General features: G+C 39.0%; 1 protein-coding gene across 2 annotated transcripts; it reads right to left on the bottom strand.

Moving 5' to 3' along the window:
* Positions 1 to 3,718: 3,718 nt before the first annotated feature.
* On the bottom strand, positions 3,719 to 27,518 carry PRRG4 (proline rich and Gla domain 4). Of its 2 annotated transcripts, none has more exons than XM_049890839.1 (6): positions 27,408 to 27,518; positions 26,639 to 26,760; positions 20,181 to 20,344; positions 18,378 to 18,426; positions 16,555 to 16,687; positions 3,719 to 7,409 (listed from the first exon to the last, which is right to left on the bottom strand). In XM_049890839.1, the coding sequence occupies exons 2-6, from the start codon at positions 26,736 to 26,738 to the stop codon at positions 7,175 to 7,177; spliced, it is 681 nt and encodes a 226-aa protein (XP_049746796.1). In that variant the 5' UTR covers positions 26,739 to 26,760; positions 27,408 to 27,518; the 3' UTR covers positions 3,719 to 7,174. The 2 variants fall into 2 exon arrangements, with proteins under 2 accessions (XP_049746796.1, XP_049746795.1); XM_049890838.1 differs by lacking the exon at positions 27,408 to 27,518 and adding an exon at positions 27,069 to 27,342.
* Positions 27,519 to 60,948: the final 33,430 nt, after the last annotated feature.

The raw sequence follows: 60,948 nt of genomic DNA, 5'->3' as shown, positions 1-60,948 counted from the left end.
AAAATAGCAGAATATTTAAAAATTTTTCTAGAATTGGGGGCACAGATATTTAGATTGAAAGGAAGCATTGTGTGCCATGAACAATGAAAGGAAACTTATACCAAGCCTCAATATTGTGAATTTGAAATCACCAGGGATAAAAAGAAGATTTGAAAAGGTTCCACAGGGAAATAAAAGGTCGTATACAAAGGGATGGAATCAGAATGCTATTAAAACACTCAATCGCAATCAGATGCTAGAAGACATTAGAGCAATAGCTACAAAATGCTAAGATAAAATTACTTTCAACTTAAAAAACTATACAGCCAAAACCATAAGTCAAATGTGAGGGTAAAGAAGACGTTTAAGACATGCGAGGACTAGGGATTTGATCCACTCTTTTCCAGATCCTTTTCTTTAGAGTGATTGCACTGGCCAGCTGAGGAGTGTGGCTAATTTTCCAAATTGTTCCCAGTCTTATTGTTTCTGATATAAATACTTTAACCAGTTTAAGGCTATATAACACCAGGAATTGTAGGAAAATGCCTGTGACTTGTTTCTAACCAATCTGGTGATAACACTGGTTGCTGTTGAATTGATTCTGACTTATGGCCACCTCATGTGTGCAGAGTAGAACTGCTCCATAGAGTTTTCAAGGCTGTGACCTTTCAGAAGCAGAACACCAAGCCTGTCTTCTGAGGCACCAATAGGTGGATTCAAACTACCAACCATTCAGCTAGTAGTCGAGTGCTTAACTATTTGCACCAGGGACTCCTTTCTAGCCAATAGATATGGCAAAAGTGATGAAATAACACACTTGTGATTATGTTACATTATAAAAGTCTCTCTCTTGCTAGTAGACACACTCTAGAGATTCTCTGCTGGCTTGAAAACTAAACAGCCATGTTGAAGAAGTTCATGCAGTCTCTAGTAACTGTAGGCAGCCTCCAGAGCTGAGGTCAACCTCCATTCTCCAGCCCATAAGAGCCCTCAGTCCCACAGACACAAGGAAATGAATTCTGCCAACACCTTGATTGCATCCTTGTGAGACCCTAAGAGGGCCCCACTAAGCCATGTTCAGACTCCTGACCCATAGTAACTGTCGAATAATAAATGTGTGTTTTTTGTAGCCACTAAATTTGTGGTAATTTGTGCTGTTGTTGTTAGCTGCTGTCAATTCCAACTCACGGTGACCACATATGTTACAGACTAGAACTGCTCCATAGTGTTTTCTTGGCTGTAATCTTAACAGAAGAAGATCACCAGGCTTTTTCTTCTATGGTACTTGCTGGGTGGGGTCAAGCTGCCAACCTTTAGTAGGCCAGTGCAAACCATTTGTGCAACCTAAAGACCTAATTTGTTGTATGTAGCAATAGAAAACTTGTGCCAAACCCAAACCCATTGCCGTGGAGTCAACTCCAACTCATAGCGACCCTATAGGGCAGAGTACAACTTTTCCATAGGGTTTCCAAGTCTGTGGAAGCAGACTGCCACATCTTTCTCCCTCAGTGGGGCTGGTGGGTTTGGACCACTAACCTCTCATTTAGCAGCCAAGTGCTTTAACCACTGCGCCACCAGGGCATCTTCAACACTTGTACAGTGCTCCACAAATGTTAATTCCTTTGAAATGTTAAGTGAGCTAAGGGCTAATGTAGCATAACCCTCTTTCTGACCATCCTCTTGGTTCTGGACTGTTTAACCCTTGCTCCACCTCACCTGAGGTGCTATAAAACCAAATGCTTAGGTATTAATCTGAGTTAGATTCTGATGGGTCTTGTCAGCAGTCTTGGGATGATTTTTGCTTTCTGAGATAGAGAGCTGCTGGTTTTTCTGCCCAGCATCCATTTGTCCCTTCTTTAGTAACAGCGGAAACCCTGGTGGCATAGTGGTTAAGTGCTACGGCTACCAAAAGGTTAGCAGTTCAAATCTACCAGGCACTCCTCGGAAGCTCTATGGGGCAGTTCTACTCCGATCTATAGCATCGCTATGAGTCGGAATCGACTCGACGGCAACAAGTTGGTTGGTTTGGTTTGATTAGTAACAGTATCAGCTTCTTTTGGGAAAGGGTCTTTCCCATCTTCTGAACACAGTATGCTGCTCTCCAGCCACAGAGTGGGCACATGAACCAGGCCTGCTCACTAATTGGCCCAATTAGAATCCTTTTAGCTCCACTGTAATATGTGGGCATTGGGCAGGAGAAAATCTGTTTCCTTTGCAGTCACTCGGCAGGTGTGATGTAAGCCTATCTATGGCTGTGCCTTTGGAGAAAGTCTGTGCAATAGGAAAGAATGTGGTTAACACAAAGAGGCAGAGTTTAGAACTTGAGAAGACATTGAGTCCCTCAGGATTGCTCCAGCCCCAGACTTCCCACTTATGTAAACCAGTATGAGTCAAGTTTTTGTGACTTTCAACTAGAGTCCAGACTTATGTAGTACCTTTTAGACCCTGCTTCCTAATCTTTTTACAGGTGGCCACTAAGTCATTTCCTCTGGTCCCTGAGTGAGAAAAATATGCCTAAAGTCAGTGATGGACTTGAGACAATCCTGCATCAGCTTTGTAAGGGCCTTTCTAACCACCCTTCACCAAGTTTCTATAGTTCTAGTCCCCAAAGTCCTCCCTCTTCTCCAAGTTAGTATCTCTATTGGAAAAATATTTACTACACTGTTGTTAGGATAGGTTCTCCCTTTAGATGAAATTTGGCAATTCCATTTCGTTTTGTAAAATTTTTATCTGTGTTTCTGTCACTATCTTGTCATAGCAACCAAAACCTAGGATAGATTTTTTAATCTCTTGAAATTTTGTTTTATAGATTTCATCTAGTTAAATATTCTAGAAGAACTGTTATTAAAATAATTCACTGTTTTTAACCTACTTTTCAATAGCATATAAAGATATTTAAAAAACAGAACAACTTTCAATTAGTCCTAAGAAAACTTTTTTAAGTCTGAAAGGTAATTTTGAGGAGTATAAATGTTAACATTTGTATATAACGCACTTGGATCCAAAACAAGTTTAAGGTGGCCCAAATGTTTAACATGAAGTAAGTAATATTTTGTAATAACCCATGTTCATTTGTGTTATGAAACTTAATATTACTTAATGTGTTTCTCTTAAAGGTGCAGTGGTTAAATGCTCAGCTGCTAACCAAAAGTTTGGCGGTTCAAACCTACCAGCTGCTTTGTGGGAGAAAGATGTGGTAGTCTGTAATCTTTACAGCCTTGGAAACCCTATGGGGCAGTTCCATCCTGCCCTATAGGGTCGCTGAGCCCGAACCAACTCCATGGCAATGGGTCTTTGGGTTTCTCTTAAGCTGGAAGTACTACGTTACTCTTATAATTTAGCATAATATTATTATTATTTTCTGATTTTTCAATTATATACAGATATAGACCACAGAAATAAATTCAGTTTTAGGAATGTTATAAGTTTGTCTCAAACAAATTTGGAGACAGACAATAAATATTAAAACTGTGTTTAAGAAAATAGCACTTTCACAGCTGCACCTAAATTGTGTAGATAGAATGCTAGCTCCACTGGGTGAAAGATATGCTCAGCAACACCATACTGTAAACACTGTTTAGAAGACAGGCAATGTGTTGTTCAGATTTAATTCATATAATGGCATTATGAATCATTGTATGCCATTATTTAAGGAAGGAGAATGCTTAAATAAAACAACAAGCAATATTCACTTAGTATAAAATGCCCTTAAAGTTTATTTACATATATAAGAGTGTATATAAAAGGAAATTCATTAGAATCAAAACACAATCAAGGCTTTAGGAAAAGTATATGCACTGCTCTTTTTCAGATAGTAAAAATATTGGTATATTTGTACTAGACTACCTTAAACTGTTAGGGAACTATTTTAAGCAACAAAAAAAAAGGTTGGAGGAAATACACAGAGAAGATTGAAGGTATCAATATCTGTCACACATGTTCCAAAATGACCACACAGGCAGAATCTACGGAAGAATATAAATTTTAAAAAATTAGAGAAATGCTAGACATTCCAGTAACAGCGTAAATGTCATATACATTTCAAATCAAATAATAAGATTTTTTAACTCACATCTGATCAAAACAAAACCAATAAGCCGATGAAACTGAGTTTTTGTTAAGTATTGGAAAATCTTTTTTTAATTTAGGTGAAAATATACACAGCAAAACACACATCCATTCATCAGTTTTCTACATGTACAATTCAGTAACACTGGTTACATTCTTCTCCTTGTGTCACCATTTTCTCTATCTCTACCCATATTGTTTGTTTCACCACCATTGGCTTAAACTCACTGCCCACTAAAGGTGTCATCTATGTTTTAGAGTTACTGTTTACAATTTGATCTCATATAGATAATTGTTTAAAACAGTACAATGCTCATGTCAAATATTCAGACCTACTGGACCTAGCAAATCTTTTAGAAATAAAAAATTCTCTTGTACATATAGGAAAAGTATACACACACATAAATTATCTGAGAAATAGAAAAAATTGATCAGAATTTTAGAAGGAAACAGGAAATTTAAGAAATGGAGGCCACTGTTGTTCTAGAGTCCGTAATTGTTCTGAGAGGCTACACCCCTGTGTATTCACTCAGAGGGCACATTATTAAAATATGCAAATATTTGCAACGGTCACAGAATCTGTGTTCTCTTTATGATTTTTTTTTCTTTTTGAAAAGAGAATATTCCATAGAGAATTATCTATCCTCCTGAAGATAAAACTTATAAATGTCCAATCTCCTTTTTATACCAGATTGCATTCATTTTCTGATTTTATTAGAGGGGAAAACTGTTCTAAATATATATATAAAACCTTGTTGTGTCAAAACAGATTTAATGGTTAACACTAATCAATTGCCTGGGGAAGAAGCACAAACAAAACAGATCAAACAAAACCAAAAATCCACCAAAAGCACAATAGGAATACAAAAAAAAATGAACGAGATAGAAATATATAACAGTGATTTTAAATTAAAATATTTTCCTTTTAACCAATATGAAAAAAAAATATTAGCATTTGTCAATTATGGTTATATCACATTTTCTCTTTTATACTTGAAGTATCATGAACTTGACATTGGATGCTCTATAAATACCAGTGATTTTACAATCTTCATAATAAATTCTAGGTTCATTCAAGCTAGAGCAATAGCAGTACCCTAAATGATGGCAGATGACACATTTAGACTGCTGTGAGGGGGGTGGTGTCACCGGTTCTGAAGCTAGAATTGCAGTTAGGCTTTTGGGAGTTTATGGGGATAAATGAATTCAGGGGATTTTTCAAATTATGATTCTGTAAAAGATTATCAATATATTTGTTAGCCCAAGATACAGATATAGATATGGATATGACAAATGCTTGTAAATTTCTCTAACTTAGAATTAAGTAATAAGATCCCCAGATTTCATAATTTCAGACAGTGTCATTCTATGGGCATGAGATGGAACTGAAAAAGTGTGCTCGCTTATTCTAACCCCAGTTCTCACCAACCTGTTAGATTTTGGGCAAGATATCGTTTCATGTCTTAATCTGATTATTACAACGTGAGCAAGGTGGAGTTTGCCTCTGACCTTTTAGAGAGGTTTAAAGTAAGTGCAAAGTGCAAAGTTACATGAGAAAAAGTGCTTATGTAAAACCAAGGAATGATTAATAGCAGACTTTTTATAGGTACTGTGGGTGGCTTTAAACAGACCACTTTTCCTAATTAAATCTAGATGTTGCTAGATGACTTATTTGCAACAAGCACCTAAAGAGAGTCTGATACTCTTTGGCTGTCTGTAATGATTAAGATCTTACTTTTATCTGCCTTAAGACTGTGCTGTCTTAAGCATATCACACATGCACTGTAATATGGTTTATACTGCCTAAACATTTAACTCGGAAGGAATAATCAAATCCATGTGGCTTTCAGTCTCACCCCTGTAAAAATTATAAAACAAAATAAAGTTTTATCAATGATCTTAAATAATAGGAAAATGCAATACCTGGCAAAAACATCGAGAATAGAATTTTCTATCCCATTTCTCAGAGGCATGTTCTTTCTTGCCCTTCTTCAAAGTGGAAATAAATTCGTATATACACATACACACACAGACACACACGCCTACCCACATAACTTGGTATACATACACACTCACTTCAGAGGTTTATAGCTTATACTCTATTATATTCTTGAGGAGAGACTGGTCATATATAAGGTTCAAAGAACACAGTATAGGTTAAAATGATTATCTAGGATGTTTTTCTTTTGTGTTCAGACATATTAACAGATGCAAGAGGTTGATGGTAAATTTAATCAATATTTTTTAGTAGCAGAAAATTATTTTTTCCAGATTCTCAAAGTATTATGTATAGAGTTCAAATAATTTTCAAGATAATTGCATGTAGTTTTACACAGATAATTTAGCTCTAAAAGATGAGTGAATATGGGCAACTGTATCAAGTTCTAGTCACTCCTAGATCTGAGGCCCAATTATTTATTTGATAGCGTAGCACTCCTTGCAAATTCTTGCCATTGCAACCCTGTACTCTCTGAAGAAATAACTCCATGTCAAGTAGTAGCATTTTTTTTTAAAAGAAAACTACTAACCCCATTCCCCATAATGAAATATGACTGATAACAACGGCTAACAACTAAAATCTACAAAGTATGGTAAATGCTATGCAATAATTTAAAATAAAAAACCAAATGATTATATTAAGGTCACCAATTTATATTGAAACATCAAATTCTATGAAGTATCTCCAACCAAAAACAAATCCCAATAAAGATTGAGTCCAATATCATGACTAGGAATAATCTAATGATTAAAAATTCTTACATTTTTTCATATTCAACACAAGAGGTCTACAACTTTTATCTGTACAAAAGGATACAAATTATTCACTAGTTGTAACTATGCCATCAATAAAACAGATTTTTTTGAACCATTAAAACAAACTTTATGAAAAAGCACTTTGCTCTTAACTGCAAGGCTAAGGAGTTGAAGTTTCCTATCAAGCTGATAATGATCAAGTTCAGGTCTAAGATGCAGACAGAACTTCCATGATCCAGTACAGTGCTTATTCCTCCTTTGCTCCCTGCAGTTTGTCATAAAGGGCTGGACTGACATGTCTTTTTTGATTCAGGGAGAATGAACCGTTCAAGTAACATAAATTCCCTATACCACCAAGATGGCAAGATTGGGCTTAGCGAGATGGGAGTGACATAGATTTTTTAAATACCCGAAACCCTTTTGCTGGCCCAGGATACGGAGGTGGTGGCGAAACATTGTGTTTTCTGGTCAGTGCCACTGCCTGTTCATAAGAAGGTAATCCTGTGTCCTCCACAGAAGGTGGCGATGGAGACAAGATGGTTTCCTCAGGTCTTCTGAAAATGATGGAGGGAGTGTGCCTGCCTCTCCTTACGTAGACGGCTGAAGAACTACACAAAGAGACAGCATTTAGGTTTACAAAAAAATAAAGGTTTACGAAAGGCAGCACTTTTAGGTTAAGATGGCAATATTAGAAAATCCAGGACTGTTTTGATAAAAATTGAATACAACTTATTAAGAGAACAACAGTTTTATTTAACTCACAAACTCAGAAAGTCTTGGTATAGTGAAAAGATCAAGAGCTTTGAAGTCAGACATGGGTTTGAAACCTGACTGTGCCATTTCATAGTTATGTGGCCAAAGAAAGGACCCTGGGTTGGGCAATTGTTTGTGCTCAACTACTAACCTAAAGGTTGAAGGTTCAAACCCACCTAGCAGGCCACAGGAGAAAGGCCTGGAGATATGCTTCCATAAAGATTACAGTCAAGAAAACCCTATGGAGCAGTTCTAGTCTGTTTAAAGTTTAAACACATGGTCACCATGAATAGGAATAGACTCAACAGCAATGGGTTTGGTTTTTTTGGTTGGTGGCCAAAGGCAAATTACTACCTAATTCAAGTCTCCATTTCCTCCTCTTTAAAATGAGGATAATAATAGCTATCTCACCAGAATTGTTTTGTGTGGATTAAATAAAATGTTGTATGCAAACCATCTAGCAGGGTCTGCTACACTAAAATAAGGATGGAAAACATGCCAATTCCCCATTCTCCACCTCCTGAATTAAAACTTTCTGAAAGTACGGTGTGAAACCCAAACCAGGCTTGTTGGCAGGCGGCACAGCTCCAAGCTGAGGGAATAGATGGCATAGAGATCATCACAACAGCTGATGCTGGTTTCTCTCCTATGTTCCCTCCTGCACTCCTGCTGCCCTGTCCATCTTTCCTAAGCAGCACTTTTATCATGTCATTCTTCTCAAAAGTCTAACCTGCAGCCTACTTTTCACTCCTTTGCCTCCTTTTCAAAGCCTCCTTTATTCTGGCCTCACCTTATTTTTTATAGCCCTCTGCCCTTGCCAAGCAGCCTCTTTATACTGCCCCGAATGTGCAATGACTTCTCAGCCTCTGTGATTTCACTGTTACTGTTTCCTTTCTCTGAATTTGGTCTCCTCCCTCTTCCACTGGGTTTAACCCTATATATATATATATATATATATATATATATATATTTAATACGGCCTACTTCATTCTCTACCAAGGAGCCCTCGTGACGCAATGGTTAAGTGATCAGCTGCTAACTGAAAGGTCAGTGGTTCAAACCCACTAGCAGCTCCGCAGGAGAAAAGACCTGGAGATCAGATCCCATAAAGATTACGGCCTAGGAAACTGTATGGGACGATTGTACTCTGTCCTGTAGGGCTGACACAACAACAACCATTCAGTCCCAGCATTTTCACAAAACCTTGCCAGCTACACTCATCAATGAAGGTGGAAATGCATCTTGGGTCTGGTGTTTTGAGCCTACACTTTCTCTTCTCACCTGTAAATTATAAATTATTCAGTTGATCTGTTTAGACTATGAAGTTGGCTTTCTATGAATTTTCTAGGCAGAACTTAACCTCATATAGATTTGGTTATGTAAGATAATTAAAACTTATAGGTTTTCCCCAGCCTTTAGTCAATATTTACAATATTCTTCCTACTAAGAAAGAGTTTATCAAAAACCAAACCTGTTGCTGTCTAGTTGATTCTGACCCATAGCGACCTTATAGGACAGAGAAGAACTGTCCCACAGGGTTTCCAAGGAGCATGTAGTGGATTCAAACTGCCAGTATTTTGGTTAGCAGCAGAGCTTTTAACCACTGAGCCACCAGGGCTCCAAGAAAGAGTTTAGCAGACTCAAAATACGATAATCTTTTACAAAACTAAATCAGTCAATTTGTGATTTAGAACGTCTCTTTCCTTTGGAAGAAATAATGTGATCTGAAGTTGGAGGGAGGGAGAGAAAAATTACAGAGAGAGAAGAAAAGCAAAATTCTGTGTAAATCTAGGAACTGGATAATCAGCCCTTTAACAGTTGAGAGGTGACTGAGAGGATCACACGTTTACTTAGAGGGCTCAACACAATTCCTCCTCTGTCAGAAATCTGGAATGCATTCAGGGTAGGCCAGTCACTTGCCACATTCATTAGCTTGTGATGAAAAGTTTTATTTGCTTATCCTGAACAGGAGAGGCAGATATTTTCATTTGAAGAAATAAATGTTTCCATGTTGATGTTAAGATTTTAACAAATAGAAATAATGTATTACACCAAAGTTATTAAATATCCACACAGTATTTTTTTATGCATCCCACACCTTAAATGATTGAAATGAGAAAGTATGCACTGATAATATCTCAAAAACACGGGCAATATGTTATGCTTATTTTTCTCCACAAAATCTAAGAACTAAGAAATGAAAAGATCTTGTCTTCCATTTCTTGGCATGTTTTTCAGAGAAATGAGGCAAATGTTTCTCACAATGGTCTTCTTTTTTACTCCTTTCTTTTTCAAATATTCCCTTGCCCTCTGCCACTTCCAGACTTGCAAAATATAGAAAGAGAACAAATAACTCTGCTGAAGAATTTCTTGGGACAATAGATGAAAAGTACTTTAGTAAATATTTAAAAATCGATCCTAACATAAGAGAATGTCTAGTCAACCTAGTTTGAAATGGGGAATTGTTGCTGTGAGGATCAAAGGAAGACAATGGATATATATAAAAATGATCCATGAGCTATAAAGCATTCTAGGGTACAAACATCAAGTATAATTAATCTAACTTTTAAAATCAGAGATGTCCAGAGTTTCTTATTTTGCAATAACATACGCAGAAGGCATGCATGAACATAGCACTTTGTTCCCTCTGTCTGAATGCTGCTTAGCTTCTTGTGCAGGGAAGAAGGTAGGAAATGAGTCAGAGACATGCAGCAGGAAGATAGTTGTGGTGCAGAAAAGGAGAAAAATGAAGAAAAATGGGAGAAAAGAGAAGATGTCAGGCACGAGCACACTGTGCCATCATAGAAGGTCAGCAGTTCAAATCCACCAGCTGCTCTTTGGAAGCCCTATGGTGCAGTTCTACTCTGTCCTATAGGGTCACTATGAGTCAGAATGGACTCGATGGCAGCGGGTTTGATTTTGGTTTTTATCATAGAATAGACCTCAAACACCATTATTAAACTGGAGGGTATGAATGGGGTAAAAAGAAGGATAAAAGGCAAGATGAGTCTCCAAAAACAATTTTTGCGTATTTCTTCATTAATCTGTGAGTTTCCAAGACAATCCCAGCTTGTGGAGGAAATCAAAACAACAAACCTGTTGCTATCAAGTTGACTCCAACTCATAGCAACCCTATAGGACAGAGGAGAACTACCCCAAAGGGTTTCCAAGGCCGTAATCTTTTTGGAAACAGACTGCCAGATCTTTCTCCCATGGAGCAGCTGGTGGGTTCAAACAGACAACCTTTCAGTTAGCAGTCAAATTTCTAACAACTGCCCTACCAGGGCTACTTTTGTGGAGGAAGCCACATTGAATAAAACCTTAGTCAAAGATCCTAGAAAATGGAAAGACCCAGCTCTTTTCCTGTCTGTTAAATAAGGGAAATTAATAGAGGTCGGTCAGCTTAAAAGATAGTGGTGTAAGAAATATTAAATAAATTCTTTCTTATTTTGTCTCACTTCTCAAAATTTTTACTGGATTTACAGAGGCCTTTGACAAATCCTTAGTCCACACTCATAGGTCACATAATGCCTCAGTAAGCTTTTCAGGAATTCCAGCTTGAAGCTAGAATTACAATTAATGTTGTTTCTGTCCTCAGCCCTCTTTGTTGGCTCCTCCTCTTCTTTCTGCATCTTTACTGTCAACCAAAAAACCCCAAATTTGTTCCTGTGGAGTCGATTCGATTAATAGTGCCCTATTTTTTTTTTTTTTTTTATAGGACAGAGTAGAACTGCCCGGTAGGGCTTCCAAAGAGGATCTGGTGGATTCAAACTGCCAGCCTTTTGATTAGCAGCCAAGCTCTTAACCACTGCACCACCTGAGTGCCTTACTGCAAACATTCTTTAAGTTTCTGTCCTTTCAGCACACGCAGAGAACTTGCCTACTCTCATTTTAATCATCCAACAGATACATGTCAATTCCACATCAGTAGCCCTAAACGTCTATCTTTTCTCGTTATCTCTAAAATGCCACTTTATTCTGTCAAAATCCAAATTAGTTTTTCTTCCTCCCAGTGTGTGTGTATGTGTGTGTGTGTGTGTATAGCCCTGGGTAATGCAAGCAGTTAACACAGTTGGCTTCCAACCCAAACGCTGGTGGTTTGAGTCCACCCAGAGATATCGCAGAAGAAAGTCTTGGTGACCTACTTCCCAAAAATCAACCACTGAAAACCCCAGGCAGCACAGTTCTACTCTGACACACACGAGGCCACCACGAGTCAGAATCGACTTGACAGCGACTGGGTTGGTATTTTTTAAAAATGTGTGTGTGTGAATATGTATATATATAAACCCATGGAAATCAAGTCAATTCTGACTCATAACAACCCTATAGGACACAGCAGAACTGCCCCCATAGAGTGTCCAAGGAACGCCTGGTGGATTTGAACTGCTAAGCTTCTGGTTAGCAGATGTAGCTCTTAACCACTATGCCGCCAGGGTTTCCTACATATATATGCCTAGAAAACCCAGTGGGGGCAATTCTACTCTGTCACATGGAGTTGCTATGAATTGAAAATCAACTTGACAGCCCCTAAGAACTAACAGGAGCCCTGGTGGCACGATGGTTAAGAGCTGGGCTGCTAACCAAGAGGTCGGCAGTTCGAATCCACCACCCACTCCTTGGAAACCCTATGGGGCAGTTCTTTATGTCCTATAGGGTTGTTACGTGTTATATATATATATATATATATATATATATATATATATATATATATATATATATATATATATATATATATATATAACATGTAATAACCTGTTGCCGTCGAGTCGATTCCAACTCACAGTGACCTTAGAGGACAGAGTAGAACTGCCCCATAGAGTTTCCAAGGAGTGCCTGGTGGATTTGAACTGCCAACCTTTTGGTTAGCAACTGTAGCACTTAACCACTACGCCACCAGGGTTTCATACACACACACACACACACACACACACACACACATATTCTGTTCCTTTACAGAAGCTTAAGTTCAACTCACATTCTTTCAGCATCTCCTAGTTCTTTCTAATCAGGCATCAAGTCCTGCAGATTCTTCATCAAGACCAATTCCAGACTCATGACCGCACAGCTGAATTACTACACTAGCACCCTTACTGACTTTCCTCTGTTCTCCAGTTCCTCCCTGCTCTAGTACACATTACTTAAGTAAACCAGAATGTAAACTCCATGGGGCAGGCACTTTCTATGTCTTTACTCACCTCTGTGTTCCTAAGACCTAGTACATTGTCCTTTTCTCGAAATCTTTTCTCAAAGACCATTTTTCCTTTTAACGCTCTGCGTAAGTGGTCCCTTCGTGTCTGGCAACTCAAATGTAAATTCCCTATAGCTGGCATTCCATTGATTTCCCCAGGCACTCATACACTTCATCAGAGCTCGTAAATCCCTGGTTAAGACTATTTTGATTATCCTTCCTACATGGGCCTTGATAGTACCCACCTTTGCTCCTGTAGTTCTACCTTCTTGAAACATTCTCCCTGTTAATTTTCTCCAAAATTCATATCCTCCAAGGAAGCTAACTGGAACGATGTAATGGGGTAGCTCCAATTATTATCCCAAATTTACTTATGGGAAAACTGAGGTGGAGTCTGCATTTAAGTAGCATGCCCAAAGTCAAATAGCTTGGTACCAAGAACTCAAACCCAGGCATTCTGGCTAGGTGGACTGGGCAGCATTTCATTCTGTTGTACACAGGGTCACTGTCACAGATTGAATTATATCCCTCAAAAAATGTGTGTATCAACTTGGTTAGGCCATGATTGCCAGTATTCTGTGGTTGTCCTCCATTTTGTGATTGTAATTTTATGTTTAGAGGATTAGGGTGGGATTGTATCACCGCCCTTACTCAGGTAAAGGGAGTTTCCCTGGGGTGTGGCCTGCACCATCTTTTATCTCTCAAGAGATAAAGGAAAGGGAAGCAAGCAGAGACTTGGGGACCTCATACCACCAAGAAAGCAGCACCAAGAGCAGAGCGTGTCCTTTGGACCCAGGGTCCCTGTGCCTGAGAAGCTCCTCGACCATGGGAAGGTTAAGGACAAAGACCTTCCTCCAGAGCTGTTGGAGAGAGAAAGCCTTCCCCTGGAGCCGATGCCCTGAATTTGGACTTGTAAACTACTGACTGTGAGAAAATAAATTTCTCTTTGTTAAAGCCATCCACTTGTGGAATTTCTGTTATGGCAGCACTAGATGACTAAGACAGTCACTATGAGTTGGAACTAACTCGATGGCACTGAACGGCAACAACAGTTTGGCTCCAGAGTGTACACGCTCAACCACTATTACTATGGCTTCACCTGGGGTAGAAATAATATCCCTTGTTCTCTTCCCACAAACAGATATTGTGTTAAGATGAATGTGTTTTAGAAAGGAATCACATTTTATTACATTTTGGAGTAAAAAATACTGTAGGAAACACAAATGAAATGCTGCAATAAAAAAATTTGGAGAGACTCTCTTAATGACTTATAAGTATGGCACTTGAAATATATCTAAGACATGTTGTTACTTGACAAAGGCAAGTTGCAAACAGACATTTCTTTCTAAAGTCATAAAATATGATAGTATATGTGTGAAAAAAATCTGGACACCAAATTCATAATAGCAGTTATCTCTGAAAAGCAGAATTGTGGGGACCTTCACTTTTGATATATCTTTCCATAATATTTGAACTTTTAAATAACATACCTGTGTTATTTTTGTAGGCACAAAATAGAATAAAATTTATTTAAAGACCTTCATCTCCTTTATCAATACATTTTCAGATACTCCCATTGTAACAGAAATGATTTTTAAGTGATTCATGGCAGATGAAATGAAACTGCTTACTTTAAACCTTCTTTAAGAAAAATACTTGTACTAAATTTCAGAAAAAATATGTATCTTTTACATTTACTAATTTCATTTAGGTGCACATATATGCAAAAGTTTCTTTTTTTAATGAGTAACTTTCAGAAACTCTAATTTTGATAAACTAATAATCAAGGGCATAACAGTCATTCTTAAGGGAAGAATACTATGGAACTTTATGAGGAATTAGGGAACTTTGAGAGAAATCAGAGATTGTTCCCTTCACCTCACAGATGAGCAAAGCTCAGAAAATCAAGGAATTTGCTTCAAACTCAGAGCTAAATAATGGCAGAACTAACATGAGAACCTTTCCTCCATATATCGTATTATTTCTATTTGCTGTGAGATAATTAAGAACAGCCTGACTCCAATTAATTAGAAGAGTTATGATTCAAGCCTTCTGGTTACATAAAGGTCTACTTGTATATTGCATTTAGAGTTGAGCAGTTGTATAATCCTCTTTTAAAATGGACAAAAGTTTTAAAAATTCAACCAAATAAACATAATTTTTTGATGCTACGTTATTTTAATTATTTTTATTTTTTACCGTGACTCTCCCTCAATGAAATTTTAGAGCCATTATATCATTAAGATCATTTTCAAATGATCTTAAAGTAGTTTTCAAATTCAGGAAATTTAACACTGGTTCAATACTAATATCTAAATAGCCAGTCCATATGTGAATTTACCCCAAAGTTCTTTATAGCACTTTATCTTTTGCTTCACGACCCAGTCCAGGACTACACATTGCACTTAGCTATCATGTCTCTTTACTTTAATTTGGAATAGTTAGTTCATCAGCATTCCTTTGTGTTTTATGATATTGATATTTTTTGAAGACTATAGGTCTGTTGTTTGTAGAATTTAAATTTTACTTAATATGAGTTGAAAGTGATCCTTAACTTTGAAGATACAAAGTCTTCTAATAGAATAAAAAAGAATATTTTATATTTTATTGGAAAGGTACAAAAACACCACCCATTTGCAGAAAAGATAAATTAAATGTCTAACCTATCACAAAAGAGTACATCTGGTTACTGCCACGAGCTTGCTCACAGAACTTGAAAGTGTGAAAAAAAAAAGTGTGAGTAAGGATATATAAACAATATCAATCTCTAATAGCCTGTTCAGCCTGGAGCTTTTTTGATTAGGTTATTTCTATACTTAGATATCTATAATTATTGGGAAGAAAATCAGCCCTTTTTAATAAGGGTGTTGAGGATCTCTTATGCAAAAAACTATGGCTTTTGTGAATCTCAATGCACTTTATTAATGTGCTATTATCCTCAAGTGGTAACCATTATATTTTATTCATTTTTGTTTAATTGAAAGTATCAATAAAAATAGTTGAATTAAAAAGCCAGTTACACCATTTCTACTTGTTTCTATTAACTGTATGATGCAGAGTAAACTATGGGACTTCTTGCCTCTGGATGTGTGCTGAGTCAATTATGACTCACAGTGACCCTACAGAACAGAGTAGAACTGCCCCATATGGTTTCCTAGGTGGTTATCTTTACAGGAGCAGATCTCCTTGGGTCTTTTCTCCCACAGAGCTGTTGGTGGGTTTGAACTGCCAACCTTTCAGTTAGCAGCCGGATGCTTAACCACTGTGCCACCAGGGTTCCTTGTTTCCTGCTTAAGAAGGAAATATTGAAAAAAATCAAGCTGACACATGTAAAGCTTTCTCTATTCTTTTGAAGGACCTAAGAAATAGCATGATTATCTCATTTATGTTAAATTAGGCAACCAAACAACTGAGACATGGTTATGGACCAGAGGAGACTGGAGAGACATGACAGGTAAATGCAATATGGTACCTTTATTTGGATCCTGGAGCAAAAAGAGCACACCAATGTAAACACTGGTGAAATCTAAAAAACATCCGGAATTAAGTTAATAGTAATGCACTGAAGTTGGTCTCTTAGTTCTGACAAATGCACTATGGTAATGTAAGATGTTAACAATGGGGGAAACTGGGTGAAGGGAATACAGACACTGTCTACTGTCTTTTCAAATTTCCTGTAAATCTGGAATTATTCCAAAGTAAAAAGTTTATTTAAAAAAAAAAAAAAAGTCAGCCATTTGCTTGATCCATTAAAAAATAGTAATATAGAATGTATAATAGTGAATTAAATATTTTTGCTTGGTACTTACCTTGGATGTCGCTGTCTATTACACTTTGTGATACAAAGATAGTAACCAAGTAATCCGAAGATAACCAAAAGTACTCCAGCAGCAATTAATCCAGTCAGAAGGCCCATAACGTCGATTTTCTCTCTGTTATCATCTTAAGAGAAATTATTAAGATAACAATTATAACAACTAAAAAGCACCACATGTGGTTTCAATACATTTAACACTGGGTCCAAGCACACTATTAAGCACTTAATAATTAATATTGATTTCTTTAAAAAGTCTTTGTGCTAACTGAGTTCAGTACAACTAGATGGTGCCCGGCTATCAGCAGTGACTCCTCTGACAGGGATCACAACAGAGGGTCCCGGACAGAGCTGGAGGAAAATGTAGAACAAAATTCTAACTCACAAAAAAAGACCAGACTTACTGGTCTGACAGAGACTGGAGAAACCCTGAGACTATGGCCTCTGGACACCCTTTTAGCTCATTAATGAAGTCATTTCTGAGGTGTACCCTTCAGCCAAAGATTAGACAGGCCCATAAAACAAAACAAGACTAAAGGGGCACACCAGCCCAGGGGCAAGGACTAGAAGGCAGGAGGGGACAGGAAAGTTGGTAAAAGGTAACCCAAGGTCGAGAAGGAAGAGTGTTGACATGTCGTGGGGTTGTTAACCAACGTCATAAAACAATATGTGTACCTGTTGAATGAGAAGCTAGTTTGTTCTGTAAAACTCTAAAGTTCAATTTAAAAAAAAAAAAAAAAAAGGTGATCCCGCAGAATGCGGAAATGTCGAACAACATCATTAAAAAAAAAATAATGATAACCAATTACATGTTAACAAATAACATTTTGATGAAAAATAACTATATTTTACAAATAAGAAAGTTACTGATTTAAAAAAAAAGTCTTTGTGCTAGACACATTACCTGAGAAATTTTTAAATGACACTTCCTAAAAGCCCTAGTTATGGTAATTAAAATTTTCATTTATTTTAAACAGGTCATATTAAATGGATAATATTCAACACTGTGTGGGATAGATATATTTTTTGTTCAACTGGACATATTTAATAATAATTTTTAAGACAAATTTGTTAAGCAACTTCAGTGTAGCTATGTAATACAATCTCCCTTATAGCTGGAGCCCTGCCTAAGGGGAATAAAAGAATAGCTGGCAAAAAAATTAAAAAAAAAAAAAACCCAACTAAAAAGCACCTAGAGATGAACAATCCAGATGAGATAAAGATCTCCCTTTTCTAAAAAAAAACAAAAACAAAAACCCATTGCTGTCAAGTCAATTCTGACTCACAGCAACCCTATAGGGCAGGGCAGAGCTGCCCCATAGAGTTTCCAAGGAGCACCCAGTGGATTTGAACTGCCAACCTTTTGGTTAGCAGCTGCAGCACTTAACCACTACACCACTGGGATTTCCATTTCTTGCAGTTACTTAATTCTATCCAACTATCTTAATTCATCTAGCATAAGCATCTCCTTCATTTGCAATGGTAAATAGGGGAAATAAACAGTTAAAAAAGAGTTTACTACTTGAAAACTGAGTCCTACTGATATTCTGTGCAAGTCTTGACTTAGCTGAGTTGTTTAAAACAGCTTTAAGCCTATTATCTCATTTCCCTAATATCTCACCAAACTTGATTTTCAGTGTGCAAATAGATGAATACGGCCTTCTCTGTCTTAGATGGCCCAGTGTATAATTAAGAAGTCCTCCTTGGATTTATAAGGTATGTATGTTGAGCAACAACCAAATTCAAACAATAAGATTAAATGTAATACAATAGAGAGAGGGTGAGAAAAACATTAAATTTGATCAGTTCTTGCCTTACTTGATTTTGTTGTTGGTCCTTTAATTGAATACTCCTGCCAAAATTTCATCTGTGAAAAAGGTAAAATTTCCAAGTTTATTTAATTTCTTTATTATTACTTTATTTGATCTCAATGGACCAAGACTAGGGGTGGTAAACTCTTGGCATGTGCAAGGGTAGGATACCAGTTTATTCAAGCCAGAGGGTGTGACTCATTCTAATTAAAGCACCACCACCCACAACTGCCTGTGCCTTCTCTGGAATTGGTCAGGGGATTACTGCCATTCCCAACTTTCTGTTATTATATCCTGCTATTCTCCCCTCACCTGCCTGGAGCCCCTGCTCAGGCATCACTTACTTTTCCCTCCAGATAATTATTTTTCCAATAAATGACAAGTTAGACTACTCTATTTCTAAAGAGTTGGCTCCCCAAATTATCCTGACTGAGAATAATTGGTGTGGAGTAATGGAAAATATCACATTAGAGAGGGTTGATGAAAGTACCAAAGCTGGAAGTTGAGGCTGTGGAGCCATTGTCATGTTCCCCAAAGACAAGGAGTCCAAATCTTTCTACATTAGGTGGGCCCTCAGTTTGCCAGGTTTTATTGAAAGGTATTTACTGATTTAGAAAAACAACCCTGAGACAGCTCTTGAGAGAGAATCAAAGCTGTTTTTAAGGAACCATGATAAAATTAGAAAATGGATCGTGGAAAAACAGAATAAAATCCCAAGAGGCACAACTACAAAGTTTGCTTGGTTTTCCCTCTCTCACAGATGTGGCAAATACTTGTAGGGGATTTTCTACGGAAGAATGCAGAATTTGGTTTCATCATATTGGCATATCTGCATTTGGAAAAAGAAACCAAGAGAGGTCTTATTGACTAAAGAGTAAAACAGAACTCTCAAGGAAGGGAAAAAAGAGCTGGGGATACTTAATGTAAAAGTAAAAATTTGGGGTCATTTAACATTTTTTTAAGAATATGCCAGATTATAACAGGAATGGTGCTGGCTATCTGTTTTTCACCTTAACAAGATTAGCAGATACAATTTAATTACATTTTAAGTAAATTACACAGATATAAAAAAAAAAATTCACCAAATGATAAATTCCTGAAAAGCAAGGGCTATATATTTTGTATTCTCAGTGCCTAGTACAGTGCCAGACACATAGTAGGTTGTCAATTAATGCTTGAGATATAAGTGCAGGTAATTAAAAAAGGTAAGGTCATTTCTACCTCTAGAGAAGCTCTATGGTTCTTCAGATAGGAGAAATCCTGTAAGGCTTGAATAATTGAAGCCTAAACCTAAGGAGCCCCTGGGTGGCAAAAACGCTTAAGTGCTTGACTACTAACTGAAAGGTTGGTAGTTCCAACCCACTAAGAGGTGCCTCAAAAGAAAGGCCTGTCAATCTGCTTCCAAAGTTTGTAGCCTTGAAAACCCTAAAGAGCAGCTCTATACTGCACACATGGGATCGCCATCAGTCAGAATCAACTCGATGGCAACGAATAACAGCAAATCTGCCAAAGTCAGAGGACTGGCTCAAGTAATATTTGAAGTTTAATTCACTCTGCATCATGATAGTTTTTTAACATAATAAATATTAAACCTACAAAATCACAGCACAGTTAATAATTTGCTAATTACTATAAACTCTGTTAATAAAGTACAAAACCAGGTCTAAACAGGTTAATAAGTATTTTAAGGAAGTAGAGGTAACAGGTAGTCAGCCCTGATTTTGTTTAAAACATAAAAGTGTAACTGAAAGTGTCACTTAAGTACAGTTTAATACTTTTCTAGCCAATTTAACATAATCAACCAAATTACCGTTTTATCTTCATCCACAAAAATCTCTCTAGCTTCCTCATAATTACAAAGTTCTTCTTTGCACTCTCTTTCTAGGTTACCGGGAGTGAAGAGTTCCAAATCAAATCTATTATACAGGAGGCGTCGATGTATGAAAAAGTTTGCTTCTTCTTTTGATCTAAAGACTAATAAATAAAAGGATTTCAAATATTGATAAAAGAGAAAATTCATTTTAATTGTGGAAAAAGTGAATCGTTCTCTTGATGTGGCTAAATTGTATCTAACTTGCTTGTATGGTTTTAAATTTCAACAAAAAGAAGTAACTTCACTTAGAATAATTTCTACTGAATAGGAAATACAAATATTAGCATAATTCCTGAGCATACTGGAGTTATGTACAAAAATATTAACACAAACAAAAATTATTTAAACATCACTTTTCCCTCCAGATAATTACTTTTCTAATACAGTCACGTGCCGCAAAATGTCCATTAGGGCAATGTCCGACTGCATATATGTCCATGATCCCAAGCCCCGTAAAGCCTGTTATATTAAAAATTCGAGGTAGTTACAATGGTTCACAATAACAAATGGGAGCTACTTTGCGATATGCATCAAAACATTATTACTGTATTGTTATGTTAAAGATGTTTTAGTGTATCTGGAAGTGTTTTTCTAATGTTTTTTATGCACAGATAGGTACATTACATACTATATACCAAGACAAACATTATACTGACATTAGATACGAACCATACCTAACGGTTCTGACTTACATACAAATTCGACTTCACAACTGATTTAGGAATGAAACTCATCATAACCCAGGGACTGCCTGTATATAATATGGTGTTCACACAAGGTTCAAATCACATAATGTTGTATTTCACAGAACATATCGTGGACGTTAAGCAATGTATGACTGGAAATGACAAGCCAGGCTATTCTATTTCTAAACGGTTGGTTCCCTGTTATCCTGACTGAGAATAATTAGTGAGGGGTAATGGAAAGAGTATTGGACTGAGAATTAGAAGACAGGGATTCTTAATTTTGATTTGACTTAGCTATTTGCTTATGTATCCTGAGAAAAGTCACTTATCTCTCAGATTGCCATTTCCTCATTTGTAAAATATGGGAATTGATCTAAATGATCATTAAGATCTCTTTAAGTTCTAAAATTATAAACTAGTACATTTATAGTAACATTTTTATATTCAAGTTTATATTAAAACTTATAAATAAAATCATAAGCTAACTATCAGATTAATTAAAACACATTCAGCCCTTCCCAAAGGAGTAGTTCCCCATTCCCCTCCCTCCCTGCAAGACTCCTTGGGGAGGTAAATGGTAAGCGACAGGGTTAAGCACAGGTTGACACAAAACCAAAACCTCCCACCATGGCAGTATTTAAAAAACAACCCACAAATGTTAAACTTGTTTTGGTGCCACACAAACAAAGCTTAAGCGATTTTGCTTCAGATTACATTACTGAGATTGGAATTCAGAAGCTCTCTATCCATCAAAAGCATAACAGAATGTAAGTCTTGGTATTTCTCACTGCTAACTTACACTAAAGGAAGAATATATTGAACTACACAATCGAAAGACAGCTCAAGATTGTTGAGAGAACATGGCTTGGAAGATAATGCTGATACACGAGCGACCTCAGGTTGCCATTTATTCTTAGCCCTCTGAGAACAGCCATGTCATGTCCAAGATGTTTTATTTTTTTCCTACCAGTTAACCATCTTCCCAAATAGGTTTGAATCTTTTAGAGCTGTTTTGTCCAATACAGTAGCCACCAGCTACATATGGCTATTGAGCACTTGAAATGTGGCTAGTCCGAATTAAGATGCGTTATCAACTCCCAGGAAACCCTGGTGGCGTAGTGGTTAAGTGCTACGGCTGCTAACCAAAAGGTTGGCAGTTCGAATCTGCCAGGTGCTCCTTGGAAACTCTATGGGGCAGTTCTACTCTGTCCTATAGGGTTGCTATGAGTCGGAATCGACTCGACGGCAGTGGGTTTGGGTTTTTTTTGTTTATCAACTCCCTGGCAACTAACGACAATGTACTCTGCATGTAAGATGTGCTGTAAAATACATGCCAAGTTTCAAATATTTAGTATGGAAAAGGAACCCTGGTGGCACAATGGTTAAGCACTCAGCTGCTAACCAAACGATCAGAGGTTTGAACCCACCCAGCAGATTCCTGGGAGAAAAGACCTGGCCTATAAAGATTTCAGCCCAGCAAACCCTATTGGGTGGTTTTACTGTCACATAGTAGTTTTGAGTTGGAATTGACAACACACAACAACAGTATGGAAAAAAGAACGTTAAATATCTCATAACTAATGTTTTATATTGATTACACGTTGAAATGATAGTATTTTGGGGTAAATTAAATACATCATTAAAATTAATTTCACTTATATCTTTTGGGGAAACTCTGATGGCGTAGTGGTTAAATGCTATGGCTGCTAAACGAAAGGTCGGCAGTCCAAATCCACCAGGTGCTCCTTGGAAACTCTCTGGGGCTTCTACTCTGTCCTATAGGGTTGCTATGAGTCGGAATCAACTTGACGACAGTGGGTTTGATTTTATGGGTTTATATCTTTTCACCGTTTTTAATGTGGTAACTAGAAAATTTTAAGCTATTTATGTGGCTCACACTGTATTTCTATTGGCCAGTGCTGTTCTAGAGTGTCTAGCATATAAAGGCTATCTGAACCAAGGAGGGAAGCTGGAATGGGATAATTGGGGATAGTTGTTTTAAGAAATATTCTAAAAGGAGGCTAGAGGGATCAGCGTGATGAAATATTTCTGTTATCTTTCCTCCTACTCCCAGTCAGTAAAGCACAACCAGGCAACACAACAGCACTACTGGTTCTACCTTCAAAATTCAGCAGGAATCCAACACTTCTCAGTACCTCCACCACTGCCATCCGGCCATCTGGGTGCAAGCCTTCATTATCTCTCACCTGGATTCCTGCAAATGGCCTTCTAAATGGTCTCCTTGCTCCCCATACAGTCTGTTTTAAACATGACAGCCAGAGTGATCCCTTTAAAAGGTAAGTCAGACTATGTTCCTACTTTTTTAAAAACCTTCTAGTAGCAATCCTATCTCCCTTGGAGTAAAAGGCAAAGCACTTACAATGACCCACAGGCCCTACATAATCTGGCTCCCAACCTTATCTTTTTTTTTTTTAATAATGTTTGATGGTGTTTTTGGTGAATGTTTACACAGCAAGTTAGGTTCCCATTTGACAATTTCCTCACAAATTGTTCAGTGACAATTGTTACATTTATCACAATGTGTCAAAATTCTTTTTGATTGTGTTGTTTGTTCCCTTTCCAGTACTCTAGTCTCCCTGCCCCCTTATCTTCACATCTTTGCTTTTGAGTAATTGTTGGCCCCACCCCTTATCTTTCTGACCTCATCTCCTGTCATTTTCCCTCACACGCTCTGTAGTAACTGCATTCTATTACAGCTACACACTCTGTTGTAACCAACACGCCCATTTCTCTCCGGACTTTGCAGTTGCTGTTTCCTGGGAGTGGAAATCTCTTCTTTCAGTTCCCTCCCTCACCTCTTTCAGGATTCTGTTCAACGTTACCTTCTCAGTGAGGACCTTCTTGACCGCAGCTGTTCTCTCATCCACCTATGGTGCGCCCTCTCCCCTCCTGTACTTTGCTTTTCTCCACAGCACTTATCACCATTTCCAGTTCTATAGGCTTTACTTATTTGTTACTACTGTGTTACCCTGACTTGAAGGAAAGTTCCACAAAAGCATGGATGTTGGTACCTGGCACATAAGAGGTGTTCAAAAATTACTTACTGACTAAATGAATGAACTCAACTTTACTATAGTGGGAAGGACCTAAAGTCTTTCAGCTGAGGCAATTCAACCCTGGTGGCATAGTGGTTAAGTGCCACAGCTGCTGGCCAAAAGGTCAGCAGTTCGAATCCACCATGCACTCCTTGGAAACTCTATGGGGGCAGTTCTACTCTGTCCTATAGGGTTGTGATGAGGCAGAATTGACTCGATGACAACAGGTTTGTTTTTTTTTTTTGTTTGGTCTCATGACTCTCGACTTGGTGTAGGTTTAAACCACAGACTGCCTAACTTAGCTATATTTACTGCATGAAGTCTAATTTCAGCATGGAGAATTAGAAACCCACCTCTGTCTTGGTACTTCTCCGATATACTCAGATTCTTAACTTTTATTGGCTAAAAAAGCAATAAAATTCTTCTGTTCAAGTCTGTCATCTGACTTTTAAAAATACCCTCCACCATGGCCTCCATAAAGCTACTGTCAACTTGAAGGGAAAAAATAAAAGACAGCTATAAACATTTTTAGTTTTCTCAAAATGATATTTATGCCAAAAAATGTCCTTACCCCTGTATTAAAAGTGTCTTCCAAGGGTTGCTCTTTGTCACACCTCTGAGTATGAAAGTTCTGATTCAGTCCATCAGCGGGTAACCTTAGACTTCACTCTTCAGCGCCAGATCAAACTTTTTCCTGCCTTCCTTATGATCTCAGGAGAAATACTGCCCTTTGCTATTCGGGTTCTAAGTAACTCTGAATTTGCTTCTAGTGGAAAAGAAGCAAACTTCCCTGCTCTTAGGGTTTCCTTGGCTTCTGCGGAGTCCTCCCATTTTCCCTGTGGTCTTAGCTGAAGGATATACGGGTCTTTGCCCTTTTTTATCTGGCTCCTCAGATTCTTTTCCTATCTCCATTTTCTCCCATCTTAGATTATCCCAAGAGGCTGTCTATGTATTCCACTCTTTCAAATCCACCAACCCCGATATTCCATTCTTGTCCTCTCCCCTGTCTCCTCATGTTTTCTAAATAAGCATCTTTTAAGTCATTTTAGCTCTACTCTCTTACTTCATCAAAATTTATCTCAGGGTCCCTTCTTTTCCCAGTTAGTTTTCATATCTCAACTTATTATATCCCATTTGCAGGTAGAGAGCATTGGCTTCTGTGTAATACAACTCTACCAAGATTACTCTTTCCTCTGCTCTAGGAGCCCTCTGTTCCTACCTCTGTTACAGAATTTACGGAGTTTATCTGTTTACACCCTGCCACCCCCACTAGGTGAAGAGGTCCTCCAGGGCAGGTATTACCACTTTCATTTCTACACCTCCAGGACCCAGCATAAGGCCCAGCACATAGTATGCGTTCATAAAATGGTTACTAAATGAACAAATTAGCTTTAATGAACAAATTAGCTTTGCAGCTAATTTGTTCCCTTCCCACAGATATCTCTAGCCCTCCCCGCTCAAGCATGACCTCTAAGTTCCGTTCACATTTTGTGATGTCCTGGGAGTGTCTTTTGTGCTTGTATCATGTGAATGAATGACTATACTCACAATCATTTTGGGGAGCAGCATCTAGTCCTACTGAATATGAGCCATCGCCTTATACATTAACTTATACTTGGAAGGTACCTAGAAGGGTCCCCTTCCAAAATGTCTCCCTGTCCCACTAGCTAGCCTATCCAATTGCCTAGAAGAATTCTACCATCAGTGTTTAATTCTTTTGTGTTAAAGGTGTTGTCTTATCTTAACACATACACACACACCCTGAGGAGGTTTAACACACTAAGCTGTATTAATCATTAATAAGTCAGCCAGGAGTATCAGTGTAACACAGCCTTCCCAAATGAAAATGAGCTAAGAGTAGGCTCTGATGAAGATGGGATAAGGGACAGGAATGTGTGCAGAGGTAGATCTACCATGCTGGCACTAGGCCAAAAAGCACAAGGACTAGACAGGGAGAAGGAACTGAGATCTAAAAGCCATTTTTTTTTTCTCTTCCAGTTTTTCTAGGTTAGACTTTTAAAATGTGGGGCTCAGGTTCAAGATGCTGGAACTAGTTTGTTTGCAAAATGCAACCCACAAGGTGTGGGATTCTAGGTCAGCAAGTCCCAAAACCTATGCTCCTCTCAAGCTCTGCCTTTATCCAGATAATCAAAGTTTGGACAATTTAAAGCCAAAAGGACCTCAGAGACCTTTCTGCTTCTCGGCCCCATCATTTTACCAGTGAGGAAATTCAAACACAAAGGGATTAAGTAATTTACCCAGGGTCTCACAACAAGTCCAGACTAGATCCATCTTTCCATGAAGAATAAGTAATTATCCTCATTATAATTACCACATAGCCTCATCTAAAAAAACAAAACAAAACAAAAAAGCACTCACTGATTTTCAGCAGCTGAAACAGCTTTTCATTCAGTTAACCACAAACCAGGTCTTAATACATAGTTATCAAAGGAAACTCACAGAAATAAATTTGTATCAACTGTAGTTCAAAAAACACAAAAAAAACCACATTACCAAACGAACCACAAATTAAACTAAGCATATTTTAGTGCAGCTGTAATTGCTGGGAGCATGCAATTTCAAATACTACACTTTCTCGCAGTGCAACTCCAGTTTCCAGGAAGTTTTTTTCCGAAACCGAAGCCATGCTTACCTTCTTCTTTCGCATGCCTGGGATCCTTTGGACTTGTGCAATGAGGAAATGCGAAGGTAACTATGGACAGGTGGCTGAGTAGAACCAGAAGTTTAAACATAGTCTGGCAACTGTCAAACAAACTAAAACAAAAAACACGTCAAAAAAGCCCCTGGCTCAGCACTTCGAGTTTCTGTGAGATTTGAGTCACCGACCTGTTGTGCTCAAAGCCACAGCGCAACTGCGCCCCGTGCCGGTTTCGGCCTCCTAGGACCTACTCACCCTTGGAAAGCGAGCCCCCAAGAACGCCTGCGGACAAGTGCGGTGCCCCGTAACCTAGTCAACCACCGAGTGGGTGACGCCGCTCCTTGCGCTCGAATCCGGCTGTGTCTGCCGGGCACGACCCCGAGGACACCCCCTCCGAGAAACCCCTTCCCCGCCAGGCCCGCACCTGCAGCCCCGGGCACATGTTCCTGCTGCCCCGGGGCCGGAGCCCCGTTGTTGGGTGGTCCCTGCGGCCGCCAGGCCCTCCGTCTCCGGCGCCCCCCAAATCTCGGCGACGCTTTGGGCCCGGTTCTTTGCAGGCCCGGGGTGACCCCGCGCTCGGGCCAGGGAAGCGCCTGCGGTCCTCAGAGGGGCGCCCAGGCAGACCTGGGGACGCGCGCGGTTCGGCTAGCTGTGGGGCTCCTGGGGGACCGCCGAGCAGAGCCGAGGGAGCGGAGGAGGCGGCTACCTGGAGAGCACCTGGTCGCGCCCGCCCCACCCCGCTCCTCCTCCCGGGCCGGCCTACCTGCGGCGAGCCGGCGGTGGGGTGGTGTCTCCGGGCGGCCGCGCTTCGCTCTCGCAGCCGCGTGGGTTCTGCCCGCAGCCCTGGGCCAGCCCGCCCGCCCGGCCGCCGCCGCCGCCAGCTCCCGCCCCGCCTAGGCGGAGGAGGTGGCCGGTTTAGATTCGTTTCTAGACTCGATTTCAGGAGAGCATTTTCAGTTCTCAGGGCTAAGCAGAGTGCCCTCCGCGCGTCCAGGGCTTTTCGCTTTGGGTTTCATTCGGTAGACGTCTTGTGATCACCTCAGGTCAGTGGTTCTCAAACTGTAGTCCCGGGACGGGAATAAAATATTCAAAAGTTTTACGGTCTCAAACTCAAATACACTTTGTTAGTAAAGTATAGGAAATGGAACGAGACATTACAATTGATCTATCTGATTGGGTCTCAGTCTGGGGGACGTCTCCAAGATCCTTTCAAGGGGTCTCCGAGGTCAAAAGTATTTCCAATAAGATAATAAGATATGATTTGCTTTTTTTCATTCTCATTCTCTCTTGAATGTACAATGATTTCCAGAGGCTATTTGACATGTAATGATGTCATCATTCTGTCTGCAAATAGAATGCCTGCATGTGCATTCTTGGGTTTTCTAGTATTTTCAACGCTTGTAAGTTTTAGGCGGTACCTGAATGGCGCGAACTGTTAGCTCTCTGCTGCTGTCTCAGTTATCTAGTACTGCGATAACAAAAATACCACAAGTGGGTGGCATTAACAAACAAATTTATTTTTTTACAATTAAGAGGCTAGAAGTCCAAATTCAGGCTCTAGGGGAAGGCTTTCTCTTTGTCAGCTCTGGAGGAAGGCCCTTGTCCCTTCTGTTCCTCTGAGATCTTCTTGTGGCTTGGCATCTATCTTTTCCCATCTCTGATTTTTTCTTTTTGCCTAATCTGTTGTTTTTGTATCTCCAAAGAAATGGAAAACGCCTACACTAATACTGCCTCATTAACATACAAAGAAAACTCAGTCCCAAGTGGGATTATAACCACAGGTATAGGGGGTTAGGATTTACAACATATGTATTTGGGGGACACAAATCAATCCATAACAGCTATCAAACTACTAACTGAAAGGTCAGCAGTTCCAATCCACCCAGCTGCATGGCAGAAGAAAGGCCCAGAGACATGCTTCGGTAAAGCCCACAGCCAAGAAAACCCTACGGTGCTCAGTTCTACTCTTAACACGTAGGGTGGCCATGAGTCGGAATCAGCTAGAATGTGATTTTTTTTTTTTCCTTTGGTAGTAGGTTTAGAGTATCAGTATGTATAATTTGTAATGATTAATCAGTTTGTTTTCAGTATTTCTGTGCTTTTTAAAAAACTAGCTATCTTTGGTTGTACTTATTAGGGTAGCTGTAACCTCATTATCATCCAATAAATAGTTATTTAGAAATGCTGAAATGTCCCTTAGATGCATGTGGAAACAGAATACTGTGTTGTCTTGGTTCAAAATAACATTTTGAACATTTCTCAGTTTTAATACCCAGTATGAAAAATAACTGTAGATACAATCCACGTAAACAAAAGTTCTTTGGAGCCATCAATAATTTTCAGGAATATAAAGAGTTCCCAAGATTAAAGAGTTTGAGAACTGCTGTCTCAGGTAATAAAGGCTGCAGGTGGACAGAGGATCCATGCCAGGTGATGTTCACATTCTTCCTTGTCCAAAAACATGCTTAAAAAAATGTTTGGAACTTTATTTAAGTTTCCATGCTTTGGCCAGAGTGGCCTGGCACTCGCTGGAAGCTAGTAGAAACTCTTCCCTCCCTAAATTTTGATTAATTCATTCACCAATTTTTTTTCCCCCTACAAACGCTGGTGTCCATTTTATTCTAATTCCTTAGAATCAGCTGAAATCTTCCTAAATTTTCTGCAGAAATTGTGATTTCACTGATTCCTTCTGGTCAGTGCTTTTTTCTCTTCCCTTCTCCCAATCTCTTCCTTTTCACTTCCCACCTTCCCACTTTGTGTTCTAACCTGTCTCTAAGATGGTTCTTCTTCTCTCCCTCTTAGTTTAAGCAATTGGCGTCAGAGTATGAAGAGCTAGAAATGATGTCTTGTGTTTGATATCCTAGAACAGAGGAAACATCTTTACTAGAACACAATTCTTTTATTTATTCATTCATTTAGTCAACCTACAGCGCCAAGCCCCGGGGATATGAAGATAAATGCCACAGTCTCTGTCCGGGAGAACTTAATCTGGCTAGGATTTATGTCTAAGTAAGAACTTTAAAGTTCTAATTAAGGGTGAGAACTGACTTATTCATTGCCACATCTTCCACAACACTGGCAGAGTGCCTTCTATGCTGTATGTGCTCAATACATTTTTGTTGGGTGCAATGTATTTTCAGGTAGGAAAAATGTTTCACACTATGTTGGTTAGAGACAAATGGTCAGATGTCTTATGGTCTAGAATCAGCAGATATGAACTTTGATGACATTTCTTGATGGAGTTCATCCACCCACATATCTGGATGTTTGGACTAAAACAAATGAGGCTTTGTGCTCACATCAAATATCAGCATCTACAGACTGAGAAAGGAGCCCTGGTTGATCCAGTGGCTAAGTGCCCAGCAGCTAACTGAAAGGTTGGTGGTTTGAACCTACCAGCCACTCTGCAGGAGAAAGATTTGACAGTCTGCTTCTGTAAAGATTCAAAACAAACCCAAAACTAAAACCAAATCTGTTGCCAACAAGTGGATTCCAACTCATGTGACCCTATAGGACAGAATAGAACTGTCCCATAGAGTTTCCAAGGGTGTAATCTTTACAGAAGCAGATTGCCATTATTTTTTTCATCATTGTCCCATGAAACAGCTGGTGGGTTCTAATCACCGACATTTTGGTTAGCAGCCGAGTGCTTAACCATTGCACCACCAGGGCTTCTTCCATAAGGATTACCGCCTTAGAAACCCCATGGGGCAGTTCTACACTGTTCTATAGGGTTATTATGAGTCGGAATCCACTCTAAGGGAACAGATTTACAGTACAGACTGAGAAGGGAGGCAGATATAGAAATGAAGGTCTGGTTCTCAGTGGTGAATTACACCCCCACATATTTCTGTATAATACAGGACTGTCAAGAATATTACTGTATTTGGCAGTACGCACACACACGAACACTCTGAAACTGCGAGCTATTTTGTGGTTAGGTGGCAAAGAGAGAAAAAAAGAATAGCAAGTGACAACAGTGTTCAAGATTGCTGGTTTCTTCTGTTATTTACTTGGTATATTCATTTTCTTAAGGGTCCCTGGTTGGCACAAATGGTTAAGTGCTTGACTACAGGCCAAAAGGTTGATGGTTCGAACAACAATTTTTAAATTTTGTATCATTTGTTTTTAGAGTACCGTTTGCACCATTTAAAGTACCATTTTAAAAACATTATTATGGCTTTCTCTCAAAGCATTTTAAGTATTCTCACTTATTCTAGTATTTCTCTTATTCTCTCCTGACACATCGATGGAGTTGAACTGGATATTATAATTCTTGTTTTTTACAAAGGGGGAAACCGAGGCATGTAGTAAAGGGACTTGAGTAGTCATTATCCAAATAGTAACCCTTCTCTTAACTCTTTCCAGTACCTTTTTGAGTTATTACCAAGCGATGGAGGGCAGTAGGCAAAGGATTATTTAATTTCAAAGGAGATTAAAAAAAAATCAGAGCAATGAGACTAATGGACTTGGATTAATGTGATAATGCATCTCTTAGTTTGAGCACATACCCACCCACTTACCTGTGTGAATTCAAGAATGAAATGGAAACTCGCTTTATTGTGTGGGCATGAGGATTGACTCAAGGACTGTGACGGGAAATGATAAGGTTGTGGCCATGAGTCTATATTATGTAAGATCACATCCACATCATTACAGACACACTGATGACTGTCAAGAGACTATGCGGTACAGGAGATGCAACTTTACTGAACTTAATGTTTCTGTGACATTTTAGCCTTGACATTTCAATAGCAATTGTTTGCTAGTTTAATTTAGCCCAGAAAAGTCAGCAGGTAGAAAGTGAAATACTCCTAGTGTTCCAGATTGATTATATAGCTATATGCAGGTATCTTCAAATTCGACAAACAAGTAGGGGGTGTAAGATTTTTTTTTAACATTTTCTGAAAACTCTAAGGAAACTTTAAAAAAAAATTTTTATTGTGCTTTAAGTGAAAGTTTACAAACCAAGTCAGTCTCGCATATAAAAACTTATGTACACCTTGCTATATACTCCTAGTTGCTCTCCCTCTAATGAGACAGCACGCTCCTTCCCTCCACTCTCTATTTTTGTGTCCATTCGGCCAGTTTCTGACCTCCTCTGCCTTCTCAGCTTCCCTCCAGACAGGAGCTGCCCACATAGTCTCATGTGTCTACTTGATCCAAGAAGCTCACTCCTCAGCAGTCTCATTTACTGTCCCAACCCCTGTTTGAAGTGTTGGCTTTGGGAATGGTTCCAGCCTTGGGATGACAGAAAGCTTGGGGACCATGACCTCCGGGGTCCTTCTAGTTTCAGTCAGACCAATCAGTCTAGTCTTTTTAGAAGAATTTGAGGCCTGGGAAAATTTTGACTAGAGCTCACGTTTAATTCTATCAGTTAAGAGCACTAATGGTTAATAGCAACAATTAAAAAGATCAAGAACAGTGTGAGAGTTCATCTGGTTTCATGCCATGCTATGGGTGGGTAGTAAAAAGAGCTACACTGAATCCTTAAAAAAAGGGAGTAATCCGTATAGTCCTTACAGGGCGCATAACACCTTGAATCATCTGAGCTGCCCCCAGGGGCTTGTGACAGGGTCTTGTGTCATAGCTTATCACAGAACTCTCACTCTGAGTTCAGATGTTGGCTTTCCTACAACTGTAATTAATTCTTGCACTCATCAAGCTCATTTCTTCATCATAATCTTACTCTCTGATTGCAACACAATTTTTGGGGGGGGTCTGTTTTTTTTATTCTAAGTAAATACAGACTTTTACATACACAAGTTTATCTGGCATCCGCTGCAACATGATAAACGGAGAAAAGATTGAAGTTGTCAAGGATTTCATTTTACCTGGACCCACAATCAACTCACAGAAGGAGCAGTCAAGAAATCAAGACACGTTGCTTTGGGCAAATCTGCTGCAAAAGACCTCTTTAAAGTGTTAAAAAGCAAAGATGTCACTTTGAGGACTAAGGTGGGCCTGACCCAAGCCGTGGTATTTTCAATAGCCTTATATGCATGAGAAAGCTAGACAATGAATAAGGAAGGAAGACTGAAGAAGAACTGACACATTTAAATTATGGTGCTGGTAAAAAATATTGAATATACCATGGTCTGCCAGAAGAACGAACAAATCTGTCTCGGAAGAAGTACAGCCAGAATGCTCCTTAGAAGCAAAGATAGTGAGACTTCATCTCATGTACTTTGGACATGTTGTCAGAAGGAACCAGTCCCTGGAGAAGGACATCATGCTTGGTAAAGTATAGGGTCATCGAAAAAGAGGAAAACCCTGGACGAGATGGATTGACACAGTGGCTGCAACAATGGGCTCAGCAATTGTGAGGATGGCACAGGACTGGGCAGTGTTTCAGTTCTGTTGTACACAGAGTCGCTATGAGCCAGAACCAACTTGGCAGCACCTAACAACAACAAAAACAACATTTTGCCTATCAGGACACTATCTTTGCAGTGTTGGACACTCAGTAAATACTGGATGAATTAAATTGTTTATTAAAACTTGATTGACTTTTAGTATTATATGTTTTTATTACTCTCTTCTTTTTTTTCTATTCCCCAATTCTTTTTCTTTCTCCTTTCATTCCCCCTTACCATATTTCTTCTAAGTCGCTATTTTGAAATTTTTCTTTTTCTTACGATTCTCAACTCTCATTCTTATCTTCTTTCCCTCTCTGGGTAATTTTCTTAGGTTGGACTATGTGAAATTGCTGATATTCATCTATTTTTGACTACAAAAATGGCAATTTCATACGGTTCAACCTAATAGTTTCCTCTACTCCTGGCACAGAGCCTGGCAGGTAGGCAATTAATCTTTGTTGAATGAACTAATAAGTAAATCCTCCTTTCCATCTGCTTCTATCAAAACGTTCTAGGAAATTTATATTCTAGAGGCTGAGGGCCTAGATAATGTTAGGCAAACTCTAACTGTTATGGACTCAGAAGTCTGTAATCATCAGTATTCTTACTAAATTTGCTGATTCTTGATTCTATTAGTCCTTTTCATCACCTGAGGATATGGTTGTTGGCATGTATGCAGCTACCTACATCAATGTTATCACATGCGTGTTCTGTAAATGTTAGTAAAAATAAATTCGTGGAATATGCATCTTTTTGTGAGTGCTTGAGTATGTTTATATACGTAGTTAGCATCCTAAAAAGCTGAACTATTTAATACTTTATATGTTAAAAGAGGAATCGCAGAAATTGAAAGCATATAGTAGCAGAAATTGAAGTAGTTCAGAAGCTGCAGAAATTGAAAGGAAGGTTTGGTTTCTTAAAATACATCATTATTTGAGTCTCATTAGCAGTAACAGGAAATATCTGTTATTCCAAACCATTCACTTCTGATATTTCCCTACCCTCAATTGGCCTTTGATAATTTATGTACACTGAAATGACTGTTGAGCCCCAGAGAAGAGTCTTAATAATACAGGAAAAATTTTAGGTTTCCTGAGTTAATGATGACTGGAATTGCTGACCCTGTCCATGGACTTTTTAGTTCAAGATGCTTTTAATACTTTAATATCTTAACTCATAAACCCACCTTTTTCTAACACCTAAATAAAATGGGCATTTAATGCATGGACAAATGGGTGCAAGAAATTTTAAGAGACTGACCTAAGGAAATTTAGTAAGTGAATCAGGGGGAGTATTGAAACTTGTATTTCTGGTTTCTACCCAATATGCTTTCTACTTCACCCCTTTGGCACTGGAATTCTACGTAATGATTCAGTAATTGCATTTATGATTCACACCCTGTGAATCATGAAGAGATTCTTTTGTTCTCTTTTAGTTATTAAAAGGTGAAATTCAAGATCTGACTATGATGTCTGTCATTATCCTTTCATGCAATGAAGGGCTGTGGGATAAATGACCTAGTTTTACCCTAAGTGAGGTGGCCTTTGTCAATGGGGAAATAACCCTTGAAGTAATTGGAGTGCCTTAGTTTAGGACTTCCAGGCCACACCTGAGGATTTGTGCTGGTAAGGGGGGATCGGCCAGACCAGAAAAGACTCAACTGGGAGGCTAATATCAACTAGCCTCAGAAGGCATGACTTAGCCTATCGTGCAGGACTGGCTGATAAAAGCCCTGAACATGGAGGCTCAGACAGCTTCCTGGTTGACAAGAACATCTGCTCTGGGGAGGGCAGTGTGCCCCTTGGGACTTAGAAGCGCCATGTTGGGAACCCTTCAAACCTCACCATAGATATCTCTTCATTTTTTTCCTTTTTGGTTATAATCTGTGGTTATAAATAATGCTGTACTCTCCCTGACTTTTGTGAGTCATTCTAGCAAATTATCGGACATAAAGGCTGGTGTCTGCCCATTTGATAGTCTGAAGGATTGTAGTCTTTTAGCTTATGAGTTCTGACCCAGCTCTGGGTTGCTAGGGCCAGAGAGAAAGAGAGTGCCATGGGGGCGACTGGTGATAAGGATGGAGAGGTGGGAATGTGAGGACTGGATCAATCTCTACATTTTGGAGATTAAATTCATGCTGTTTTTATCATGCAAGGGCTTTTTTATTTCTTTTTTAAAAACAAAATTATAATTATTTATTAGCAAAGCAATACATATTCTTTGCAAAACATTAAAGAACTATAGGAATTTATTAGTAAAAAGGCCTCCTTTTCCAAAAGAAAACTGTTAAAATAAGTTTCCACCCAGCCCAAGCCTTTTTTAAGTGAATTCTGAAGAGCTGTCTAGATGCTTATGTCATAGCAAGTTTCGTTTTGAGTGATGATTCCTTGTACACATTTAATACTGCAAATATTTTCTTTGCACGTTTTCTATTATAATTTATAATGTTTAAAAAATGTATTTTTAAAAGTTAGTTGCCTCTTTCACATCTTACTCCAAAATAAACTCCAGGTAACTTTAAGAATTAAATTAAAAAAAAAAGAAAAACAAAAGAACTAGAAGAAAATACAGGTGGATAATCTCTTAGAGTGAAGAAAGATGCTCTAATAATAAAAGCAAAGGAAAGTGACAAAAGATTGAGATATTTGACTTCATAAAAATTAATCATTTTTAAACATCAGAAGACACCAGTAAAGTTAAAAGGCAAATGACAAACTGGGGAACATATTTGCAACATATATGAGAGATAAAGAGTTAAGACCCTCACCCTTTAAAGTACTGTAACAAATCAACAAGATCATTTAAAAAACAGGCATAACACATGATCAGACAACTCACAAAAGCAGAAATACGAACAGCCAGTAAACCTTACAAAATGTTCAACTTCACTAGCAATGAAGAAAATGAAAACTAAAATGAGATTCATATTTCGCTAGCTAGACTGGCAAAGATAAAAAATAATGACACATTTAGTGCTGGAAAGGGTGTGGTAAGAAGGGCATTTTCTGTTTCCTACTGGAATGACCATTTTAGAAGGCAATTTAGCAATCCTCTTCAATAAGCATGGAGAATCTGTAAGAAATTATTGCTTCATCCATTTCCATAAACTTAACTGCTGCACTTTTGCTTTGATGCTTTATAAAGATCCCATGAGTCATTCTCTAATTGCAGACCTAATGTCCCCTCTGTTATTTCTATAATTTGTCTATTTATCATTTTCTATGGGTATCACTGATAAGCTCAACAAAGTTCTATTTTATTTCTAAAAGTTTTTCAAAAATTTGCAAGTTGACTTCAACCAAGTGAACAGGGGTTTTTCCCCCTCTGAATTGCTTTTCAAAAAAGTTAAGAAATACTTTCATTCTTTTCTATTACAAAAACAATACTTATGCTTATTATAGCAAAATTTAGGGATAGGAAAAAGGACAAAAATGCCTAATTCCACCTCCAAGAGCACCACTTAAAGGGTATACCATTCTGGGCTTTTTTTCTATCAATAATGTGTAGATATATTATACATGTTGTTAAATTAGCCTTCAGAAAGGGTATATAAATGTGTATGTCCACACCATATAATATCTTTAACCCTTCTCAACAATGGATATTGAGATTTTAAAAGATAGTTTTAAAATGGCTTCTTATTGTTTTTATCCTCATTTTTCCACATGCTTACCCACCAGCCACCCCACGGGAGAAAAGACCTGGCTATCTGCTCCTGCAAAGATTAAACCCAGTAATCCAGTGAGATTACAGCCTTGAAAACCCTTTGGGGCAGTTCTACTCTCTCCTATATGGTCACTATGAGTCAGAATTGACTCACCGGCAACTGGTTTTGTTTGTTTTTTGTGTAGTCTCAGAATTTCTACAGATGAATAGATCACCATTATCTATGGCTTGTCCTGCCTGCAAATTGTAGCCACTATAACATTTCACCTTCGCATTTAAGGCCATGTTTAATATCTTCCTCTTCTTTTTACAAAATCACCTTTTTATTGATAATGCTTTGGGTGTTCTAAAGGATACAAAGATGAATAGTAATATAAGCAACTTTTTAAAAAGACACATTTCACATAAGACAAAATTCACCATTTTAAAGTCTACGACTGGTTTTTCGTATATTCACAATGTTATGCAGCCATCGCTGTTGTTAGGTGCCGTTGAGTGGTTCCATCTTATAGCAACCCTATGTACAACAGAACGAAACACTGCCCAGTCCTGTGCCATTCTCACAATCATTGCTATGCTTGAGCCCACTGTTGCAGCTACTGTGTCCATCCATCTCGTTGGGGGTCTTCCTCTTTTTTGCTGACTCTCCACTTTACCAAGCATGATGTGTGTCTTAGTCATCTAGTGCTGCTATAACAGAAATACCACAAATGGATGGCTTTAACAAAGAGAAGTTTATTTTCTCACAGTAAACCCACCCAGTGCCATCGAGTCGGAAAGTAGGCTAAAAGTCCAAATTCAGAGGGTCAGCTCCAGGGGAAGGCTTTCTTTCTCTCTGTCGATCTTCTCATCAATGTTCCCCCAAACTAGCAGCCTCTCCAAGCAGGGATCCCTGGTCCAAAGGACACGCTTTGCTCCCAGCACTGCTTTCTTGATGGTATGAGGTCCCCAACTCTCTGCTTACTTCCCTTTCCTTTTATCTCTCGTAAGATAAAAGGTGGTACAGGCCGCACCCCAAGGAAACTCCCTGGATTAGGGATGTGATCTTAGTAAGGGTGTTACAATCCCACCCTAATCCTCTTTAATATAAAATTACAATCATAAAATGGAGGACAACCATTCAATACTGGGAATCATGACCCAGCCAAATTTATATACACATTTTTTGTGGGACATATTTCAATCCATGACCATGTCTTTCTTCAGGGACTGGTCCCTCCTGACAACTTCTCCAAAGTAAAACCTAAAAAAGTATGTGGGATGAAATCTCAACATTCTTGCTTCTAAGGAGTATTCTCGCTGTACTTCTTCAAAGACAAATTTGTTTGTTCTTTTGGCAGTCCATGGTATACTCAATATTCTTTGCCAACACCGTAATTCAAATGTGTCAATTCTTGTTCAGTCTTCCTTATTTCTTGTCCAGCTTTCACATGCATATGAGGCAATTGAAAATACTATGGCTTGAGTCAAGCCCACCTTAGTCCTCAAAGTGACATCTTTGCTTTTTAACACTTTAAAGGGGTCTTTTGCAGTTGTTATTGTTAGGTGCTGTCGAGTCAGTTCCAACTCGTAGTGATCCTATGTACCACAGAACAAAACACTGCCCAGTCCTGCGCCATGCTCACAATCGTTGTTATGCTTGAGCCGACTGTTGCCGCCACTGTGTCAATCCATCTCGTTGAGGGTCTTCCTCTTTTCCACCCACCCCGTACTTTACCAAGCATGATGTCCTTCTCCAGGGACTGATCCCTCCTGACAACATGTCCAAAGTATGTAAGACACAGTCTCACCATCCTTGCTTCTAAGCAGCATTCTGGTTGTTCTTCTTCCAAGACAGATTTGTTCATTCTTTTGACAGTCCATGGTATACTCAATATTCTTTGCCAACGCCACAATTCAAAGGCACCCATTCTTCTTTGGTCTTCCTTATTCATTGTCCAGCTTTCACATGCATATGATGCGACTGAAAATACCATGGCTTGGGTCAGGCGCACCGTAGTCTTCAAGGTGACTTCTTTGCTTTTCAACACTTCAGGGAGGTCCTTTGCAGCAGATCTGCCCAATGCTGCTTCCATGGATGTCGATTGTGGATCTAGGTAAAATGAAATCCTTGACAATTTCAATCTTTCCGCCGTTTATCATGATGTGGCTTATTGGTCCAGCTGTGAGGATTTTTTGTTGTTGTTGAGGTGTAATCTGTACTGAAGACTATGGTCTTTGATCTTCATCAGTAAGTACTTCAAGTCCTCTTCACTTTCAGCAAGTATGGTTGTGTCATCTGCATAACACGGACTGTTAATTAGTCTTCCTCCAATCCTGATGCCCCATTTTCTTCATATAGGTCAGCTTCTTGGATTATTTGCTCAGCATACAGATTGAATAGGTATGGCGAAAGAATACAACTCTGGCACACACCTTTCCTGACTTTAAACCAATCAGTATCCCCTTGTTCTGCCCGAACAACTGCCTCTTGTTCTATGTACAAGTTCCTTATGAGCACAATTAAGGGTTCTGGAATTCCCATTCTTTGCAATGTTATCCATAATTTGTTATGATCCACAGAGTTGAATGGCTTTGCATACTCAGTAAAACGCAGGTAAACATCCTTCTGATATTCTCTGCTTTCAGAGGATCCATCTGACATCAGCAATGATATCCTTGTTTCCAGACAGCAGAAGGCTAAAAATCTTCAATTTCTTCATCTTTGGCCTTAGTGGGTGGTGTATAAATTTGAATAATAGTCATATTAACTGGTCTTCCTTGTAGGTGTATGGACATTATCCTATCACTGACAACATTATACTTCAGGAATTCAATGCCATTCCTCTTCAAGTTGTCATTCCCAGTATAGTAGACCATATGACTGTCCGATTCAGAATGGCCAATACCAGTCCATTTCAGCTTGCTAATGCCTAGGATATTGATGTTTATGTGTTCCATTTCATTTCTGACAATTTCAAATTTTTCTGGATTCATATTTCACACATTCCATGTTCTGATTATTAATGGATGTTTGCAGCTCTTTCTTCTCATTTTGAGTCCTGCCACCTCAGCAAATGAAGGTCCTGAAAGCTTTATTCTATCCACATCATTAAGGTCGACTCTACTTTGAGGAGGCAACTCTCCCTCTGTCGTGTTTTGAGTGTCTTCCAACCTGAAGGGTTCATCTTCTGGCACTAGGCCAGACAGTGTTTCACTGTTATTCATAAGGTTTTCACTGGTCAATTTTTTCAAAAGTAGACCTCCAGGTACTTCTTCCTAGCCTGTCTTAGTGTGGAAAACCAAAACCCATTGCCGCTGAGTCAATTCCAACTTATAGCAACCCTATAGGACGGAATAGAACTTCCCCACAGAGTTTCTAAGGAGTAGCTGGTGGATTAGAACTGCTGATCTTTTGGCTAGCAGCCAAATGCTTAACTATTGCACCACCAGGGCCCTTCTTATTCTGGAAGGTCCACTGAAACCTGTCCACCATGTGTGACCCTGCTGGTATTTGAAATACCAGTAGCATAGCTTCTAACATCACAGAAAAGTGCAAACAACCACAGTATGACAAACTGACAGATTGGGATGCAACCATCATGACTACGTAATTCCAGAACATTTTCATCAATCCAAAAAGAAACTCTATAATTATTAACTAGTCACTCTCCATTCTCCCCTCCTCCCAGGCGGTTGCAACTATTAATCTACTTTCTATCTCTGTGGATTTGCCTTTCAGGACATTTCAAGTAAACTGAATCATATAATATGTGGCCTTTTGTGACTGGCTTCTTTCACTTAGTATAGTGCTTTCACGGTTCATCCATGTTGTTAGCTTGTATCAGTATATCACTCCTTTTGTGCTTGAATAATACTCCATTGTATGGATAGACCACATTTTGCTTATCCATCATCAGTTGATGAACATTTGAGTTGTTTCTCGTTTTTTTTTTTAAAGTTCTCTTTTTTCTAACTCCAAATAGTCTTTTGATTCTTTTTTTTAATAATTTTTATTGTGCTTTAAGTGAAAGTTTACAAATCAAGTCAGTGTCTCACATAAAAACTTGTATACACCTTGCTCCATACTCCCAATTACTCTCCCCCTAATAAGACAGCCCACTGCGTCCTTCCACTCTCTCTTTTTGTGTCCATTTCGCCAACTTCTAAACCCCTCTACCCTCTCATCTCCCCTCCAGGCAGGAGATGCCAACAGAGTCTCAAGTGTCCACCTGATCCAAGAAGCTCACTCCTCACCAGCATCTCTCTCCAACCCATTGTCCAGTCCAATCCACGTCTGAAGAGTTGGTTTCGGGAATGGTTCCTGTCCTGGGGCAACAGAAGGTCTGGGGACCATGACCACTGGGGTCCTTCCTGTCTCAGTCAAACCATTAAGCCTGGTCTTTTTATGAGAATTTGGAGCCTGCATCCCAGTGCTCTCCTGCTCCCTCAGGGGTTCTCTGTTGTGTTCCCTGTCAGGGCAGTCATCAGTTGTAGCCAGGCACCATCTAGTTCTTCTGTTCTCAGGCTGATGTAGTCTCTGGTTCATGTGGCCCTTTCTGTCTCTTGGGTTCGTAATTACCTTGTTTCCTTGGTGTTCTTCATCCTCCTTTGATCCAGGTGGGTTGAGACCAATTGATGCATCTTAGATGGCTACTTGCTAGCATTTAAGACCCCAGACGCCACTCTTCAAAGTGGGATGCAGAATGTTTTCTTAACAGATTTTATTATGCCAGTTGACTTAGATATCCTCTGAAATCATGGTCCCCAAACCCCTGCTCCTGTTACACTGGCCTTCAAAGCATTCAGTTTATTCAGGAAACTGCTTTGCTTTTGGTTTAGTCCAGTTGTGCTGACCTCCCCTGTATTGTGTGTTGTCTTTCCCTTCATCTAAAGTAGTTCTTATCTACCATCTGATTAGTGAATATCCCTTTCCCACCCTCACTCCCTCCCCCATCTCCTAACCACAAAAGAATGTTTTCTTCTCAGTTTAAACTATTTCTCAACTTCTTATAATACTGGTCTTACACAATATTTGTCCTTTTGCAACTGACTAATTTCACTCAGCATAATGCCTTCCAGGTTCCTCCATGTTATGAAATGTTTCACAGATTCCTCACTGTTCTTTTTCTATGTGTAGTATTCCATTGTGTGAATATACCATAATTTATCTATCCATTCATCCGTTGATGGGCACCTTGGTTGCTTCCATGTTTTTGCTATTGTAAACAGCGCTGCAGTAAACATGGGTGTGCATATATCTGTTCGTGTAAAGGCTCTTATTTCTCTAGGATATTTCCGGGGAGTGGGATTGCTGGATCGTATGGTAGTTCTATTTCTAGCTTTTTAAGGAAGCGTCAAATCAATTTCCAACGTGGTTGTACCATTAGACATTCCCAGCAGCAGTGTAGAAGTGTTCCAATCTCTCCACAGCCTCTCCAACATTTATTATTTTGTGTTTTTTGGATTAATGCCGGCCTTGTTGGAGTGAGATGAAATCTCATTGCAGTTTTGATCTGCATTTCTCTAATGGCTAATGATCGTGAACATTTCCTCATGTATCTGTTAGCTACCTGAATGTCTTCTTTAGTGATGCGTCTATTCATATCTTTTGCCCATTTTTTAATAGGGTTATTTGTCTTCTTGTAGTCGAGTTTTTGTAGTATCATGTAGATTTTAGAGATCAGGCGCTGATCGGAAATGTTGTACTAAAAACTTTTTCCCAGTCTGTAGGTAATCTTTTTACTCTTTTGATGAAGTCTTTGGTTGAGCATAGGTGTTTGATTTTTAGGAGCTTCCAGTTACCTAGTTTTTCTTCAGTGTTCTTAATACTGTTTTGTATACTGTTTATGCCATGTGTTAGGGCTCCTAACATTGTCCCTATTTTTTCTTCCATGATCTTTATCGTTTTAGATTTTATATTTAGGTCTTTGATCCATTTTGAGCTCGTTTTTGTGCATGGAGTGAGGTATGGGTCTTGTTTCATTTTTTTGCAGTTGGATATCCAGTTATGCCAACACCCTTTGTTAAAAAGACTGTCTTTTCCCAATTTAACTGTTTTGGGGCCTTTGTCAAATATCAACTGCTCATATGTGGATGGATTTATGTCTGGATTCTCAATTCTGTTCCGTTGGTCTATGTATCTGTTGTCGTACCAGTATCAGGCTGTTTTGACTACTGTGGCAGCGTAATAGGTTCTAAAATCGGGTAGAGTACGGCCTCCCACTTTCTTCTTTTTTCAGTAATGCTTTAGTGATCTGAGGCCTCTTTCCCTTCCATATGAAGTTGGTGATTTGTTTCTCCATCTCATTAAAAAATGTCATTGGAATTTGGATCGGAATTGCATTAAATCTTTAGATAGCTTTTCGTAGAATAGACGTTTTTATAATGTTAAGTCTTCCTATCCATGAGAGAGGTATGTTTTCCCACTTACGTAGGTCTCTTGGTTTCTTGCAGAAGTGTTTTGTAGTTTTCTTTGTATAAGTTTTTTACATTTCTGGTAAGATTTATTCCTAAGTATTTTATCTTCTTGGGGGCTACTGTAAATGACATTGATTTGGTGGTTTCACTTTCAACGTTCTTTTTGTTGGTGTAGAGGAATCCAACTGATTTTTGTATGTTTATCTTGTATCCTGATATTCTGCTGAACTCTTCTATTAGTTTCAGGAGTTTTCTTGAGGATTCCTTAGGGTTTTCTGTGTATAAGATCATGTCATCTGCAAATAGAGATACTTTTACTTCTTCCTTGCCTATCTGGATGTGCTTTATTTCTTTATCTAGCCTAATTGCTTTGGCTAGGACTTCCAACACAATGTTGAATAAGAGCGGTGATAAAGGGCATCCTTGTCTGGTTCCCGGCCTCAATGGGAATGCTTTCAGGCTCTCTCCATTTAGGGTAATGTTGGCTGTTGGCTTTGTATAAATGCCCTTTATTATACTGAGTAATTTTTCTTCTATTCCTATTTTGCTGAGAATTTTTATCACGAACGGGTGTTGAACTGTGTCAAATGCCTTTTCTGCAACAATTGATAAAATCATGTGATTCTTGTCTTTTATTTATGTGGTGGATGACATTAATTCTTTTTCTAATGTTGAATGATCCCCTGCATACCTGGTATGAATCCCACTTGGTCATGGTGAATTATTTTTTTGATATGTTGTTGAATTCTATTGGCTAGAATTTTGTTGAGGATTTTTGCATCTGCATTCATGAGGGATATAGGTCTATAATTTTCTTTTCTTGTGGTGTCTTTACACCTGGTTTCAGTATCAGGGATATGGTGGCTTCATAGAATGAGTTTGGTAGTATTCTGTCCTTTTCTATGCTCTGGAATACCTTTAGTAGTAGTGGTGTTAACTCTTCTCTGAAAGTTTGGCAGAACTCTGCAGCGAAGCCATCTAGACCAGGGCTGTTTTTGTTGGGAGTTTTTTTATTACCTTTTCAATCTCTTCTTTTGTTATGAATCTATTTAGTTGCTCTACCTCTGTTTGTGTTAGTTTAGGTAGGTAGTGTGTTTCTAGGAATTCATCCATTTCTTCTAGGTTTTCAAATTCGAGTATAGTTTTTCATAGTAATCGGACATGATTCTTTTAATTTCAGTTGCGTCTGTTGTAATATCGCCCATCTCATTTCTTATTCGGGTTATTTGCTTTCTCTTCTGTTTTTCTTTTGTCAGTTTGGCCAGTGGTTTATCAATTTTGTTGATTTTTTTCAAAAAGCCAGCTTTTGGTCTTGTTAATTCTTTCAGTTGTTTTTCTGTTTTCTGTTTCATTTAGTTCAGCTCTAATTTTTATTATTTATTTTCTTCTGGTGCCTGTGGGTTTCTTTTGTTGCTCTCTTTCTACTTGTTCAAGTTGTAGGGATAATTCTTTGATTTTGGCCCTTTCGTCTTTTTGGATGTGTGCATTTATTGATATAAATTGGCCTCTAAGCACCGCTTTTGCTCTGTCCCAAAGGTTCAGATAGGAAGTGTTTTCATTCTCATTGGATTCTCTGAATTTCTTTATTCCATCCTTAATGTCTTCTATAATCCAGTCTTTTTTGAGCAGGGTCTTGTTCAGTTGCCAAGTGTTTGATTTCTTTTCCCTGCTTTTCCTGTTATTGATTTCCACTTTTATGGCCTTATGGTCAGAGAGGATGCTTTGTAATATTTCAATGTTTTGGATTCTGCTAAGGCTTGGTTTATGACCTAATATGTGGTCTATTCTAGAGAATGTTCCGTGTGCACTAGAAAGGAAAGTATAGTTGGCTGCTGTTGGGTGGAGTGTTCTGTATATGTCTATGAGGTCAAGTTGGTTGATTGTGGCATTTAGATCTTCCGTGTCTTTATCGAGCTTCTTTCTGGATGTCCTGTCCTTCACCGAGAGTGGTGTGATGAAGTCTCCTACTATTATTGTGGAGCTGTCTATCTCACTTTTCAATGCTGATAGAGTTTGTTTTATGTATCTTGCAGCCCTGTCATTGGTGTGTAAATATTTAATACGGTTATATCTTCTTGGTGTATTGTCCCTTTAATCATTATATAGTGTTCTTCCTTTGCTTTCTGATGGATTTGATTTTAAAGTCTATTTTGTCAGAAATTAATTTTGCCACTCCTGCTCTTTTTTGATTGTTGTTTGCTTGATATACTTTTTTCCATCCTTTGAGTTTTAGTTTGTTTGTGTCTCTAAGTCTAAGATGTGTCTCTTGTAGGCAGCATACAGACGGATCTTGTTTTTTATTCCATTCTGCCACTCTCTGTCTCTTTATTGGTGCATTTAGTCCATTTACATTCAGGGTGATTATGGATAGGCATGAATTTAGTGCTATCATTTTGATGTCTTTTTTGGTATGTTGTTGACAGTTTCTTTTTCCCACTCAATTTAATGTGCTGAGTAGGTTATCTTTGTATATTGTCCTTTCTCTTCGTTTTTGTTGATTTTGTTTTTGCTGAGTCTCTATTTTTTTCTTATATTTCATTTTGATGAGTAGGATAGTTTGTCTCCTTTGTGGTTACCTTATTATTTACCCCTATTTTTCTAAATTTAAACCTAACATATTTCTTTGTATCGCCGTTATCTTCCTCTCTATATGGAAGGTGTATGATTACATTTCTTAGTCCCTCTTTATTGTTCTAATGTTGTCTTCTTTTATATGATAACATCGCTGTTACCCTGTTCTGAATTTTTTTTTTTTATAATCTTGCTTTGTATTTTGAGATTTCCCTGTCTGGGTTGACTTCTGGTTGCTCTGTCCAGTATTCTAGTCTTGGGTTGATACCTGATATTATTGATTTTCTAACCAAAGAACTCACTTTAGTATTTCTTGTAGTTTTGGTTTGGTTTTTACAAATTCCCTCAACTTGTGTTTATCTGGAAATGTCTTAATTTCACCTTCATGTTTAAGAGACAGTTTTGCTGGATATATGATTCTTGGAAGGCAATTTTTTTCCTTCAATTTTTTAAATATGTCATTCCATTGCCTTCTTGCCTGCATGGTTTCTGCTGAGTAGTGTGAGCTTATTCTTATTGGCTCTCCTTTGTAGGTGACTTTTCGTTTATCTCTCGCTGCTCTTATAATTCTCTCTTTATCTTTGGTTTTGGCAAGTTTGATTATAATATATCTTGGTGACTTTCTTTTAAGATCTACCTTATGTGGAGTTCGATGAGCATCTTGGATAGACATCTTCTCATCTTTCACGATATCAGAGAAGTTTTCTGCCAACAAATCCTTAACAATTTTCTCTGTATTTTCTGTTATCCCTCCCTGTTCTGGTACTCCAATCACTCATAGGTTATTTCTCTTGATAGAGTCCCACATGATTCTTAAGGTTTCTTCATTTTTTAAAATTCTTTAGTCTGATTTTTCTTCAAGTATATTAGTACCAACTGATTTGTCTTTAAGTTCAGAAATTCTGTCTTCCACTTGCTCAATTCAGCTCCTCTGACTTTCTATTGAGTTGTCTACTTCTGTAATTTTATTGTTAATCTTCTGAATTTCTGATTGCTGTCTGTCTATGGATTTTTCCAGCTTATTAAACTTTTTATTCATGAATAACCTTTCTAATGTCTTCAATTGCTTTGTCTGTGTGTTCTTCGGCTTGTTCTGTGTATTGTCTCATTTCCTTCCTGATGTCTTGAAGGGTTCTGTATATTAAAATTTTGTATTCTCCTTATCTGGTAATTCCAGGAATGCACTTTCATTTGGAAGATCCCTGGATTCTTTGTTTTGAGAGCCTGTTGAGATGATCATGGTCTGTTTGTTTATGTGACTTGATACTGACTGTTGTCTCTGAGCCATCTATAAGTTATTGTATTAGTTTCTGCTTGCTTACTGTGTCACAGCTGCTTGCTTTGTTTTGCTCTGTTATACCCCTATGGGTTGCTTGAGTGAGCTAGCTTGATTATTTTCACCTTTGGAGCTCTGACTTCCTGTCCCCAGATGGCTAGAGCTGTTATCAGGTATATCAGTCTAGGAGTCCATTCAGTTTTCTTGTATGAATTCAGCTCAGGTGTCCAGGTAGCTGATCATCAAGTGTGTGGCACAGGCTCTGTCCTACAGTCTTAGGGGCAAAAGGGTGATTGGCAGATATATCAGTATCTGATTGCAGCAGGGGGTCAGGCTCTGAACAAGGCAGGGGGCTGAGAACCAACCCCCGAGTGTCTCTGAGGAAAGCACACCCCTGTTCCCTAGAGCATGCAGGTGGGTGGGTTCTGCAGATGGACCATGGGCACCCAAAGTTTTTTTTGTAAGGACTGGGAGGTACCAGTTATCTTTGGACCCCTGTCGCAGGTGGCTGGGTGACCTGAGTGGAGCTACCAGTCCTTAGGTCCCTGATGTGGGTAGGTGAGGGCCTTGTTTAATAGGCAAAGCAATGTCAAACATCAAACACCCACCTCTCCATTGCACAGCTGAAATGGTTGGAGTCTGCCAACTAGGGCCTATTCTCCTAAAATAGGCCCACACAGGTCCACGCAGAAGGGAAAGGTGCTCAAAGTCCACAGATGGTTTATGCCTGGACAGGAGCTACTTCTGTCCTGAGCGCCCCTGGTTAGTGGAACTAGCAAATTATCTTTTCCCCCAAATGCAATTTTTTTCCTTCCCCAAGGCTGGGAGCATGGTTCTAGGTGCTCAACAGTACCTATCTCAGGCCCAGGGAATTCAGCCGCTGAAGCCGGTTTGTGCATGGGGTGGGTGGGGGGTGGGGCAGTAAAATATATGCAAGTACTTAGCTTTTGCCAAAAGCACCCTTTTCCTCAGGTTCTGGAGGTGTGAGTAGGCTGTGTGGCTGGCTGCTTCTCCCTGAGGAAACTGCGGCAGAACACTAGTAGCAGCCTGCTGCTGCCACCACTCTCTGGGAATGGTGCCTGAGGGCTTCCTGTGATTCAGGTCCAGCAATTCCTCTCCACTTCTGAAAGGTCTCTTTCTCCCCCTGCCCCTCAGTTCATTTTCTAAGCTTGCTTTTAAAGCTCAGGGCTCCCAGCTTGTCACAAATATACTCGTCTCACTTGTTTTTTCCGGTCTTTGTTGTAAAGAGGGCTCCCCTGAAGCGTCTGTCTATTCCACCATCTTGGCTCCACCTCTTGTTTCCACTTTTTGGCTATTATAGATAATGCTGCTATGAACATTCGTGTACATGTTTTTGTTTAAGAGTTTTCAATTCTGTTTGGTGTATATCTAGGAGTGGAATTGCTGGATCATATAGTAACTTTATGTTTAAATTTTTGAGGAATAAGCAACATTTTTGAAGGCTTAATATGTATATGGCACTTAGCTAAGTGCTTGAATCCACACAACTTTTTGAAGTAGATCGAGTTATTATGCCCATTTTACAGATGAGGACACTGAAGCTCAAAGAAGTTGAACAACTTGCTCAGAGGCTCACAGCTATTTGGGACAGATCCATGATTTGGACTATGGCAGTCTGACTCCAGAACTTGAATTCTCTCTGTTCGTACTGCCTTAAGATGCTTATGGTCCAAAAAGGAAATATAGCAACACCAGAAGTACCAAAACAAGGCAAATTGAAATAAGAAGTATGACAGCCATGTAATGTGTTTAGAGAATTAGAGGTAACAGAGTAAAATTAGGAAAGGATTTCTAGAGTAGGGAGCATTTAAAGAGAGCCTCAATTGATGGGTAGAAATTCAAGAAGAGAAGCTCAGATGAAGGCCAACTAGGTGAAAGGGTTATAACAGAGTTGGCAAATTAGTTTCTCCTCAGGTTTCAATTACAGTTTTTCGGTAGTGGCTCAGTGTAGCACTGCCTTAAGACATTGCATCCTACCTCAGTGGGAAAGAATACGGTGATTCATTAGCGATGTCTGCCATGGGCAGGGGAGGGGAAATTTTTAGCACCTTTGTTATGTGTTTTCATCATTGGACTATTATGACATAGAGATGAGAAATTATGGGTCATGTTTTGACAAACAATGACTGTATGATTTTGACTATATCATAGGCTAAAGACTAAATATAAGACTAAAATAAAGTTAGAAATATGTGATAAGGCCATATTGTGGATTGTCTTAACTGACACACTGAAGAGTTTGTACTTATTCAGTAGACAGTGAGGAGTCACTGAAGAGTTTTGAGTGGGGGAACAGGATCATAGGAACTCTATTATAAGACTATTAATCTGGCAGTGACATACGGAATGACCTGGTGTGGGAAAGACTGGAGACAGGGAGACTATTTAGGGTGATGTTAAAAAATTTAGGTAGCTAGTGATAAAGTTCTGTCAGAACAGGGAACTACTTTTTCCACCACCAATTTGATAAAGATTAAAACGTAGGTTGAGGAAATGAATACTCTCATAGTCTGCTGGTGATAAATTGGCTCAACCTTTCTAGAGAGCAATTTGGCTACATATATAAAAAGCCTTAAAATAGGCCATTCCTTTAAATTTAGAAAATTACACCAAAGAAATAACCCTGGAAATATATGAAGGTGTAGCTCCAAAGATCTTTATTGCATTGCCATTTTTTTTTAATAGACATTTGTTTTGGGAACAGTTTTAGATTTATAGAAAAAGTGAGAAAATTGTACAAGGATTTCCCACATACCCTTCGTTCAGTTTCCTCTGTAATAAGATCTTACTTTAAAAAAACTATAGTATATTTGTTATAATTAATGAACCGATATTGATATATTATTTTTAAATAAAGTCCATAATTTATTCATATTTCCTTAGTTTTTACCTAACATCCATTTTCTGTTCTAGGATCCCATCCAGGATAGTACATCACATTTACTTGTCACATCTCCTTAGGCTCTTCTTAACTGTGACAATTTCTCAGGCTTTTTTTGTTTGTATGTTTGTTTTTTATGATCTTGACAGTTTTGAGGAATACTGGTTGTCTTAGTTATCTAGTGCTGCCATAACAGAAATACCAAAAGTGGATGGCTTTAACAAAGAGAAATTTATTCTCTCACAGTCTAGTAGGTCACAAATTCAAATTCAGGGCATCAGCTTCAGGGGAAGGCTTTCTCTCTCTCTGTCAGCTTTGGAGGAAGGTCCTTGTCCTCAATCTTCCCCTGGTCGAGGAGTTTCTCAGGCACAGGGACACCTTGTCCAAAGAATGCACTCTGCTTCTGGTGCTGCTTTCTTGGTGGTATGAGGTCCCCTACTCTCTGCTTCCTTCCCTTTCCTTTCATCTCTTGAGAGATAAAAGGTGGTACAGGCCACAATCCAGGGAAATTCTCTTTACCTTGGATCAGGGAGATGACCTAAGTAATGGTGGTATTACAATCCCACCCTAATCCTCTCAACATAAAATTATAATCACAAAATGGAGGACAATGACAGAATACTGGGAATGATGGCCTATCCAAATTAATACACACATTTTTTTGGTGGAGACATAATTCAATCCATGACACTGGCCAAGTATTTTGTAGGATGCCTCTCTATTGGGATTTATCTGATATTTTTCTCATGATTAGACTGGGGTTATAGATTTTTGGGAGGAGACCACAAAGGTAAGGTGTTATTCTTATGACATTATATCAAGGGTACATACTATTAACATGATTTATCACTGGTGTTGTTAACCTTGATCACCTGACTCAGGTAGTGTCTGTCAGGTTTCTCCATGGTAAAGTTGCTCTTTTCTCCTCCATTTCCGTACTGCGCTCTTTGGAAGGAAGTCACTATGCGCAGCCCACACTTAAGGAGCGGGAATTTATGGTCCATCTCCCTGAGGGCAGAGTATCTATGTACATAACTGGAGTCTTCTGCGTGGGAAATTTGTCTCTTCTCACCTATTTATTTATTCAATCATTTATTTATATCAGTATGGACTTGTACATATTTATTTCATACTTTGGTTTATTTTTTTGGGTTACAGCTCAATACTGCTTTATTTTGTTGCTCATATTGCTTCAGCTTTTGCCATTGAGAGCGCTTTCAGTTGGCTCCTGTGTCCCTCTGATATACCTCCATCACATAGGTTTTTTTTTTTTTCTAAGTACTTCCTTACTTTCTCACACTACAAGATGCTCCAGACCTATCTTGTGTATTTCCTGACTCAGCCCTAGAATCACCCATTTCTCCCAGGAGCACTGGTTCCTTTTACTGGAGAATGGCATGAGAAACCAAGGTCTAGGTGCTAAGTGTGCTCTGTAAGGCCATTTAAAAAAATAAAGGTAGCCCAGATACTGGCTACGCAAGTTCTCTTCTTGCCACCAACCAACCTGAGTCAGAATTCAGCACTTATTTACATTCACCATACAGAATTTCCTGACATGAAAACTACTTAGTCAGCAATGTAGAATTTATGAAGTTTATGTAGGGGAAATTGAAGAGAGGCTTTTTTTTTTTTTTTTCCATTTAATTTGAAAAACACTCAGCAAAGAGCTCAATAAATTCTCTCTCTGAGCAGGGATCCTTACCTCTTACCCTTCCTCCATGGAGCAAGTAGTCTTGTTCCCCTTTCTCTTTCCTCTTTACTGTACAGAGTTGCTTCTTTTCACGTGACTTTGGACCACAGAGTCTATTCAGAGCAGACCTCTTTAGAAAAAAAAAATGTTGTAAACATCTGTGGAAAATATAAAAATTACTCATGAGTTACACAAAACACTGGAAACAACTTATATGTTAAAAGAGAGGGGAATTTGTTCGATAAATTATGCTACAACCTGTCTCAACAATGGAATACTGTTACCACCTAAAACTTATTGAGCATCCACTCCCTAGGTGATTGTGCTCATTTTCATGTGGATTGGCTTTAAATATTACTTACGTGCTGGCGACTCCCAGATTTATGACTCTAGCACGCATCTTTCCTCTGTGCTCCAGACTCATCATTTCACTCCAGACTAGTATCTTCATTTGACGTCTCACAGACGTTTCAAACTTAGCATGTTAAACATATCTCACATATACTTTTTATGTATCTCAGAGGAGTTTTAATAAAGAAGGATGGTGGGGAGAGGAATGACTACCCTGGAACCTGGGTTTGTGACAGAGTATAAAATAGAGAATGGGGGCAGTGGTGGTTCCAGGGTAGGGTTCTCACTTTTCCATGCAGGAGGTCCAGGTTCGACTTCCAGCCAATGCATCTCGTGAGCAGCCACCACCCATCTGTCAGCGGAGTCTAGTGTGTTGCTATGATGATGAACAGGTTTCAGCAGAGCTTCCAGACTAAGATGAACTAGGAAGAAAGGGCTGGTGATTTACTTCCAAAAATCAGCCCACGAAAACCCTATGGATTACAATGGTCCAATTCACAACTGATCATGAGGATGGAACAGGACTGGGCAGTGCATGGGTTTCAGTTCAGTTGTGCATGAGGTTGGCATGAATTGGGGGCAACTAAAGGACAGCTAATGACAACAACATGATATAGGGGACAACAACATAAAAAAGTGGGGACTGGAGGCGGAACCAAGATGGCGGACTAGGCAGATGCTACCTCGGATCCCTCTTACAACAAAGACACGGAAAAACAAGTGAATCGATCACATACATAACAATCTACGAATCCTGAACAACAAACACAGATTTAGAGACGGAGAACGAACTAATACGGGGAAGCAGCGATTGTTTCCAGAGCCTGGAGCCAGCGTACCAATCAGGTACGGTACAAGCACAGAGAGCTGCTCCACCCCCCTGAACTAACCCCGGGAGGGGGACCAGCTGGTTCCGTGGGCGGCGGGGGACGCAGCCGGTAGAAGAAGTCCCCGGGAGGCAGTGACTGGTCTTGGAGCAGGAAGAGCAGCGTCCCAGCCGGGGAACAGTCCTGCCGGGATTTGGACTGGACGCAGGTACGGCATAAACACGGAGAGCTGCTCCACCCCCCTGAACTAACCCCGGGAGGGGGCCCAGCCGGTTCGCTCGGGCGGTGTGGGACGCAGCCGATAGGAGAAGTCCCTGGGAGGCAGCGACTGGTATTGGAGCGGGGAGAACAGCGTCCCAGCTGGGACACTCGGTCACGGCACAAGCACGGGGAGCTGCTCCACCCATCTGAACTAACCCCGGGAGGAGGCCCAACTGGTTCTCAGAGGCGGCACGGCCACGCTGCTGGAGGGACGAGAAGTCCCTGGGAGGCAGCGACTGATTTTGGAGTCGAGAGTGCACCGTCCCAGTAGGGGAGCCTTGACACTGGGCGTGGGGCTGGAAGCAGAGGATCTGACCGTGACTCCAGCGGGCCAGACCCCCCGGGGACAATCTGCACACAGCCAGCACACATAGGCGACACACCCACGGGAATCTCAGATATAACAGTCATTCCAAGCAAGACAAGCAACTCTGGCTATATTCTGAGGTGCTACTCTCCTATCTCTCTGTTCCCTCCCCCACCCTCCCCAGGCGGCTTCATTAACATCCGAATAGCCTGAGCCACAGGGAGAACTCTGATAGGGATCTGACTGCATTTTTTTTTAGCGGATTTTCTGGAAAAACTAGTTTCCCAGTGATGGCTCGGAGACAACAATCCATATCAAACCACTTAAAGAAGCAGACCATGACAGCTTCTCCAACCCCCCAAACAAAAGAATCAAAATCTTTCCCAAATGAAGATACAATCCTGGAATTATCAGATACAGAATATAAAAAACTAATTTACAGAATGCTTAAAGATATCACAAATGAAATTAGGATAACTGCAGAAAAAGCCAAGGAACACACTGATAAAACTGTTGAAGAACTCAAAAAGATTATTCAAGAACATAGTGGAAAAATTAATAAGTTGCAAGAATCCATAGAGAGGCAACATGTAGAAATCCAAAAGATTAACAATAAAATTACAGAATTAGACAACGCAATAGGAAGTCAGAGGAGCAGACTCGAGCAATTAGAATGCAGACTGGGACATCTGGAGGACCAGGGAATCAACACCAACATAGCTGAAAAAAAATCAGATAAAAGAATTAAAAAAAATGAAGAAACCCTAAGAATTATGTGGGACTCAATCAAGAAGGATAACCTGCGGGTGATTGGAGCCCCAGAACAGGGAGGGGTGACAGAAAACACAGAGAAAATAGTTGAAAAACTCCTGACACAAAATTTCCCTGACATCATGAAAGACGAAAGGGTATCTATCCAAGATGCTCATCGAACCCCATTTAAGATTGATCCAAAAAGAAAAACACCACGACATATTGTCATCAAACTCACCAAAACCAAAGATAATGAGAAAATTTTAAAAGCAGCCAGGGAGAAAAGAAAGGTTTCCTTCAAGGGAGAATCAATAAGAATAAGTTCAGACTACTCAGCAGAAACCATGCAGGCAAGAAGGGAATGGGCCAACATATACAGAACACTGAATGAGAAAAACTGCCAGCCAAGGATCATATATCCAGCAAAACTCTCTCTGAAATATGAAGGCGAAATTAAGATATTTACAGATAAACACAAGTTTAGAGAATTTGCAAAAACCAAACCAAAGCTACAAGAAATACTAAAGGATATTGTTTGGTCAGAGAACCAACAATATCAGATATCAGCACAACACAAGGTCACAAAACAGAACGTCCTGATACCAACTCAAACAGGGAAATCACAAAAACAAACAAATTAAGATTAATTAAAAAAAAAAAAAACACATAACAGGGAATCATGGAAGTCAATAGGTAAAAGATCACAATAATCAAAAAGAGGGACTAAATACAGGAGGCATTGAACTGCCAGATGGAGAGTGATACAAGGCGATATAGAACAATACAAGTTAGGTTTTTACTTAGAAAAATAGGGGTAAATAATAAGGTAACCACAAAAAGGTATAACAACTCTACAACTCAAGATAAAAACCAAGAAAAACGTAACGACTCAACTAACATAAAGTCAAACACTATGAAAATGAGGATCTCACAATTTACTAAGAAAAACGCCTCAGCACAAAAAAGTATGTGGAAAAATGAAATTGTCAACAACACACATAAAAAGGCACCAAAATGACAGCACTAAAAACTTATTTATCTATAATTACCCTGAATGTAAATGGACTAAATGCACCAATAAAGAGACAGAGAGTCACGGACTGGATAAAGAAACACGATCCATCTATATGCTGCCTACAAGAGACACACCTTAGACTTAGAGACACAAACAAACTAAAACTCAAAGGATGGAAAAAAGTATATCAAGCAAACAATAAGCAAAAAAGAAGAGGAGTAGCAATATTAATTTCTGACAAAATAGACTTTAGACTTAAATCCACCACAAAGGATAAAGAAGGACACTATATAATGATAAAAGGGACAATTGACCAGGAAGACATAACCATATTAAATATATATGCACCCAATGACAGGGCTGCAAGATACATAAATCAAATTTTAACAGAATTGAAAAGTGAGATAGACACCTCCACATATATAGTAGGAGACTTCAACACACCACTTTCGGAGAAGGACAGGACATCCAGTAAGAAGCTCAACAGAGACACGGAAGATCGAATTACAACAATCAACCAACTTGACCTCATTGACTTATACAGAACTCTCCACCCAACTGCTGCAAAATATACTTTTTTTTCTAGCGCACATGGAACATTCTCTAGAATAGACCACATATTAGGTCATAAAACAAACCTTTGCAGAGTCCAAAACATCGAAATATTACAAAGCATCTTCTCAGACCACAAGGCAATAAAACTAGAGATCAATAACAGAAAAACTAGGGAAAAGAAATCAAATACTTGGAAAATGAACAATACCCTCCTGAAAAAAGACTGGGTTATAGAAGACATCAAGGAGGGAATAAGGAAATTCATAGAAAGCAACGAGAATGAAAATACTTCCTATCAAAACCTCTGGGACACAGCAAAAGCAGTGCTCAGAGGCCAATTTATATTGATAAATGCACACATACAAAAAGAAGAAAGAGCCCAAATCAGAGAACTGTCCCTACAACTTGAACAAATAGAAAGTGAGCAACAAAAGAATCCATCAGGCACCAGAAGAAAACAAATAATAAAAATTAGAGCTGAACTAAATGAATTAGAGAACAGAAAAACAATTGAAAGAGTTAACAAAGCCAAAAGCTGGTTCTTCGAAAAAATTAACAAAATTGATAAACCACTGGCTAGACTGACTAAAGAAATACAGGAAAGGAAACAAATAACCCGAATAAGAAATGAGAAGGACCACATCACAACAGAACCAAATGAAATTAAAAGAATCATTTCAGATTATTATGAAAAATTGTACTCTAACAAATTTGAAAACCTAGAAGAAATGGATGAATTCCTAGAAAAACACTACCTACCTAAACTAACACATTCAGAAGTAGAACAACTAAATAGACCCATAACAAAAAAAGAGATTGAAACGGTAATCAAAAAACTCCCAACAAAAAAAAGCCCTGGCCCGGACGGCTTCACTGCAGAGTTCTACCAAACTTTCAGAGAAGAGTTAACACCACTACTTCTGAAGGTATTCCAAAGCATAGAAAATGACGGAATACTACCCAACTCATTCTATGAAGCCACCATCTCCCTGATACCAAAACCAGGTAAAGACATTACAAAAAAAGAAAATTATAGACCTATATCCCTCATGAACATTGATGCAAAAATCCTCAACAAAATTCTAGCCAATAGAATCCAACAACACATCAAAAAAATAATTCACCCTGATCAAGTGGGATTTATACCAGGTATGCCAGGCTGGTTTAATATCAGAAAAACCATTAATGTAATCCATCACATAAATAAAACAAAAGACAAAAACCACATGATCTTATCAATTGATGCAGAAAAGGCATTTGACAAAGTCCAACACCCATTTATGATAAAAACTCTTACCAAAATAGGAATTGAAGGAAAATTCCTCAACATAATAAAGGGCATCTATGCAAAGCCAACAGCCAATATCACTCTAAATGGAGAGAACCTGAAAGCATTTCCCTTGAGAACGGGAACCAGACAAGGATGCCCTTTATCACTGCTCTTATTCAACATCGTGCTGGAAGTCCTAGCCAGGGCAATTAGGCTAGACAAAGAAATAAAAGGTATCCGGATTGGCAAGGAAGAAGTAAAGTTATCACTATTTGCAGATGACATGATTATATACACAGAAAACCCTAAGGAATCCTCCAGAAAACTACTGAAACTAATAGAAGAGTTTGGCAGAGTCTCAGGTTATAAAATAAACATACAAAAATCACTTGGATTCCACTACATCAACAAAAAGAACACCGAAGAGGAAATAACCAAATCAATACCATTCACAGTAGCCCCCAAGAAGATAAAAGGAATCCTGCAGAAAACTACTGAAACTAATAGAAGAGTTTGGCAGAGTCTCAGGTTATAAAATAAACATACAAAAATCACTTGGATTCCACTACATCAACAAAAAGAACACCGAAGAGGAAATAACCAAATCAATACCATTCACGGTAGCCCCCAAGAAGATAAGATACTTAGGAATAAATCTTACCAGGGATGTAAAAGACCTATACAAAGAAAACTACAAAGCTCTACTACAAGAAATTCAAAAGGACATACTTAAGTGGAAAAACATACCTTGCTCATGGATAGGAAGACTTAACATAGTAAAAATGTCTATTCTACCAAAAGCCATCTATACATTTAACGTACTTCCGATCCACATTCCAATGTCATATTTTAAGGGGATAGAGAAACAAATCACCAATTTCATATGGAAGGGAAAGAAGCCCCGGATAAGCAAAGCACTACTGAAAAAGAAGAAGAAAGTGGGAGGCCTCACTTTACCTGACTTCAGAACCTATTATACAGCCACAGTAGTCAAAACAGCCTGGTACTGGTACAACAACAGGCACATAGACCAATGGAACAGAATTGAGAACCCAGACATAGATCCATCCACGTATGAGCAGCTGATATTTGACAAAGGACCAGTGTCAATTAATTGGGGAAAAGATAGCCTTTTTAACAAATGGTGCTGGCATACCTGGATATCCATTTCCAAAAAAATGAAACAGGACCCATACCTCACACCATGCACAAAAACTAACTCCAAGTGGATCAAAGACCTAAACATAAAGACTAAAACGATAAAGATCATGGAAGAAAAAATAGGGACAACCCTAGGAGCCCTAATACAAGGTATAAACAGAATACAAAACATTACCAAAAATGATGAAGAGAAACCCGATAACTGGGAGCTCCTAAAAATCAAACACCTGTGCTCATCTAAAGACTTCTCCAAAAGAGTAAAAAGACCACCTACAGACTGGGAAAGAATTTTCAGCTATGACATCTCCGACCAGCGCCTGATCTCTAAAATCTATATGATTCTGTCAAAACTCAACCACAAAAAGACAAACAACCCAATCAAGAAGTGGGCAAAGGATATGAACACACACTTCACTAAAGAAGATATTCAGGCAGCCAACAGATACATGAGAAAATGCTCTCGATCATTAGCCATTAGAGAAATGCAAATTAAAACTACGATGAGATTTCATCTCACACCAGCAAGGCTGACATTAATCCAAAAAACACAAAATAATAAATGTTGGAGAGGCTGCGGAGAGATTGGAACTCTCATACACTGCTGGTGGGAATGTAAAATGGTACAACCACTTTGGAAATCTATCTGGCGTTATCTTAAACAGTTAGAAATAGAACTACCATACAACCCAGAAATCCCACTCCTCGCAATATACCCTAGAGATACAAGAGCCTTCACACAAACAGATATATGCACACCCATGTTTATTGCAGCACTGTTTACAATAGCAAAAAGTTGGAAGCAACCAAGGTGTCCATCAACGGATGAATGGGTAAATAAATTGTGGTATATTCACACAATGGAATACTACGCATCGATAAAGAACAGTGACGAATCTGTGAAACATTTCATAACATGGAGGAACCTGGAAGGCATTATGCTGAGCGAAATTAGTCAGAGGCAAAAGGACAAATATTGTATAAGACCACTATTATAAGATCTTGAGAAATAGTAAACCTGAGAAGAACACATACTTTTGTGGTTACGAGGGGGGGAGGGAGGGAGGGTGGGAGAGGGTTTTTTATTGATTAATCAGTAGATAAGAACTGCTTTAGGTGAAGGGAAAGACAACACTCAATACATGGAAGGTCAGCTCAATTGGACTGGACCAAAAGCAAAGAAGTTTCCAGGATAAAATGAATGCTTCAAAGGTCAGCGGAGCAAGCGCAGGGGTCTGGGGAACATGGTTTGCGGGGACGTCTAAGTCAATTGGCAAAATAATTCTATTATGAAAACATTCTGCATCCCACTTTGAAATGTGGCATCTGGGGTCTTAAATGCTCACAAGCGGCCATCTAAGATGCATCAATTGGCCTCAACCCACCTGGAGCAAAGGAAAATGAAGAACACCAAGGCCACACGACAACTAAGAACCCAAGAGACAGGAAAGGCCACATGAACCAGAGACCTACATCATCCTGAGACCAGAAGAACTGGTTGGTGCCCTGCCACAATCGATGACTGCCCTGACAGGGAGCACAGCAGAGGACCCCTGAGGGAGCAGGAGATCAGTGGGATGCAGACCCCAAATTCTCATAAAAAGACCAAACTTAATGGTCTGACTGAGACTAGAGGAATCCCGGCGGCCATGCTCCCCAGACCTTCTGTTGGCACAGGAGAGGAACCATCCCCAAAGACAACTCATCAGACATGAAAGGGACTGGTCAGTGGGTGGGAGAGAGATGCTGATGAAGAGTGAGCTAATTATATCAGGTGGACACTTGAGATTGTGTTGGCAACTCTTGTCTGGAGGGGGGATGGGAGGATAGAGAGAGAGGGAAGCCGGCAAAATTGTCAAGAAAGGAGAGACTGAAAGGGCTGACTCAAGAGGGGGAGAGCAAGTGGGTGTAGGGAGTGAGATGTATGTAAACTTATATGTGACAAACTGCTTGGATTTGTAAACTTTCACTTGAAGCTTAATAAAAGTTATAAAAAAAAAAGTGGGGACTGAAGAAAGATTTGCTTTTTCCACTAGGTTAGCCTTGTCCAAGAAAGCGGTTCTATTGTTTTTTGTTTTTTTTTTTTCCACTTGAATCTCACAAAAAGATAATTGGGAAAAGGTACATAGTTTCTTTGATTATTTTGTATCAGGGGTTACTACCTCTCGTGGAATAAGAATCACAAACTTTACATTATGTATGCTGTCATGGATTGAATTATGTCCCCCCAAAAATGTGTGTATCAACTTGGTTAGGCCATGATTCCCCATATTCCGTCATTGTCCTCCATTTTGTGATAGATAAAATGGATCGGAAAGCAAGCAGAGTTTTGGGGGACCTCATACCACCAAGAAAGCAGCACCAGGATCAGAGCGTGTCCTTTGGACAAGGGGTCCTTGTGCCTGAGAAGCTCTTTGACCAGGGGAAGATTGAGGACAAGAAGCTTCCTGCAGAGCTGACAAAGAGAGAAAGTCTACACTGGAGCTAATGCCCTGAATTTGGACTTGTAACCTACTAGGCTGTGAGAGAATAAATTTCTCTTTGTTAAAGCCATCCACTTGTGGTATCTCTGTTATAGCAGCACTAGTTAACGAAAACATATGCTAACATGAAAAGTATAACAAAGGAATTTCCTATTTTTCTCCTTAAATGGCTTGATGAATTTGAAAGAGCACTGGATGAAGAGTCAGGGACCCACGTGTCTAGTCTTTCTCCATCCTTAATTAATTGTGTGACCTTGGATAAATATTTTAGCCTTGCTGAACCTCAGTTTCCTTAACAAGAGTTCTAAGACTCAGCTTCTAAGTTCATTCTATGAGAACCTCTCAACCAAAAAGAAAGTAGGCATGAGCATTAATCATTCTAATAAAGATATATTCTATTAATTTGGAAAAGCTGAAGAGAGTATTAATTTTCCTCCCACAGTCTTAATGAAGAAATAAAG

This window comes from Elephas maximus, chromosome 7, assembly GCF_024166365.1.
Source record: "Elephas maximus indicus isolate mEleMax1 chromosome 7, mEleMax1 primary haplotype, whole genome shotgun sequence".
Taxonomy (NCBI): Eukaryota; Metazoa; Chordata; class Mammalia; order Proboscidea; family Elephantidae; genus Elephas; species Elephas maximus.
The sequence above is the reverse complement of the archived record's forward strand: the minus strand, read 5'-3'. Positions and strand labels throughout refer to the sequence as shown.

Coding starts and splice junctions, on each gene's coding strand:
- PRRG4 (XM_049890839.1), bottom strand. CDS start 26,738: ATGTTTAAACTTCTGGTTCTACTCAGCCACCTGTCCATAGTTACCTTC. Junction 20,345..26,638: donor CAGGCATGCGAAAGAAGAAG/GTAAGCATGGCT, acceptor TTTATTTATTAG/TCTTTAGATCAAAAGAAGAA. Junction 16,688..18,377: donor AGGACCAACAACAAAATCAA/GTAAGGCAAGAA, acceptor ATTTCTCTTAAG/ATGATAACAGAGAGAAAATC.